At 35.3% G+C, this 72,089-nt stretch overlaps 1 protein-coding gene across 1 annotated transcript; it reads right to left on the bottom strand.

The window, feature by feature from the left end:
* Nucleotides 1-33,726: 33,726 nt before the first annotated feature.
* GPR132 (G protein-coupled receptor 132) lies at nucleotides 33,727-47,112 on the bottom strand. Its single transcript, XM_051978116.1, has 2 exons — nucleotides 46,715-47,112; nucleotides 33,727-35,820 (listed from the first exon to the last, which is right to left on the bottom strand). The coding sequence occupies exon 2, from the start codon at nucleotides 35,768-35,770 to the stop codon at nucleotides 34,811-34,813; it is 960 nt and encodes a 319-aa protein (XP_051834076.1). The 5' UTR covers nucleotides 35,771-35,820; nucleotides 46,715-47,112; the 3' UTR covers nucleotides 33,727-34,810.
* Between the last annotated feature and the right edge of the window lie 24,977 nt (nucleotides 47,113-72,089).

The following is a 72,089-nucleotide window of genomic DNA, read 5'->3' as shown; positions in this document are numbered from 1 at the left end:
AAATAAAACTAAGAGTTGGTTTTATGAAAAAACCAATAAAATTGATAAACCTTTGGTAAAACTGATTAGAAAAAGAAGAGAGGAAAATCAAATTAGTAGTCTTAAAAATGAAAAGGGAGAACTTTCCACCAATGAAGAGGAAATTAAAGAAATAATAAGGGGTTACTTTGCCCAACTTTATGCCAATAAATTTGATAACCTAAGTGAAATGGATGACTACCTCCAAAAATATAGGCTTCCCAGATTATCAGAGGAGGAAGTAAATTGCTTAAATAGTCCCATTTCATAAAAAGAAATAGAACAAGCTATTAATCAATTCCCTAAAAAAAAAATCCCCAGGACCAGATGGATTTACATGTGAATTCTACCAAACATTCAAAGAACAATTAGCCCTAATGCTTTATAAACTATTTGGAAAAATAGGGAATGAAGGAGTCCTACCAAATTCCTTTTATGACACAGACATGGTACTGATACCTAAACCAGGTAGTTGAAAATAGAGAAAGAAAATTATAGACCAATCTCCCTAATGAATATTGATGCTAAAATCTTAAATAAGATATTAGCAAAAAGACTATAGAAAATCATCCCCAGGATAATACACCACGATCAAGTAGGACTTATATCAGGAATGCAGGGATGGTTCAATATTAGGAAAATTATCAGCGTAATTGGCCATATTAATAATCAAATTAACAAAAATCATATGATCATCTCAATAGATGCAGAAAAAGCATTTGATAAAATCCAACATCCATTCCTATTAAAAACTCTTGAGAGTATAGGAATAAATGGACTTTTCCTTAAAATAATCAGTAGCATCTATTTAAAACCAGCAGTAAGCATCATATGTAACGGGGACAAACTGCAACTATTCCCAATAAGATCAGGAGTGAAACAAGGTTGCACACTATCATCGTTACTATTTAATATTGTATTCGAAATTCTAGTTTTGGCAATAAGAGTTGAGAAAGAGATTAAAGGAGTAAGAATAGGTAATGAGGAAACCAAATTATCACTCTTTGCTGATGATATGATGGTATACTTAGAGAACCCCAGAGATTCTACTAAAAAGTTATTAGAAACAATCCACACCTTTAGCAATGTTACAGGATACAAAATAAACCCACATAAGTCATCAGCATTCTTATATATCACTAACAAAACCTAACAGTTAAGAGTTACAAAGAGAAATTCCATTTAAAGTAACTACTGATTGTATAAAATATTTAGGAATCTATCTGCCAAGGGAAAATCAGAAACTTTATGAGCAAAACTACAAAACACTTTCCACACAAATTAAGTCTGATTTAACCAACTGGAAAAATATTAAATGCTCTTGCATTGGGTGAGCAAATATAATAAAGATGACAATATACCTAAACTAATCTATTTATTTAGCGCTATACTAATCAGACTCCCAAAAAACGATTTTGATGACCTAGAAAAAATAACAACAACGTTCATATGGAAAAACAAAAGGTCAAGAATTTCAAGGGAATTAATGAAAAAAAATCAAATGAAGGTGGCCTAGCTGTACCAGATCTAAAATTGTATTATAAAGCAACAGTTACTAAAACCATCTGGTATTGACTAAGAAATAGACTAGTTGATCAATGAATAGGTTAAGTTCAAAGGACAAAAACAGCCAATAACTTTAATAATCTAGTGTATGACAAACCCAAAGACCCCAGTTTTTGGGATAAGAATGCATTATTTTTCAAAAATTGCTGGGAAAATTGGAAATTAGTATGGCAAAAACTAGGCATTGACCCACACTTAACATCGTACTACCAAGATAAGGTCAAAATGGGTTCATAACTTAAGCATAAAGAATGCAATTATAAATAAATTGGAAGAGCATAGGATAGTTTACCTCTCAGACTTGTGGAAGAGGAAGGAATTTATGACCAAAGAAGAACTAGAGATCACTATTGACCACAAAATAGAAAATTTTGATTATATCAAATTAAAAAGTTTTTGTACAAACAAAACTAATGCAGACAAGATTAGAAGGAAAACAATAAATTGGGAAAACATTTTTAAAGTCAAATGTTCTGATAAAGGCCTCATTTCCAAAATATATAGAAAATTGACTGGAATTTATAAGAAATCAAGCCATTCTTCTATTGATAAATGGTCAAAGGATATGAACAGACAATTCTCAGATGAAGAAATTGAAACTATTTCATAAAATTTCATTGTTTTGTTTATTAATTCAATAGTTTTCTCACTTTCAATTTTATTAATCTCCCCTTTTATTTTCACAATTTCAGATTTGGTATTTAATTGGAGGTTTTTAATTTGTTATTTAATCTCTCTTATCTTTCTTATCTTATCCAAGTGAGCTTCTAGAGATATAAAACTTTTCCTGAGAACTGCTTTGGCTACATCCCATAAATTTTGGTATGTTGTCTCATTATTGTCATTCTCTTGGATGAAATTTTTGATTGTGTCTATGATTTGATGTTTTACCCACTTATTCTTTAAATGTTAGATTATTTCGCTTCCAATTAATTTTTGGTCTATTTTCCCAGGACTTTTATTGCATGTAATTTTTATTGCATCATGATCTGAAAAAAAATGATTTTACTAACTTCTGCCTTTCTGCATTTGATTTTGAGGTTTTTATGTCTTAATACATGGTCAATTTTCATGTAAGTTCCACGTACTGCTGTGGAAAAAAAAAGTATATTCATTTCTGTCTCCAATCAATTTTCTCCAAAGATCTATCATATCTAAGTTTTTAAGAATTCTATATTTTTTCCCCTTAACTTCTTTCTTATTTATTTTGTGATTTGATTTATCTAGTTCTGAGAAGACAAGGTTGAGATACCCCACTAGTATGGATGTCAAATTCTTCTTTCAGCTCTCTTAATTTCTCCTCATGGAATTTGGATGCTATATTATTTGTATGTTTAGTATTGATATCACTTCATTGTCTATGGCATCCTTTAGCAAGATCTAGTTTTCTTCCTTATTTCTTTAATTAGATATATTTTTAGTTTTGCTTCATCAGAAATCAGGATCGCTATCCTTGCTTTTTTTATTTCACCTGAAGCATAATAGATTCTGCTCCAGCCTTTTACCTTTCCTCTGAACATATCACTCTGCTTTAAATCACTCTACTGTTTCTTGTAAACAACGTATTGTAGGATCCTAGCTTTTAATCCAGTCTGCTATCTACTTCTGTTTTATGGTAGAGTTCATCCCATCCACATCCACAGTTAAAATGACTAACACTGTATTTCCCACTAACTTGTTTTCCCCAAGTTACACTTTTCTCTTTCCTTTTCCCTTTCCCTTCTTTCCATTGTTTTGCTTCTGAATACTATCTCCCTGAAACAACCCTCCCCTTTCTTATACCTTTCCCTTTTTATTTCTATTCTCTATTCTATTAGCTTCCCCTTTCCTTTCCCCTTTCTCTTCCTACTTCCCTATAAGGTGATACAAGTTTCTCTGTGAAGCTAAATATGTCTGATATTCTCTCTTTGAGACAAATCTCATGAAAGTAAGATTTACACAATGCTCATCCCCTTCCCTTCTTTCCCTTAAGTGTAGCATCTTTTTTTCCTATTCATGAGATGTAATTTACCCCCTTTTAATTCCAGTTTTCTTTTCTTTCCATAGAATCCCTTTTCCTCCTTTAGTTTCTTTTTTATACCATTACATTAAAATCAAATTATAACTGCACCCTCTAATTATACCCATAACAGTGATACAGATATCAAGAGTTAAAACATATTGTTTTCCCATATAGGGATATAAATTGTAGAGGGCTCCAAAAAGGTATGCTTGAATCAGACAATGGAGAACTTAAGGCTAATTACCTATTCCATGTGAGACAAAGACTCTATTAGCATATATTTGGATAAATGGCTCTTCTCACTGTTGGTGCTTGCTGAATGTTTGGTGTTAAGATAATCATAGGCAAGGATTAGGGGAGAGGAGAGAGAAGCAGAGCCACTTGGTGGCAGGACAAGGAGGAGAGAGGTTGGTGACTCTAGACTCCAGAATCCAGAAGAGATCTTTCACTTTTCCCCCTAAAGACCAAGGACTTCTAATTTATCCTGACTCTGGCTGAACCTGAGGCCCTCCAGGGGCTGGCCTATACTCTACATTTTGGCACCCAATGGACACCAAGAACCCTAATTTCACTGAAGTCCCTGTCCAGGAAATAGAGTGAGTATTTTAATAGATCAACGAGGAACTTACTTTGGTAAGAGCTAAAATTTCTGGCTGAAATGGGGCAGATATTAGGAAAAGATTCTCCCCCACCCCCATTCCACTCCCACTCCCACCCCCACCCCAAGAGAGCTCTACAGAAATTATACTCAAACTAATAAAGAGGCAAGGTTTGCTTGTAACTTGGGAGCAGATTGATGGATTCTTGGATACATTAGAATGAACCTCCCCTTGGTTCTTCAAGGAAGAAGAAATAAAGGCAGATTATTGGGAACTAGTAGGAGATCAAATATTACAATGATAAAGGTCCTGATTCAATTTCTAAGAAAACATTCTATATATACAACATGATACAATTGGCCTTAAAGAATCCCGCAAGTTCTAGAAATAAGAAAAGTTTTAAGAACATCCACATAAGAAAGTGTGGGGAGAAAGAGAAATAGAAGGGAGAGGATAATAGAAATATTGACAGAGGGTATGGGGAGTTGAGTGAACTTAAAGGGTGTGGTGATCCTCATTCTCACAGTCCAGCTTCAACTCCACCTACACCCAATCAGGCTCTTTGACCCTCCCCCATCAACTTCACCTTCCTGGGTGGAGGGAGTGGGAAGAGCAGTGATATCACTAGTACCTCCCCCCAGCAATCACACCCTTCTATGACTCAATTGTGTGATGTTCTTCTTCTTTTTAAAAATATAATGGTTCTCTGTGGGAGCAGGTTTCTTGGGGAGGTTTTCTGGAGGCAGCCTTAGTTTCGGTTCAGATCAGTAATCACTTCAAATGCAGCAAGCTGATAAAATCCAAACATTTATTTTCTCCTTCCAAGTCTTATCTCTTTCCGTGGTCACGGTTAGCTTTCTTAGAGGCCTCTCTCCCTCCTTGGTTCCAAGAGCTCTTGCAGCTTGTCTTTTAGCTCTTCTAGTTTCTGCCTCTAGCTCAACTCCAACTCATGGCTTCTCAATCTCCAACTGATGCTCCCCTGTCAATCTTTTCAACTGAACTCTCCTGACTGAGCTCAGCTGTTTTTATGCTCTCTCAAAGGTTGACTCCTCCTCTGAGAGTGGGATTATGGGAGATGTGAATTCACAAATTTACCAAGTTAACTTGGTGTATCTCCCATACTTGTGAACTCCAATGTATGAGCTGTAATGTGTAAATTCTCTTAAAGGTGTGAGCTCTAATGTGTGACCTCTAATGTGTAAATTCTTAAAGGTGCAAACCCAAGCACACAAGCATTGCTTCCATCAATTCCATTGAGTTATCACCTTGTTTCAAGTTCTGGCTCATAACACAATTGCAAAAGGCACTATTTAAAGCCAAAGAGGAAGGGCAGAATACAGATGATTTGAGAATAGAAATGTAGCCTGTGCTTGAACAGCTTAACTCTTCAGGTCAAGAAAGGAGAAGACACACTCCTTTTAATTTAGAAATTATCAAAGATCTGAAAAAGGCTTGTACTCATTATGGGTCTACATCATCTTATGTTAAGATGTTATTACAGAATTTGGCTCATGAAATTTTAACCCCTAGGGACTGAAAATCTATAGCAAGGACATGCTTACAACCTGGACAAAACTTGTGGTGGCTTTCTGAATATAGTGAACTTTGTAGGATACAAGCCCAAAGAAATAGGCAAACTGGAGTTAATACACCAATCACCTGTGACCAATTAACAGGTATAGGTTCTTATGCAGACATTTGCAGCATATGAGCAAATTGCTTCTGCTCCCATCAAAGGATGGGGCTTTATCCCAGGTAAACAGGACAGAGGAGAAGCCTTCATGAAAATAGCACAAGGTCCAAATGAACCCTTTGCTGATTTTGTGGGACGTCTTCAGACAGCAGTCATATGAACTATTGGTGAAAATCCCGCAACAGAAATTATGATAAAGCAACTTGCTAAAGAAAATGCTAATGAGGTTTGTAAAAGAATTATACTAGGACTATACAAGGATGCCTTCCTTTCCACTCTCCTATGCTCCCTCCAGGGAAGAACCTTTGGGGTTTGAGATCCAATAAAATTTGGCAAATGGATGTGACCCATTATAAATCTTTTGGTCATCTGTCTTTTATCCATGTTGTAGTAGACACCTTTTCAGGATTTACTTTTGCAATACCAGTAGCAAAAGAGACAGCTCGAGTGGTCACCGAATTCCTTATACAAGCATTTGCAATTATGGATGTGCCACAAGCAATAAAAACAGATAACAGGCCTGCATATACTTCTAAACATTATGCACACTTTTGTGTACAGTATAAGATTTTACACACCACTGGCATATCCTTTAATCTTCAAGGCAGGCAATAGTAGAGAGGAAAAACAGACATCAAGACACTCCTCCAAAAACAAAAGAAAGGGGGAGCCACAGGTAACCCTAGAGAACTTCTAAATTTAGCTCTTTATACAATTAACTTCTTGATTTTTGACCAAGATGCACTGGCTCCAGCAGACAGGTTTTATATCCCACTGGAAGAGCAGTGTCCAGTGCGAGCAGCTCCACTATCTTTAGATAATCATCAGATGATGTGGCAAGATCCAAAAAGTGGTGAATGGAAGGCACCAGAGAGGTTAACTGTTTGGGAGAGAGGGATTGCTTGTATCTCTACAGATGGAGAAGGGATCAGATGGGTGCCAACAAGTTGTATTTGCCTTGTCCATTGGAAAGAGATGGAGTAGGCCCTTGAAACAAAGGAGAAGACCCAAGAAACATTGGATGATTCAATCTCTCATTGTGCCCACCAAAGAAAGAGCATGGCGGTTATGGCAATTGAGTCATGGACATCAACAATTGTTAATGAAACTAATGCAGGACTTCAAAACCCCCATTGGAATCCCTGAGACATGACAAGATTGTTGAAGGACTTGAAAACCCTCAGGAATCATTAGGTTCCCTGAGACATGATAAAATTGTTGCAGGATTTGAAAACTCTCAGGAATCATTGTATAACTTAACACATAAAAAGACTGTAGCAGGACTTCAAAAACTGCAGTGATCATTGGATTCCCTGACACGTGAATTACGTGAAATCACGTGAAGTAATGGACAATAGATTGATTTTGGACTATCTCTTGGTTGCTGAAGGAGTTGTATGTGTGATTGTTATTTACATACACTCCTTCTAGGACTTCTAGAAATCTTTTACAATACCATGTTGATTCATACTGTTTGTTATATTACTACTTGCATGTACAATTCATGTTTGTTAAACCACATTGGGCCTGCACCAACTGTGGGGAGACTCATCATTGCTAGTCTGTGCTTTATTGCTATATGCTTGTGTAATATCTTCCATGCTAATGGATTTGTATGTACTTGTTTCTAGTAAGACCCTTCAGCCCAGAAACCTGCTAACAATATCTAGCTTGATTTCCCACTTCCTTTTGGTGATTTTCATCTCTCTTCCTGAGAAGTCAGGGAGGGCGTGATCATCTCCTTTTTAGTGCTTTCACTTCTCTTCCTGAGAAATCAGGGTGGCACAATCACCTCCTTTTTGGTGTTTTCACCTCCCTGAGAAGTCATGGATGTCGTTATCACCTGTGTTCTAAAACAAAAGAAAGTGGGAGATGTAGAGGGCTGAAACTCCAAAAAAATTTGCTTAAATCAGACAACCGAGCACTTAAGGCTAATGTACCTATTCGATGTGAGACAATGACTCTATTAGCATATATTTGGATAAATGGCTCTTCTCACTGTTGGTGCTTGCTGAATGTTTGGTGTTAAGATAATCGTAGGCAAGGATTAGGGGAGTGAGGAGAGAAGTAGAGTCACTTGGTGGCAGGATGAGAAGAGAGATTGGTGACTTTGGACTCCAGAATCCAGGAGAGATCTTTTACTTCTCCCCCTAAAGACCAAGGACTTTTAGTTTATCCTGACTTTGGTTGACCCTGAGGCCCTCCAGGGAGCTGGTTTGTTCTCTACTTTTAAGTAAGAAAGCTTTTTTCCCCCTTTCCTTTTTCCCTTTTTATGCTTCTTTTGAGGTCTATTTTTGAAGATCAAATTTTCTATTCAGCTCTGGTCTTTCACCTGTTTCATTGAATGGTCATCCTTTTCCCTGAAAGATAATGCTTAAATTTGCTAGATCATTGATTCTTGGCTGCAATCCATGTTCTTTTGCTTATTGGAATATCAGATTCCAGGCTCTTTGATCCTTTAAAGTGGAAGTTGCTAGGTCCTGGGTAATCCTAATTGTGGCTCCTCAATATTTGAATTGTTTCTGGCTGCTTGCAGTATTTTCTCCTGGGATCTAATAATTCTGAAATTTAGCTACTATGTTTCTTGGAGTTTTAATTTTGGGGTCTTTCAGAAGATGATTGGCTAATTCTATTTTATCTTCTGGTTCTAGGACATCAGGGTCATTTTCCTTGATGATTTTCTGAAAGATGATGGCTCTCTTTTTCATTGTGGTTTTCAGGAAACCCAATAATTCTTAGATTGTTTCTCCTGGATCCATTTTACAGGTCAGTTGTTTTTCCAACGAGAGTGCATTTTGTTTTATGTTTTTTTCATTTTTTGGGGGGGTTCATTTGATTCTTGAATTCTCATTAAGTCATTCACTTTCATTGTTTTGTTAGATGATAATTTTTAGTGAATTTTCTTCAGTAAGCTTTTTTATCTCCTTTAGATCAATTTAATTTTTAAGTGAGGTGCTTTAGTCATTGGATTTTTTTTTTCCGTTTCATAAACTCTGTTTTTTAACAAATTGGTTTCTTTTCCAAATCTATTTTGTAAGGGCTTATATGCTTTTTTCATTTCATCATTTTTTTGGTAAGGATTTATTTAATTTTTCCATTTCACTAAATTTATTTTTTAAGGAGTTTTCTTCAGATAATTTCTTTGTTTCCTTTTTCAAATTCTCTTGCAAAGTTCTCATTTCATTTCCCCATTTTTCTTCTAACTCTCTTTTAAGATCGTTTTGAAATTCTTTCAAGAGAGCCTTGTGAGGGAGCATCTAGGTGGCACAGTGGATAGAGCACCAGTCTTGAAATCATGGGGACCTGAATTCAAATCTGGCCTCAGAGATGATTTGCCTTTAATATCCTCAGTCTATTCTCTGAGTTGTCTATGGTCAGAGTTCTTTTTGCTTTTTTTGCTCATTTTTTAAAGGTTAAGGTCTGCTCTTAAGGCAAAGAGGAGAGTGCTCTAAGCTTCCTCTATAGGCAACAGTGGCTTTATACTGCCGTGGGCAGTGCTGCTGACTTCCTTCCAGTACTGGGTTGGCATAGTCAACTTCTGTGTTATTCTTGTATTTGTGTTGTATTTGTTGTATTTGTTGTTCTATGTGTTGTATTTGTGTTGGATGGCTCACAGCTTATCTGTTGATCCTTTGACTTCTAACCAGGATAGACTAGCCAAAGGTGCCAAGAGCCTCCCAGTAGATTCCCTGGTGTTTGAATGCCACATCATCCAGGGTCCCTGTGCTCAGCTCCCTACCTTCCCCCCAATCCAAGCCCGATTGAAACAAACCTTTTCTGAAGTTCTTCCAAAATATCTTCTGGAAATTTGCTATATTCCAAATATTTGTGGGTTGTCACTCCAAAAACAATTTAGAGGCTTGATCTAATGTTGATCTGAAAGATGCAAGGAAGAGCTCAGATAAAGATCTGTCTACTTTCCACCATCTTGGCTATGCTCCTTCTTTACTATTCTTTGGTACAGTATCAAACACATATTTAACAAGCTTGCTCCCAAGAGTGACATGGATTCTATTAAAATTTAATTAGGAAATATTTAACAAAATAAATAAAAATACAGCAAGATACTGGTAATATTAATATGGAGTTTTAAAAGTCAATTTATACTCATAAGGATCCTTATGTATAGTTTAATGGCCTCTGTTTCTACTTGAGTTTGACACCACTGCTATGATACATGTATTAAGCATTTTCTTGACAACTCTTTCCAACAAATTCATCTAATAATCCAACTTGAACACTTAATATGCCAACCTTTTAATTAGAAATGTTGACCTTTGAATTATTAGAAAGATTATGACTTTTTTTCTACATGTAGTTTCGTCCATGTTTGCTAAAATGTTTTCTTCCTAGGATTCAATATAAATCAGTAATGCATATCAAGGAATTCCCTCTCCCCCAAAACAAGGGTTAAATGGTGATAGCAAAATAAAAGAGGCAGCAGGAAAGTTAGCAGCTCAGCTCTGCATCTATCTGTTCCTCCAGCTTCCATAGTCCCATCTAGAGTTACATGTTATGTCTAAGTAAATAGCTATTCCCTGACTTTATTGAGACCCCTTCTAGAGCAATATGAGATGGGGTGGGACTTTTGGAAAACTAGGAGGTAGTGGAGAGAGGAAGAGAGAAGCCAATAGTTGAGGTTGAATATAGAACAGAAATGGGTGTTGAATTGTAGTAAAGGTTTTTTCTTTTTCTATTAATGTACTCATATATAATAAGGCCTTTCCCCCACATATAGCATGAGGGTATCATTGTGTGACTCAGGGCAAGAAAGGATAGACATCATCTTCTCCTTTTCCAAGAGAAACCAGGAGTTTGGCTGTCAGAAACTTGGCCACTCCTTAGAGAGTAGAGAGTACTGGACTAGAATTATATCAGTCTACTTCCTTAAATATTATCAGTTCATGGGATGTGTTTTTCAGGTTTTAGATAAACTTCTGATTTCTTTTCTTTTAATGGTGAAAGGAAGATCCAAGCCTTATATCCAAGGCTATCACTTTAAGGACAGCTAGGTGGCACAATGGATAGAGCTCTGGCCCTGGAGTCATGAAGATTCACCTTTGTAAGTTCAAATGTGGTCCCAGACACTAGCTGTGTGACCCTAAACAAGTCACTTAACCTTGTTTGCTTCAATTACTTCATCTATAAAATGAGCCAGAAAAGGAAAGGACCTACCACTCCAAAATCTTTGCCAAAAAATTCCACAAATGCCAGAGTCAGACATGACTGAAAAGAACTGAATGACTTGACTTCTTTCTTATTAAACACCAGTTTTATAATTACCATACATAGCAGCAAGCAAAAAAACTTACTTGTTCAAGTTAAGCAAAAGAAAATTCAGAGAAAGTATACATAGTAAAGTATACAAAAGATACAATATAGAGTGGATGAAGTCTCATTGGGAGCAAAGTAACTAAAGTGACAGAGGCAGAGGGGGAGAGAAGGAAGAATGAAAAAAAGGAGGAAGAAAGAGGGAGAGAAGGAGAGGGGGGAAAAGAAAAGGGAGAGAAGGGGAAAGAGAGAAACAGAGGGGGTGGAAAGGGGAGGGAGAGAAAAGAAGGGAAGAGAGAGGGGGAAAGAAGAGAGAGGGAAGAGAGGAAAGTAGAGAGAAGGAGTTAGAGGGGGAAGGGAAGATGGCAAATGAGTGGGGGAGGGAAGAAGAGAGAGGCAGAGAAAGGGAGGGAGAGGGGAGAGAGAAGAGGGGAAGAGAGAAGGAGAGGAAGAGGGGGAAAGGGAGAGGGAGTAGGAAAAAAGGAAGAGAAGAAAGGGAGCAGAGAGAGAGAGGGAGAAAGAGAGGGGAGAGAGAGAGAGAGAGAGAGAGAGAGAGAGAGAGAGAGAGAGAGAAAGAGAGAGAGGGAGAGGGGGAGGGAGAGAGAGAGAGAGAGAGAGAGAGAGAGAGAGAGAGAAAGAAAGGGAGAGAAAGAAAGTGTGAGACAGTGTGTGTGTGTGTGTGTGTGTGTGTGTGTGTGTGTGTGTGTTCCAGATCTCACTGAAGGCTGAGATTGGGATACTATGGATATTATCAGCTTCTCTCATATAGTTTCTTTCTAGAATCTTATTCTCTCTCAAACAACCTGAAGAGGGATTGGCATTGTCCTTTCCCTCTCAGAGTTGGAAGCCAGAAGTAAAGAAGTTCCTGCAAAACCTGTTGAGAAAAGACTGTAGCCAGAAGAGACCAAAGGGACTGGATGGAGCTCTTTCCCCACCTTCACTCACTAAATCCACTCTCTCTTCACATATGCCTGGGACATGGCTCTCCACTAATGAGGAAAAGTCCCATACAAATGAATTTGGGGAGTCAGGTTACACATATGATTTTTATAGTTCTTGTTATTACTATATACTGATTTTGCTCAAGATGTAAAGAGGTTGGGTGTTAACTAAAAATAAACAAATTTGAAATAGAACATAAAGCTAAAACTATTCCTGAATGATAGAAATCTCCACATCTTTTGTCTCTGAACTATTGTGATTATAATATTAATTTTTCACTGAGTATAAATTCTGTAAAACAGAAGAAAAGGGAACTATATTGGTTTGGGAACTATTGTGTGTCTAAAATCCTTCCCTTTACTTTGCAATTTGTCTAACTTTATCCCCTCTAGAACTTCAGCTTTTTCTGATCTCTCAGGGTACTGTTTTCTATATTTGTTAATGTAGAAAATAGGATAGAATCCTTTTTTTTGTCAAATGGGTAAAACTAAATTTGTCTTTGGATACCAAGTGATGCAATCATTTTGAAAATGGGAAAAAAAAAACAAATAAGAAAACCCACAACTTTCAAGTTTTCCAACAAAAATGGGAAGTTTCTTACAAAGCAAAATTATGAATTTTCTGGGAATATCTTAGTATCAGAATTCGTGTTCTTTTAAAAAAGCCATCAGTTGAATTAGAATAACAGAATTAGAATGTGAGAGTTGAAAGGAACCTCACTATCTACCCAGTCCTATTCATACATGAAAGGAATCACCACTGACAAGGTAATGAGCTAAACTTAATTTCTGCCACTAATTCTGTCCAATTTTCTTGGCAGTTTTTTTCTTCTTTAAATCATATAGTGGTAGCTCAGGTTTGACTTTATCAAACATTAGGCTGCTAATTTGTTTCTATGTTGTGTATCTAATCTGTTCCACTAATTTAATTCTCTGTTTTAAAAATTAGTACCACATTGTTTAATAAATTTTATTTTAAAAATCATTTAAATTAGATGGCATTGTCATTTTTATTATATTGACTTGTCCTATAAGCAATTTATATTGTCCAATTATTGAAATCTGTCTTTATTTTCAAAAAAAGTATTTTGTGGTTATAGTCATATAATTCCTATGTTTATCTTGGTAGGTAGAATCCCCAGTATTTTATATATCCTAGTTATTTCAAATAGAGTTTCTTTCTATCTCTTGATGCTGAGGTTTATTGATAACAGACAGAAATGCTGATGATTAATGATTATTTTCAATTCTTAAACTTTGCTGAATCTACTATTTCAATTAAATTTTAGTTGACTTGCTAAGGTTCTCTAAGTTCATCATAATTTCATCTACAAAAAATTATAATGTTGTTTTATTCCTACATTATTCAAATTTTTTATTCTTGCCAAATTCCTATCAGCATTTTAATACATCACGTAGTAGTGGTAAAAAATGAACATTCTTGCTATGCTCCTTTGTTTCATTAGAAAAATCTCTAGTTTAGCTCCATTACACACACACACACACACACACTCACACACACACACACACACACACACACATTATTTACTATATTAAGGAAACGTCCATTTATTCCTTTATTTTCTTGTGTGATTTTTTAAAAAGTAGGATTAGGTGTTATATTTTATAAAAAAACTTTTATAAGTTTTTCATCTATGGATACAATCTTATGATTTCTATTGTGGTTTTTATAGTTTTTCCAATATTAAACCAACTCAGTATTCTATTATGTTTGAAAATTAAAATAAACTGAGACATGAAGTTCCAAATCAATTTATTGGTAAACTTACCAATAAAAGGGGTATCTTGACTCCTCAGAGATGGTGTTTACTAACCTTCACATAGTTTTGGGAAGTATAAGAGAACAAAGAACAGGATGCAACACTGATGAAAAACAATATGATTGGTTACAAAATCTGAGCATCATAGATGATGGAAAAGAACATGATTGGTTGGAAATCTAGAATGCAAGGCTAACAACAACCTTTCCTTCTATCTTGCTGATATGGAAAGTTCATTGATGGTGTTCACCTGCAAGCTAATTAGTAAGATAACAGATTCCCCTTAATTGTTTTTGGTTATGCAAGGCTCTATTTATAAAGATAACATTTTGTGTGTGTGTTAAGGTGATTTTTAGAACATAGTGGAAGAGGGTGATATGGTCAGATATATGCCTTAGGAATATCACTTTGATAGCTGAGTGGGGGATGGATTGAATTGGGGAAATTAGGGGATTGAACTCCCTGAAGCACGGACACCAATTAACAGATTATTGAAATAGTTGTCAAACACTGGAAATAAATGACCAAAGACTTGCAGAAGTTGTACAAAAACCATTAATTCTGAAAAAGAAAGCCAAAAGAGCTTACTTACAGAGGTTATAGGCAAAAAGGCTTCTATTGAAAGAGGGAAAGAAGATAAGCATTCATGGATCTCCTCTAAGACCAAGGAGACTTAAAGCAGCAAGATAAAAGCCTCGATACATACAGTTGTGGCTAGATAAAGAACCACAGCAGTGTGATAGCAACAATGAGGTTGTCTCCTGACAAAAAGTTTATACACAGCAAGGGACAAGAATGTGCTTCTTATATAGATGTTTGTCCATAATCAGGGACTACCTGGGACTGGTTTGAGCCAATTTTTTGATTTAGGTAAAGTAGAGTTCATGCAGAGGGTGAACACAAAGGATTCTTGCTTGTTGGACCTTAGCTCTGGAAAACAGGATGTCTCCTGATAGTAAGAAAAGAGGAAAGTAAAAAGAGAAATGTGGTCTTGGCAAAGGAATCCAGACATTGTACATATATGAGGTGATCTGAGCCTGCACCAGCATGGTAGCAGTGCCAGAGGAGAGAAGGAAACATTCAAGAAATGTTACTAAGGTAAAATTGATGAGTTCTGGCAACAGATTAAATATGGGAGGTTGAAAGAGAGTGGGGAGTTAAGGATGACATTTAGGTTGTCATATAACTTTGGTGACGAAGAGGAAATTTAGGAGGCTTTGGGGAAAAATAATAAATCTTGTTTCAGATATGTTGAGATTAAGATATCTATGAGTTGTAGAGTGTTAGATATCCAAGAGGCAGTTGGAAATGAAAGATTGAGAGTCAGCAGAAAGATTGGGATGGGATATATACGTTGGACCATCATTGCATAGAGCTGATAATTGAATCCTTGGGAGCTGATGAGATCACCAGGTGAAATAGGGTGAAGAGAAGAGTGACCAGGATAAACCTCTGTGGGAGAGGAACCATCCTAGATAAAGATCCACTTTAAAAAAAAAAAAAAAAGACTGAGTGGGAGTGGTCAAATAGGTAGAAGGAGAACATACAAATCTTGAGAGAGTAGAACATAAGAAGAGGATGATCATTAGTGTCAAAGGTTGAAGAGAGGTCAAGAAAGATGAAGACTGAGTAAAGGACATTTGATTTCATAATCAAGAGATTGCTACTGACTTTAGAGAAAGCAATATATTGAATGATATTAGAAGCCATACTGTAGGGTTAAGAAAAGAGTGAGTGGAAAGGAAGTAGAGGTACCTAAAACAGATGACCTTCCTAAGGATTTAAGCCAGAAATAGGGATTAGAGATAATGAGGTAATAGCTAAAAAAGATGAAAGGATAATGTGAGAGTTTTTTGTTTGTTTATTTTTTTTATGATTGGGGGGAATGGCATCCTTATAGACAGATGTAGACAAGACATCTGTAAAATAGGAAGCCTGCTCATACTTCAATTACCTCATCAGCTATCATTCTAGGCAGCTTTGCTCTCATAGGCACACCATTCCTAGCAGGCTTCTACTCAAAAGATTCAATCATTGAAGCTATAAATACATCACGCGTCAATACCTGAGCCCTATGTATTACCCTAATCACTACAATACTCACAGCAGTTTACAGCATGTGCATGATCCACTTTGCCCTCCTAAAAGAACCACAATTTCTCCTCATATCACTACTAAATGAAAATAACCCAAACCTAATCAACCCTATTATATGACTAGCACTAGGCAGCATCTTTGTAGGGTTACTACTAATAATAAATATCCCTCCAACCTTTATGGTGCCAATAATAATACCAACCCTCACAAAACTTTCCGCCCTAATTGTAACCATATCAGGAATCTTAATCACCATAGAGCTCAACCTTATAACAAATAAACTGCCAACCAAATCCTTAATCCATATACACAACTTCTCAAACATGCTAGGATACACACATACGCACATCTTCCACTAACTAAACCTCCTAGCAAATCTACAAATAGGTCAACATGTTGCTACCATACTCATTGATCTAAGCTGATACAAAAAAATCAGACCCAAAGGCCAAGCCAACATTCATAGTTCTATATCATCTACCTCTACTTCTACTCAAAAAGGACTTATCAAAACATACTTCCTATCTTTTATGTTCTCAATAGTACTTGTTCTACTAATCATATAATTACAAACCTTGAACAACTTCCAAGACAAACCAAATAGTAATAAACAAAATGCAACCCTACAATACTAAAGCTCATCCCCCAAAACCATATAACAAGGATACCCCATTTCAATTCTGTCCCACACAATAACTACCCAATGAGTCAAATAACTCAACAGCTGTCACAACCTCAACCTCACCTGACATTATATACCAAACAACCTTCATCAATAAAGTAAACAACAACATACTAAAAGCCACTGTATTTCCTACTTATTTTTCAGGATATTCTTCAGTAGCCATAACCACAGTATAACCAAATACTACCAACATCCACTTAAATAAATAAAAAAAAAAACAATTAAAGCTAAACAAGTATCATTCAAAATAACAACAATGGCATACCCTAAACCCTCACTAACTGCAAGACTTAAACCCCCATATAAAGGAGAAGGTTTAGAGACAAAAGCAATAAACCCAAAAATCAATAACAAAGGCAATAAGAAAATTACTATTATTTTCATATTAATTTTAGTATGGACTCTAACCATAACCTATGGCATGAAAAACCATTGTTGTAATTCAACTATAAAAACTAATGACCAATCTACATAAAATGCATCCACTCATAAAAATTATTAACCATACATTCATTGACCTCCCAACACTCTCCAACATTTCTGCCTGATGAAATTTTGGATCCTTACTAGGAATCTGCCTACTCATCCAAATCCTGATGGGACTATTTCTAGCTATACACTACACTTCTGATACCTTATCTGTCTTCTCTTCAGTAGCTCACATCTGCTGCAATGTTAACCATGGCTAACTAATCTACAACCTTCATGTTAATGGAGCCTCAATATTTTTCATATGCCTATTCCTACACTTAAGCAGTGGTATCTACTAAGGATCTTACCACTACAAAGAAACATGAAACATTGGAGTTATCCTCATATTAACTGTCATAGCTATCGAATTCATTGGATACGTACTCCCTTGAGGCCAAATATCATTTTGAGGTGCTACTGTAATTACAAACCTTTTATCAGCCATCCCAGACATTGGCACCACCCTAGTAGAATAAATCTGAGATCTGAAGGGGCTTTTCAGTAGACAAAGGCACCCTTACCCGATATTTTGCATTCCACTTCATTCTCCCATTTATCATCATAGCACTTGTCATTGTGCACCTTTTGTTCCTTCATGAAACAGGCTCAAACAACCCATTAGGCATTTCCTACTCAGACAAAATCCTATTCCATCCATATTAAACTATTAAAGATACCTTCGTCCTGATCCTACTGCTCCTTGTACTTCTCATACTAGCATTATTTTTACCAGACTTGCTAGGAGACCCAGACAACTTTTCACCAGCTAATCCCCTGAACACCCCTCCTCACATCAAAACAGAATGATACTTTCTGTTTGCATATGCCATTCTCCATTCAATTCCTAACAAACTAGGAAGTATATTAACACTACTAGCCTCAATCCTAGTACTCTTATTTCCATACTCCATATAGCCAACCAATGAAGCATGATATTCCGACCAGTCTCCCAAACACTATTCTGAATCCTAACAGCCAACCTACTCATACTTAATTGAATCGGAGGTCAACTTGTAGAACAATCAACTAGCCTCTATTAATCATTGCCCTTATACCCCTGGCAGGCTTATTAAAAAACTATATACTAAAACCTAAATGAAGGGTCCAAGTAATTTTTTTTAATATTTTATTTTATTTTATTTAATAATAACTTTATAGTGACAAAATCCATGCCAGGGTAATTTTTTTACAACATTATCCCTTGCACTCGTTTCTGTTCCGATTTTTCCCCTCCTTACCTCCACCCCCTCCCCTAGATGGCAAGCAGTCCTATATATGTTAGATATGTTGCAGTATATCCTAGATACAGTATATGTTTGCAGAACAGAACAGTTCTCTTGTTGCACAGGGAAAATTGGATTCAGAAGGTAAAAATAACCTGGGAAAAAAAACAAAAATGCAAATAGTTCACATTTGTTTCCCAGTGTTCTTTCTCTGGGTGTAGCTGCTTCTGTCTATCATTTATCAATTGAAACTCAGGTTTCTTTGTCAAAGAAATCCACTTCTATCAGAATACATCCTCATACAATATCGTTGTCGAAGTGTATAATGATCTCCTGGTTCTGCTCATTTCACTTAGCATCAGTTCATGTAAGTCTCTCCAAGCCTCTCTGTATTCATCCTGCTGATCATTTCTTACAGAATAATAATATTCCATAACTTTCATATACCACAATTTACCCAGCCATTCTCCAATTGATGGGCATCCATTCATTTTCCAGTTTCTAGCCACTACAAACAGGGCTGCCACAAACATTTTGGCACATACAGGTCCCTTTCCCTTCTTTAGTATCTCTTTGGGGTATAAGCCCAGTAGTAGCACTGCTGGATCAAAGGGTATGCACAGTTTGATAACTTTTTGGTCATAATTCCAGATTGCTTTCCAGAATGGTTGGATTCGTTCACAACTCCACCAATAATGCATCAGTGTCCCAGTTTTCCCCCATCCCCTCCAACATTCATCATTATTTTTTCATGTCATCTTAGCCAATCTGACAGGTGTGTAGTGGTATCTCAGAGTTGTATTAATTTGCATTTCTCTGATCAATAATGATTTGGAACACTCTTTCATATGAGTGGTAATAGTTTCAATTTCATCATCTGAAAATTGTCTGTTCATATCCTTTGACCATTTATCAATTGGAGAATGGCTTGAGGGTCCAAGTAATTTAACCAAAATACTGGCCTTGTAAGCCAGCAATGAAAGTATACCCCTTCCTAGGACATATCAGGAAGAAGGCATCACACCTCATCATCAACACCCAAAGCTGATATTCTCATTAAACTACTTCCTGCAACACATCACAAAACTTTTACAATTAGTTAACAAATTTTAATTTGAATGGTATTCCAGTATTAAAGTTTTTATGCAAAAACTCATTACATAATGTCAATGTTATAAGACATACATACATATAGAACATTCATATATATTTCCCTATCATATAAACACGTAATTTACATATTGTGTATATTGAATATTTATGTATATAGAGCATACATCATATAATTATATACATATTAAGCAAATATTACTAAAAACATTAATATTAATATTATTAAACAATATCTAATACATGCCTATCTTTACCTAGTAATTCTCATATAGTACATAATACATAATATGTATATATTACATAAGACATAATATGTTGGCATACATAGACATTACATCCATGAAGGCTGATCAACAAAACTACTTCCTCTAGCAGATCATAACCTTTAGGAATACCGCCATCCTCACCTCATGAAAGATGAGCAACCCACCATCTGAAGATACACGATCCTTCAGAGCAAGCCCATAAACTGCAGATGAATCTCAATCCTTTGACTGGCTACTGGTTGCAACTTCAGGCCTATTCATTCCTATTTCAGCTCAACTATGCTTTTCGTCCAGGCATTTGTGATGGCATCTGTGCCATTTGGCCTTATAATCACGGCATTGCAAGTGATTACAACAACATTAGGTAGTTTTTATTTTGGGGGTGGTTTATCAACAGGGCTGGAGCCTGGAGGACTCCAGCAAAATAGCAGACTTACATAGCGAGATCCAATAACAAGCAAGAAATCAGAAAGAAACAATTTAAATATTGTGGAGCTATGGTTAGGATTACACAGTATTTAGCTTCTTTTACATTAAATTAAATTACATTAAAGAACTGAAGATATTTTGGAAGAAAAAGAGGTAACAACTAAGAATCACCTACCTAGTAAAACTGAGTAAAATCAGAAGGTAAAAATGGATATTTAATGAAATAGAGGACTTCCAAGTATTCCTAATTAAAAGGCCAGAGCTGAATAGAAAATTTGATCTTTAAATACAGAATTTAAGGGAAGCATAAAAAATATAAAGAAACAAGAAAACATAATAGAACCAATAAGTTTAAACTGTTTATATTCTTATATGGCAAGATAATATTTGTAACTCTTAGGAACTTTGTTACTATAAGGGCAATTAGAAGGAAGATATAGATACAAGTGTGGATATAAAGTAATGTTGATGAAATGATATCCCACCCCTACCCCAAAACAAAATAAAGGGCTGAGAAAAGATTCTACTCAGAGAGGAGGGAGCAGTGAGATAGAATGGGATAAAATATCTCACAAAAAGAGATATGAAATATTTTTTTATAATGAAGGGGAAGATGATAGAGTGTTGAGCGTCCCTACTCACCAAGAGGAACTATAACTGGGTTCCTTACCTTTCACCAGGTACTTGGACGTCTCCGAAGCAGCTCCCTCCAGCTGCTATCTTTCTCCACAGAGCGCCTGACACACCAGAAGTTACTAATTACTGCAAGCGTTTATTAAGTACCCTACATCTTCTCTAATGGCGTCTGCAACTTCTCACAGTTACATTCCTTCTTATATACCATCTCGTTACATCATCTCATACCCAGCTTTCTTTGTCTTTACCCCATCATGGTACAAGCTACTCAATAACAAAATCATTAATCTTGGGGTAAACAACCTTTCACTACTGCCTTCCTGTTTTTCTCCTCTGCACACCTTGTTCCCCCTCCTCAGGTTATTTTCTGCTATATAGCTCCTTTTGCCACGTATACCTAAAATCATCTAACAATAGAGGAAGGGAAAGTTGGGAGGCAAAGCTTAAATAAACTTTTCTCTCAATATAATTGGCTCAAAGAGGAAATAACACATACACTCAGTCAGATATCGAATTCTGTCTGTGGGAAAACAAAAAGAAATGGGAATGAGAGAAGCATAGGGACTGAGAAGGGATGGTAAATTGAGAGAGGCACTGATCAGAACTAAAACACTTGTAAGGAGGGAGTTCATGAAGCTAAGATAGAAAGAACAAGAGAAAATAAGGATGGAGGGAAATGCACAGTTATCATAACTATAAATGTGAATAGGATGAACTCATCCATAGAATGGAAGTGGATAGCAAAATGCTTTAAAAAACCAGGCTCCTACAATATGTTGTTTACAAGAAACACATTTGAAGCATGAGACACAAAGAGTAAAGCTAATGGGTTGGAGTAGAATCTATTATGCTTTGGCTAATGCAAAAAAAAAAAAAAGTAGGAATTGAAATTATGATCTCAAGCAAAGCAAAAACAAAAATAGATCTAATTAGCAAGTGATAAGGAAGGAAGCTATACCTTGCTGAAAGATACCACAATGAAATAACATCAATATTAAATATGTAGAGAATCACAGACAGTGGGGGAACTCTCAGTGAGATCTAAGACTCTTAAACCCAGAGGTAATCTGCTAACAATATCTGGTTTGGCTCTCATCTCCCCTTGGGGCATCTCACCCTTCCTAAGAAGTGGGGGGAAGAGTAGGTGTGACAACTTATGTTCTCCTTGAAACAGAGATACTTACAGTAAAAGAGGCATTTACATGTTAATAGCAAGGTGCTTATAGTTAGCACATGCTCAGTGTGCTGTAATGATGTAATTGTATTTAGGGACTGAAAGAACTTGAAATAAACAGACTCCATGTTTGAGTCTAAACATGGGGCTCTAGGTGAGGCCCTACACATAGCAACTCCCTGACCCAGTTGGCTGAGTTTGGCGGAAGAGTCCTGTGACCTTAGAAATAAGATGAGACCTGTCAGATTGGCTAGAATGACAGGGAAAGATAATGTAGAATGCTGGAGGGGATGTGGGAAAACTGGACACTGATACATTGTTGTTGGAATTGTGAATACATCCAGCCATTCTGGAGAGCAATTTGGAACTATCTCAAAAAGTTATCAAACTGTGCAAAGGGTATCTTTGACCCAGCAGTGTTACTCCTGGGCTTATATTCCAAAGAGATCTGTTTGTGGTAGCCCTGTTTGTAGTGGCCAGAAGCTGGAAAATGAATGGATGCCCATCAATTGGAGAATGGCTGAATAAATTGTGGTATATGAATATTATGGAATGTAATTGTTCTGTAAGAAATGACCAACAGGATGATTTCAGAAAGGCCTGGAGAGAGTTACACAAACTCATGCTGAGTGAAAAGAGCAGGGCCAGGAGATCATTATATACTTCAACAACAATACTATATGATCAATTCTGATGGACGTGGCGCTCTTCAATAATGAGATGAACCAAATCAGTTCCAATAGAGCAATAATGAACTGAACCAGCTACACTCAGCGAAAGAACTCTGGGAGATGACAATGAACCACTATATAGAATTCCCAATCCCTCTATTTTTGTCTGCCTGCATTTTTTATTTCCTTCACAGGCTAATTGTACACTAGTTCAAAGTCTGACTCTTTTTACACAGCAAAATAACTGTTTGGACATGTATACATATATTGTATTTAATTTATGCTTTAACATATTTAACATGTATTGATCAACCTGCCATCTTGGGGAAGGGGTTGGGGCAAGGAGAGAAAAAGTTGGAACAAAAGGATTTGTAACTGTCAATGCTGAAAAATTACCTATGCATATATCTTGTAAATAAAAAGCTATAATTTAAAAAAAAAAAAAGAAAGAGATAAGGTGAATATAAAATTAGGCAAGTGGGAAGATTCAGCAAAGGTTAAACTGTTCACTTTTGTTTTTTCAGCCAAAATGGGGCAGATAGTAAGAAATGAGCCTACTTCCTGAAGGAAGTATGAAGCATGATTAGTTAGGTTAACAGAGAAACAAGATTTCTTAGTAACTCAGAGGTAGATCACTGAGATCTCAGATACTATAGAGGAGAGTTTGGAGCCAGAGATGTGGAAATTAGTGGGAGAACAACTAACTGAATACAATGGGTTAAAATCGGCTTTAAGGAATCTCACAAGTTTTAAAACAAGGAAAGATTTTAACTTTGATTGCTAAACAAGGAACTATCAGGAGAAAAACAAGCAGAGGGTTGGTGGCTGTGGCCCTGGAGGATACATCACATGGGACAGAGTTAAGGAAGTCTTTTTTAGTATTTTATTGAATTTATATTGCTTGTTACTGCCCTGGGAGGTTTGGAGAACCAGGCCAGTTGGGTTGTAAAGGAGTTAAGTACCTTAAGTCCATACTGATGAGCTTGCTTTTTACATTCACAGCTCAATTTCACTTCCACTATAATTTAGCACGCATCTTTAGAGTATTCCCCAACTCCTAAATCTCCTCCCTCAACTGGGCCTTTATAGGCAAGAGGAGAAGTGGGATGGGGCAATGACACCACGGACACTGTCCGTGAAACTGCCCACCCCTTATGTCCTTATTACAAGAGGCAGGGGTCAGCTCCAGAGCCCCATGGAGCATGATAGCAGCCGATGTTACACTCAGAGAGTCTTTAGAAGTTCAGTACTACAACATCATCAATCAGCTGAGAAGCAACCTGATGGGAGAAAGAGATTACAATTGGGGAGAATAGAGTTGTATGCAGCTGGGATTACTGAGATATCCCCTGTAGTGTTGAAACCTGTCCCTGTCTGGCCTATAGATCTCTTGCCTCCACACACAGTAGGCTTGACCATTTCACCTCCTGAGAGTGCTTATAAAACAGTGTCCATCCACCCTGATTTGGGAAAAATGGAGAATGTGTAGCTAATATCCCAGTCACTAATATAGGTAGACAATGTGTTATCTATCCCCCAGGAGAAGTAGTAGTATCAGGCCTCCTGATACATACTCCTGATATGCAATTTTATGATATTTATTCAGATTTTGATTACCTACAACAGAATCGAGGAATATTCTGGACTGCAGCTGTTATAGCTGACTGACCTATGCTCACTATCTATGTAAATGGCATACCATTAGAAAAATTGGTAGACATGAGTGCAGATCGTACAGTCATTAGAGTACATGGCCCAGTCATTGGCCAAAGATTACTGAAGACACCCATATGTCTGGCATGGAAGGATCAATAGTAGCTGGACTTAGTGCTACCCTTTTGAAATGGATATTTGAAGGTGAAACAGAAGTTTTTACTCCTTTTGTAGTAAAAAAATAAATCCCTATCAATCTGTGGGGAAGAGACATCTTACAACAATTAGGATTACAATTACAATTACAATTACTTCAGCTTTTTAGGCAGGGCTGCTGTCAAAGGCCTGCCAGCACGCTCACCTGTTTTTATTCAGTGGAAAACTAGACACCAGTGTGGGTAGCCCTTAACCAGTGAAAAAATTCGGACTTTATTAGATATAGTACAGGAACAACTTGATCAAGGACTCTTATAGCCTTCTCTAAGTCCTTGGAATTCCCCTGTATTTGCTGTAAAACAGAAATCTGGAAAATGGAGGATATTGACTGATTTGAGAAAAGTGAATGACCAGATGGAAACTATAGGAATTCTTCAGACTAGACCTCCATGTCCTATTCAGTAGCCTAGGGAATGACCTCTTTGGGTTAAGGATTGTTTCTATTCTATCCCTTTGGATAAGGAGGATATGAAAAGATTTGCTTTTTCAGTGTCCAGTATTTAGCTGACCCTTATAAAAGATTTGAATGGACAGTTTTGCCCCAGGAAATGAAAAATAGCCCAACCGTGTATCAAATGTATGTGGCTACTGCTCTTATTCCTGTAAGAAATGCATATCCAAAAGTTATGTTATTACAGTAAGAACGCTTGTGGTTTGAGACCCATTGAAATTTGGCAAATGGATATGACCCATTATAAATTTTTAGGTCGTCTGGCTTTTATCCAGGTTGTAGTGGATCCCTTTTCAGAATTTACTTTTGCAATACTAGTAGCAAAAGAGACAGCCCAAGTGGTCATTGAATTCCTTATACAGGCTTTTACAATTATGGGCATGCCACAAGCAATAAAAACAGATAATGGACCTGCATATATTTCTAAACATTTTGTGTCCGGTATCAGATTTCACACACCACTAGCATACCCTTCAGTTCTCAAGAACAGCTAATAGAAAGGAGAAACAGAGACATCAAGACACTCTTCCAAAAACAAAAGAAAGGGGAAGCCACAGATAATCCTAGAAAACTTCTAAACTTAACTCTTTATACTATTAATTTTTTGATTTTTGATGAGGATGCACTGGCTCCAGAAGACAGGTTTCATAAACCTCAGGGAGGGCAGTGTCCAGTGTGAGCAGCTAACATCTTTAGCTAAGTGCTTGTGTGATGTGGAGAGATCTGGAAAATGGTGAATGGAAGGGACCAGACAGACTAACCACTTGGGGCAGAGGGTTTGCTTGTATCTCTACATAGGAGAAAGAATTAAATATGGCCAAAGAGCCATATCCACCTTGTCCATTGGAGAGAGAAGGACAAAGAGAAAATCCTTGAAATGAAGGAGAAGACCCAAGAAACATTGGATGGTTCCATCTCTGACTATGTCTGCCACTGAAAGAAGATGGCAATTAGCCCTATGTGTATGGCAACTGACTCATGAACATCAAAAATAATTGTTAATGAGATTGATGCAGGACTTCAAAACCTACAGGAATCAGTAGATTCCTTGAGACAAAATGAGACTGATGCAGAACTTCAAAACCTGCAGGAATCATTGGATTCCCTGCCACATGAAGTGATGGACAATAGATTGGTTCTGGACTATCTCTTGGCTGCTGTGGCCAACCTCAACCAGTGAGTCAGGAGTATGAGTAATGTAGTGTTCTCTTCCTTTCTAAATAATAATGGTTCTCTCTGGGAGCAGATTTCTTTGGGAGGTTTTCTGGAGGCAGTCTTAGTTTCAGTTCAAATCAATAATCACCTCAAATGCAGTCAGGAATTAAAATCCAATCTTTTATTGTCTCTTCCAGAATAGCTCGGTAAGCTTTCCTTGGTCCCGAGAACTCTTGTTGCTTGTCCTTTGTTTCTGCCAGCTTCAGCCTCCAGCTCTCTCTGAATCTTGGTTCTCCTCTTCTCCACCGATTGACTCCACTGACTCAGTTCTTTTTATGCTCTTTTAGAGATGTAAACTCAAAGGTTGATTCCTCCTCTGAGAATAGGATTATGAGAGGTGTAACTTGTGAGCTCTAATGTGTAAACTCTCTTAAAAGTGTGAGCTTTAATGTGTGAAACAATTACATAAGCATTGTTTCTATCAACTCTAATGAGTTAACACTTTGTAAGGATTCCAACAAATAAAATTTAGCCTATGCTGGAAAGGGCAGGTCAGGAAGGAAGTCATCTTAAGGAGTGGGCCAATTCTTAGTGAGAATCAGAATATGGAAGGGGTGGAAAAGTAAAAGATTTAAGGTGAAAGCAAATTTGTTGCCTATGGAACAGGTATTCCAGAAAACAAAGTGAAGGGTTTGGAGTGGGATTTTAGGGTGGGGGTGGGATGGGTTGAGGGGAATGGGATTAAAAGATCAGGGAGTAGGAGAAGAAGAGAGGAGTTGATAGCCAGGCATTCAGAATCAATAAAATTGGGAGAATGTGTCCAGGAAGGAGTTTGTTAATCAATGAGCATAAATTTAGGTAGATTTCATTGAATATTTAGTTTTATCTCCAAAGGAGTGTTCTTTAAGAGGTCTTAAGCAGTCTAGGCAGGGTACAAGTGCAAAAAGCTAAAGAAATTTTGTTACTCCCATTTCCCCAAGATAGGAGAATAGATTGGAGACTTGATGGAATGGTTTTCTGTTTCCAAAAGAAGAGTAACCTGGTGCTAGATGGAATGCTGCTTCTCTTTCACTCTGTCATTTCTCTTTGTTACACTGTAACCTCCTTATTTCTTTTTGATATCCATAGTAATACACACACACACACACACACACACACACACACACATCTTTCTGTGTCCCTCCTTTCCTTTCTTCCTCCTTTCTTCCCTCCCTCCCTCCTCTTTCCTCCTCCTTTCCTTTCTTTTTTCCTTTCATTTTCTTCTTCTTCCCTTTACTTTCTTGCTAGTGCTCTGACCAAAGGAATATAAATTTTGATTGCTGAAGCCTCACAAAATATCTTGAAGTCCACGGGCTAAATTTCTTTTTTAAGGATCATTCCTATATCCCAAATCACTCTGACTCTCATTGATTGGCCTACAAATGGTCCAAGGCCAAGTCCACTAGGTCTTTGGGCCCTGATTCCTAAATAGCAATTTTTTCTATTTTGGCCAAAAACCCACTACATCAAGGCCCATCTTAAGTCATCCTGATCTATAACTGTCTATTGAACCCAGATGGCTTCTGAGGAGAAAATGAAGTTAGTGACCTTATATATCCTTTTCTCCCTCTAATCCAATTCATTAGCATATCATGGCATCACTTCCCTGTTATCATGTTTCTTTTCCAGAATGAAGAACTCATGTTCTACTAGAACTACTTCCTCTTGCCAAGGGCTGATCTTAATTCTTCCTGAACTGGGGAGAACCACAAATCACAGAGGATTTTATGGCCAACCCATCCCTTACCTTTAAGTGCTGTGGAGCACTTAGAGCTTAGTTGTTATGATTTTTACAAGGTACTAATTCACTGGAATTGATATGCACTTTGGGAGATTCATAAGTCCAGGAGATTCACAAGTTCAGTGAAGGAGATTCACAAGTCACAGCTCCCACAATCCCGCTCTTGGAGGAGGAGTCAACCTTTGAGTTCACACCTCTAAAGAGCATATAAAAGGACAAGCTCACTGGAAGCTCTTGGAGCCTCAGCCAGGAGTCAGTTGGAGAGATTGAGAAGTCAAGATTCAGTTGGGCAGAATGAAGGATTCGGAGAGAGCTGGAGGCTGATGCTAGCAGAGGTAAAAGAACTAGCAACAGGAGCTCTTGGAACCAAGGAGAGAGATAGGCCTGTAAGAAAGCTAACCAGGCTATTTTGGAAGAGATAATAAAGGATCTGAACTTTTAACTCCTGGCTGCATTTGAAGAGATTATTACTCTGAACTGAAAGGAAGGCTGCCTCCAGAAGCTTCCCAAGAAACCTGCTCCCAGAGAACATTATATCTGATAGAAGAGAACACTACATTTTGGCGTCCAATGTGGGGCCAAGAACCTTCATCTGTAGATGAAATTAGGGTGAGTAGAACAAGGAAACTTTGTTAATGAGCTAAAGTAGAATTGCAGCTGAAATGGAACAGATGTTTAGAAAACAGCCTTCTTTTCAAGGAAAATGTTTAGAGAGTATTGTCAGGGTTATGAAAAGCTAAGGTTGGGTTATAATTTGGGGCAGATCAGTGAACTTTTAGAAACTGTACAGTACATATCTCCTTGGTTTTCTGTGGAAAAAGAATTGGATCTAGAGGAGTAGAAATTAGTAGGAGAGCAACTTTGTCAATCCTATAATGATAATGGATCCCTCTTAATTTCCAAAGACACACTTAATACATATAATTTAATACAACTGGCTTTAAGAAATTATATGTGTTAGAATAAGGAAAAAGAAGAAAGAGCAGAAGGAGGAGGTGCCAACTAAACTAGATGAAAAGGATGAAGAATCAGATAAGAATTCACAGCAGGAGAAATTAGATCATTCCACATCTCATGACCCTCTCCCCTCAATTAACCCTTCATGGGTGGAGGGAGAAGGAGGAGGGGGAGAGGTGGTGACACAAACAGAACCACCTATTAAGCAGCCTGTGACAAGATTAGAAAAGGCATTAGTTAAGGCAAAAAATGAAGGACAGGATGTATCTGATTTTACAAATGCATACCCTGTGATTGAAGAGATTGACTCCAGGTCAAAAAAGGAGAAGATACACTCCTTTTGATCTGGAAAAAATTAAAGATTTGAAAAAGGGTTGCACTTTTTATGGGGCTACATCATCTTGTGTGAAATGGAGATAAAGTGAAGAACTTCCAGGAATGTTTAAATTCCTTTTCTACATTTTATTTTTCATTATTTCTATGTCTCTGTGACCTGAATAAGTATGTTGTGTATTAGCCAATATTTACTTAAACTTTAGATATATTTACTTACCCTGAAATGATGACATTTATCACTATTCAATGTCATCAATATTTAGACTATTAGTTGAATGTTAGCTTAGTAATCTAAATTTTGAAGGTCTGTTGGCATCCATGTCTAACATTCAATTAAGGGGAGAGGGCACCTATTTTCTTAATGCTCCCCAACCCATGATATAATTCTTTCTAACCAAACCTATAAAAACTGTATATCTTTCCTAAATCTTTAGCTCTTCTACCGTGACCTTTCTCTCTTTCCCTCCTCATGGTGGAATTGCTCATTCTCATGAGAACCTATTAATAAACAACAACTTTTCTGCTTTTTACTTCGAGAAGTCTCTGAGCAGTCATTTTTGGATAGGAGTTCTATCTCTCACAATCTTATGTTAAAATGTTACTAAATAGTTTGACTTATGAAATCTTAACCCTGAGTAATTGGAAATCCATAGCAAGGACATGTTTAGAACCTGGACAAAACTTGTTGTGGCTTTCAGAATATCATGAATTATATAGGATTCAAGCCAAATACAATAGCAAACAGGAGTTAATGTGCAAATCACTTTTGACCAACTAGCAGGTGAAGATCAATATGGAGAAAATTCAGAACAGATTATGAGTAGATCGCAACTGTGGCTATAAAAGTTTGGGGTTCCCTTCCAGGAAAAGATCGAGGGGAAGTCTTTACAAAAATAGAGCAAGATCCCAATGAACCTTTTGCTGATTTTATGGGATGTTTGGAAACAGCTGTCACAAGAACCACTGGAGAAAATGCAGCTACAGAAATAATGACCAGACATCTGGCTAAGGAAAATGCAAAGCAATTATATGGGGACTATACAAAGATGCTCCTTTAGAAGAGATCATAAGACACTGTGCCTTAGTAGGCACAAATGCTTATTATACCCAAACTATGATGAACATGGGACAGGGTCCCTCTTGGCAAAGGACTTCTAGAGAAACTCATTGATGTTTTCAGTGTGGAAAGATTGGACATCTGAGAGCCCAATGCAGATATGGAGATAGATTGAGAAGACAGGGTAAGAGAAAACCCAAAACCCCATGTCCAAAATGCCACAAGGGTTTCCACTGGGTCTCAGACTGTAGATTGATCCAGGGAAATGAGAGGCGGAGCCCAGCTCCAAGATATCATACAAAAGACAGATGGGGGCATGATGGCAGCTGAGAGTCTGTAGAAGGTCAGGACTCTGATGTGATGAATCAACCTAAAAGTAATCACATGGCAGAGAGGGATTACATAATCAACCAACAGAAAAGCAATCATATAGCAGAAAGGGAGTACACTTGGGGAGAATACAGGCCTTTTAAACCAACAGGGAAGTCCAGTGAAAACAGCTTCAATATAATTGCCAGGTAATGAGGAGAAATCTACAAAGTGGTAAATAGAAGGGAATTAGATAGGTTAACTGCTTAGGAGAGAGGGTTTGCTTGAATTCCTACAGATGGATGGCAACAAGCACCTGGAGAGAGACAGAAAAGGAGAAAAACTTCAAAACAAAGGAGAAGATTTAAGAAATATCTGACACTGAAAGAACATGGCTATTAAAAGAACTTTAAAATCTTCAGGAATCATTGGATTCCCTAACACAAGATGAGACTGTTTCAGTTCTTGAAAACCAGCAGGAATCATTGGCTTCCTTGAGATGAAAAATTGTTGATGAGACTATTGCAGGACTTCAAAACTTGCAGGAATTATTGGATTCCTGGCACATGAACTAATGGACAATAGATTTCTTATGGACTTGTATAAATTCTCATGTTGATTCATGTTATTTTTTACATTGCTACTAGCCTGTGTTATATTGCTATGTGCTTATGTAATTTATGTAATTATGTGTAATATCTCCCATATTGATGGATTTATGTATACTTGTTTCAAGTGAGCCCCTTCAGAAACCCACTAATTTGATTTGATTTCTCATTTCCTTTGGTGTTTTCATCTCCCTGAGAAGTCAGGGAGGGTGTGACCACCTCCTTTTTATGATGTTTTCACTTCTTTTTTGAGCAGTCAGGGAAGGTGTGATCACCTTCTTTTTGGGGGTTCTCACCTCCTTGAGAAGTCAGGGAAGTCATGACCACCTATGTTCTAAAATCAAAAGAAAGTGGGAGATATTATGATTCTTACAAGGTGTTAACTCACTGGAATTTTGGGAGATTCACAAGTCCAGGAGATTCATAAGTTCAGTGGAGGAGATTCACAAGTCACAGCTCCCACAATCCCACTCTTGGAGGAGGAGTCAACCTTTGAGTTCACACCTCTAAAAGAGCATATAAAAGGATGAGCTCACTAGAAGCTCTTGGGGCCTCAGCAAGGAGTCAGTTGGGCAGAACAAAGGATTCAGAGAGAGCTGGAGGCTGAAGCTGGCAGAGGCAAAAGGACTAGCAACAGGAGCTCTTGGAACCAAGGAGAAAAATAGCCCTCTAAGAAAGCTAACTGGGCTATTTTGGAAGAGACAATAAAGGATCTGAACTTTTAACTCCTGGCTGCATTTGAGGTGATTATTACTCTGAACTGAAAGGAAGGTTGTCTCCAAAAGCTCGCCAAGAAACCTGCTCCCAGAGAACATCATATTTGAGAGAAGATAACATTACATTTATTAAACATCAAAGATGTCATGGTCATTTACTGTATTTTGACTTTTGTCCTCCTTTAATGACTGTGGAAGAAAGAAAAAGATAAGCAGCTCTGTAGTCTCTACCTCACTTAAATCCAATTCACAAACTAGTCAAGATGCCATTGTTCTTTTCAAAAACAAAGGATGAACAACTTAACTACATTAGTAATTCCCCAAATTTTCAAAGATTGTAATTTTAATGATAAAAAGAATATGTTCCTAGAAAGTCAATAATTTAAACAGAACACAGAAAGCACAGGTAGCTAAAGAAAGATTATAAATTAATGAATGAAAATGAATTTGATAAGCACTTGCAAAGAATTGTATAAACAAATATAAAAACAAGACTGTCCTGCTTTTAAAGAGTTTACATTCTAATGATAAGTAGTAATAATGATGATAATTTTAAGAAATTAGTTCCTCTAACCTTTGAAGAACTGAGGTAAGGAATAAATGGCTTAGAAATAATAGTTTCTTTGACCTTGAAGATGGACTAATCTACATTTCAAACTTGTAGAAGAATTTTATCATTGTCTAGGCTAAAACATGGACCATCTATTATGTTAGACTAGTAGCAAAGACAGAGAAGTAAATGTTTATAAATATAAGGACTAATTAAGAAGGATTTCTCTCCTTATTTTGGATTGTTAACTTTTGTCAAGAGAAAAGATAAAAGGTTCTCCTCTCTTCTCTTTCACATAGTCTTCTCTTTGTATTTCAATCTAGTTGATCAGATTGAGGAAAGAGAGAAAGAAAAGACTCTGACTCTGTCTTTCTCTATCTCTCTCCCTTCCTCCATTTCTCCCTTCCTTTTTCTCATTCATTCCCCTTCCCCCCTTTTGCAATGCCTTTATTGTAAAGTAAATAGAAACTAAATTCATGATTCAAGCACTTGGAAGAATTTCAGGGTTTCACTGACCAGATGCCTTCCTCCATCAGGATAATAGGGGCAATCATGGACAAAACCAAATGGTTTTTGAAAAATTTATCCTCAAGTTCTTAATCTCTGAGAGAAAATATCATCTACTCCATTTGTGTAAAACAAAAGATTGAAAGGCATGAAATAGGGAAGAAATATGTGAGCTAAAACTGAAGAGGAAGGTTCAGTTCCCTTACAGACATACACACACATACATACAAGTCAATTATTGAGGGCACTGAATGCTGTGCTAAGGAATCTGGATTTTATTTAATAAGCCGTGGCTAGCCAGTGAAGATTTCTGATCTAGGAAATAATGTGACAAGAGTTGTGCATTTAGAAGACGACTCTGGAAATATGGAGTAGATGAGAAAGAGAAAGAGAGGAAAGAGGGACCTTTTTCTGTTGGCAGTTCAGTTACTGTGATAACCCAAGTAAAATGTGAACTAGAATGTTAGAAAACAGTAGATGCTAGCAGTATTTTCAAACATTGCCAACAAGCCTTGCATTTTCTTGTTTTGTGCCTTTCTTTATACTATTTCTTCTTTCCTTCTTTTCTTTGACTGAATCTCTACTTAGACTTTAAACTTCAAATGCCACCTCTTCTAGGAAGCTTAAAATTCTTTCCCCATTTTGTTCTGTACTTGTCAAATGCATTGATGATGCTATGTTGAGTATTATCATTAATTGTGTTTTAACTTTAGCCAGAATGTGAAAAACAAGAGAAGAGGGATTATGTATCTTTTCTAGCATTATGCTGTAAAGGCATTAAAAAGGCTAATTGAATTAATTAATTATTAATTTATTTATTGAATTGAAAGCACTTATAACAAATAAAGTCATTATCAATGAATGCTAATTGATCACCCACTTTGTAAATATTTGTAGAGGTCAGTGAAGGTTTGACAATTTACAGTATCTTAAAGATGTCATATGCTCCTTCTTCCCTAAGCATCTCAAAGGAGTCTCTCTTCTTTTTTCCCATTTATACTTGTTCCTGAAACCTTGCTATTGTTGCTGCCTGATTTCTACCATTGCCCCTTCATGATAAAATCCTTGGGAAAGGACTCTTTGGCTGAGATGGAACCAAAGCTTGACTTTTTTTTGCCTCTGCCCACACATGGGTTTCCAGTTTAGCACTTTTGTTCATGTTGTCCTTTTTATGTGGAGTATTCTCCTGTCATAGCTTTTAAGACCTTCTCCTATGAAAAGCTTACTCTTTGCTCATGTTAACTTTCCCTTTTAATGGGACTGATTGGATGAAGTATTTCTCAGTACTGAGTCACATGATCCCTGTTCCCAGAACTGGGACTTTAGGGAGGTCATTTGATTTCTGGACAAATGAACTTTGAACCTGGAGATATAGGACCATTGGTCAACAATCATTATGTCCTTTTAGTCTATCCAATGAGAAGGCTTCAGTCTTCTGCTTTTAAACCCTGGACAAGCCAGAAGCTGGCCGAGTTCCAGGAGCAGATGGTGGACTTGGGATGGCTCCCAGGTGTGTCTGGGTCTTTCCCTGCAGGGATTAAATAAATGCTTTCTCTTTGTACCTAATGATGTCTCTGATTAGTTAAATGGGAAGGGGGTCTTGCATTCGACCTGTCCCATATACCTTGGTACCTCACAGAAGTCTATTACAATAACTCTGACTTTTGCAGACATTGTAGACTGCAAAAGCCACAATATTCCAAAAAACACAGTTCTTTAGATGCTTTGGGGAAAATGTTGTAATGTGGCAGTTCTTCAGCTGTTAAAATCTCTCTTTTTAAAAATATAAACTGTCACTGAACTCTGGTTGCACCACTATAGAATGTGGGATAGAAAAAAGCAGATGACACATTACAGGTTATGGTGTTAACTATTCCATCTACTTTGAACACTTTAGGTTGATACTATCAGTCTTTGTGGACCATTGTTTCCATCCTTTGTGAACACGAGACAATTCATTTTTGCAATTGTCACTGGCTAGCACATAGATGATAGGGTTTGCTATGCTGTTGAAAGTGCACAGGCCTAGGAATACCATTGAAATCATATTCATCTTAGTTTCCAAAGTACACACTTTCTTTGCTTCACCTTTATAGTAGGAAAAAACTGAAGCTTTAACAAGAAGTACCAAATGATAAGGAGCAAAACAGACTAGGAAAGTGAGAACTATAGAAATAGCCAAGTTCTTTACTTTGGCCTTCTGGCATCCAGTCAAAGTTGTGCTGGTTTTGATGTTCTTGAAGATCTTGTAGTTTGTGAAAATGATGATGGAAAATGGGATAGCAAATCCTACTAAAAAGCGAAAGAAATGAAAACTAGCTATCTTACTATCTATTGTAGAGGCTTCAAAACAAGTTATATTTTCTTTCATTTGAAAAACTGGATAGTGGACTATTCCCACAATTAAAAAGATTGCTATCGAAATGAACGCAGCTATTTTTAGTTTTCTGTACCCTCTAGATTCCAAAGCATATGTCACAGCAATGAAACGATCACAAGAAATGCAACACAAAAGTAAAATGCTGACATAGATATTACAGAAAAATACAAATGCAATTATGTTACAGGTCTGAAAATCCATTGTCCATACATGATCATTCCTAATATAAACAATCCAGAAGGGTAAAGTTGCCACATAGAGCAATTCACAAATGGCCAAGCAGAAGAGGTATATGGCCAACACATTCCCCTGTAGCACCTGCAAGAGGGAAAACCAGGCAGTGAAACAATTTGTGGGAAGGCCTAGCACACAGACGCTACTATACATCACAATCAGGAATATCTTGCTTTCTTCAGAAGACACAAAGGGACAGTTCTGTGAGGAGTTGGATGAAGCCATGTAGGGTAGTAGGAATTTCAGATCAGTGGCTTTCCCTGTGTTTATCTTTTCTGTTGGATAAAAACAAAAATGATCATTTGTAAAAATTTCTCTTTGTACCTAATGATGTCTCTGATTAGTTAAATGGGAAGGGGGTCTTGCATTCGACCTGTCCCATATACCTTGGTACCTCACAGAAGTCTATTACAATAACTCTGACTTTTGCAGACATTGTAGACTGCAAAAGCCACAATATTCCAAAAAACACAGTTCTTTAGATGCTTTGGGGAAAATGTTGTAATGTGGCAGTTCTTCAGCTGTTACAAAGAATTTATATTGCTATGATAAAATCATCTTTGCAAACTCTTGAAGGTGCAAGTGACTGATAAACCATAACTAAGATTTAGAGAGAGAAATGATTTGCCTCACAGATAGTAAGTGGAAAATTGATATTTGAACCTCCCTTTTCTGACTCCAAATCCAGGATTCTTTTTTTTTTTTTTTGTATTTAAAAAAATTTTTTGAGAGTATTTTATTTTCCCAAATATTTACAAAGATATTTTTCAACATTCACCTTTGTAAAATCTTGTGTTTCAAATTTTTCTCCTTCCCTCCCTTCCTCTTCTGGAGGAGAGCCTCCACAAGATAGCAAGCAATCTGATATAGGTTAAATATGTTTCTAAACATATTTCCATATTTGTCATGCTGTGCAAGGAAAATCAGAACAAAAGGGGAAAAACCATGAAAAAAACCCCAAGCAAACAAACAACAGTGACAAAAAGGTTAAAATACTATGCATTGATCCACATTCAGTCTTCATAGTTTTCTCTCTGGATGTAGATGGCATTTTCCATACCAAGCCTATTGGAATTGCCTGTTAAAAAGAGCCAAGTCCATCACAGTTGATCATGACATAATCTTGTTGTTACTTTGTACAATGTTCTTTGGCTCTTAACTTAACTCAGCATCAGTTCATGTAAGTTTTTCTAGGCTTTGTAGACATCAGCCTGCTCATCATTTATTATAGAACAACAATATTCCATCATATTCATATGCCATAACTTATTTAGCCATTCCCCAGCAGATGTGCATCCATTAAATCCACTACAAAAGTGCTGCTACAAACATTTTTGTACATATAGGTCTTTTCCATCTTTTATGATCTCTTTGGAATGCAAATCCAATAATGACATTGCTGAATCAAAGGGTATGACTACATTTTGATAGGCCTTTGGACATAGTCCAAAATTCCTCTTTGGAATGGTTAGTTAGATCATTTCACAATTTCACCAACAATGCATTAGTGTTCCAGTTTTTCCACATCCAACATTTATCATTACCTTTTCCTATCATTTTAGCCAATCTGAGAGGTGTGAGGTGGTACTTCCGAGTTGTCTTAATTTGCATTTCTCTCATCAATTGTGATTTAGAGTATTTTTTCATATGACTAGAAAATGGCTTTAATTTTTTCATCTGAAATTGTTCAAATATTTCATATCAACTGGGGAATGACTATATTTTATAAATGAGACTTTTATCAGAAACACTAGCTGTAAATATTGTTTCCAAGATTTCTGCTTCCCTTCTAATCTTGGCTACATTGGTTTTGTTTGTGCAAACCCTTTTTAATGTAATGTAATGTAATCAGAATTGTCCATTTTGCATTTCACAATGTTCTCTAATTCTTCTTTGGTCATAAATTGCTCCCTTCTCCACAGACCTGAGAGGTAGATTATGTGTTTTACCTCTAGTTTTTTTTTTTTTTTTTTTTTTTTTACAGTATCTCCCTTTATGTCTAAATGATGACCCCATTTTGACATTATCTTGATATAGTGTGTGAGATGTTGAACAATGTATAGTTTCTACTATACTATTTTCTAGTTTTCCTAGCAATTTTTGTCAAATAGTGAGTTCTTATCCCAGAAACTAGAGTTTATCAAACAATAGATTACCATAGTTATTGACTATTTATTATGCCTTGTAAGTCTAACCTATTTCACTAATCTACTGCTCTGTTTTTTATCCAGTACCAAATGGTTTTGATGACTGCCATTTTATAATATAGTTTTAGGTCTGGTACAGTGAGGCCACTTACCTTTGAAATTTTTAAAAATTAATTCTCTTGAAATTCTTGATCAAAAGATCTTCCATATATTTTGTTATTATTTTTTCCAGCTCTATAAAGTAATTTCTTAGTAATTTGATTGGTATGACACTGAATAGATTAATTTAGATAGAATTGTCATTTTTATTCTATTAGAGTCTATCCATGAGCACCTGATAGTTTTTTAATTGTTTAGATCTAACTTTATTTGTGTGAAAAGTATTTTGTAATTGTGTTCATATAGTTCTTAAGTTTGTCTTGGCAAGTAGACTCCCAAATATTTTATATTATCTACAGTAATTTTAAATGGGATTTTTTTTTTCTGTCTCTTGCTGCTGGGCTTTTTCTGGTAACATATAGAAATATTGATGATCTATATAGGATTATCTTACATCCTGCAACTTTATTAAAATTATTAATTGTTTCTAGTAGTTTTTTAGTTGATTCTCTGGTATTCTTTAAATATATTATCATATCATCTGCAGAGTAAAAATTTTGTTTCTTAATTACCAACTTTAATTTTTCTAATTTTTAAAATTTAGTTTCCGTTGAATTTTTGATCTATTTTCCCATGGCCTTTTATTATATATCATTTTTATTGCATCATAATCTGAAAAAATGCATTTGATTGTGATGTTTTTATGCTCTAATACATGGTCAATTTTTGTGTAGGTGCCATGTACTACTGAGAAAAAAGTATGTGCCTTTTTATCCCCATTCAATTTTCTCTAAAGGTCTATCATGCCTAACTTTTCTAAAATTCTTCTCACCTTCTTACCTTTGTTCCTGTTTATTTTAAATTTATCAAGTTCTGATATAGGGAGAGTGAGATCCCCATTGGTAAAGTTTTGCTGTCTATTTCTTTTCACAACCCACTTAACTTCTTTAAGAATTTGGACACTATTCTACTTGGTGCATATATGTTTAATATTGATATTACTTCATTATGTATAGTAGACTTTACTGAGATGTAATTTCCTTCCTTATCTTTTAATTAGATCTATTTTTTCTTTTGCTTGATTTGAGATCAGGATTGTTGCCCCTGTTTTTTGTTTTTTTTTTTAAATTTCAGCTGAAGCATAATAAATTCTCCTCCAGCCTTTTACCTTTAGTGTGTATATATCTCTCTGTATCAAATATATTTCATGTAAACAACATATTGTAAAATTCTGGCTTTTAATCCATTCTGCTCTCTGCTTTGTTTTTGATGGGAGAGTTCATTTCAATCACATTCAGAGTTAAGATTCCTAACTCTGTATTGCTTGCCATTTTTTTTCTTCAGTTTTTTTTCTCCTTTTTCCTTTTCCTTCTCATCAGTGTTTTGCTTCTCACCTCCCTTAATCTAGCCTTTCTATTTTTACCCATCTGCCTTTGTTATTCCTTTCCCGTTTTACTGCTGCCCTGCCTTCTATTAGTCTCCCTCTTTCCTTTCTCCTTTTTCCTCCTAGTTTTCTACAGGGTAAAACAAACTAAGTATGTATGTTATTCCCTCTTGGAGCCAAATCTGATGAGATTAAGAATCAAACAATGTTTATCCCCTCCCTTCTTTTTCTTAATTGTTATAAGTCTTTTGTGTTTCTTCATGTAACATCATTTACCCCATTTTACCTCATCTTTCCTCTTCTCCAAGTACAGTTCCTTTTCCACACCTAATTTCTTTTTTACATCATCACATTAAAATCAATTTATATCTACACCCTCTAAGTATACCCCTTCTAATTGCCTGACAAAAAAGATACAGTTCTCAAGGGTTATACATATCATCTTCCTATATAGGGATGTAAACATTTTAATCTTTAAAAAATGTATTTTTCCTTTTGTTTACATTTTTAGGCTTTTCTTGAGTTTTGTATTTGAAGATCAAATTTTCTGTTTAGCTGTGGTCTTTTCATCAGAAATGATTGAAAAATCCTAATTTAATTGCATGTCTACCTTCTCTCCTGAAAAATGATGCTTAGTTTTGCTGGGTAGCTGATTCTTGGTTGTAGTTTAAACTCTTTTGTTTTCTGGAATGTCATATTCCAGGCCCTTCGATTATTTGAAATGGAAGTTTCTAGGCCCTGGATTATCCTGATTTGGCTCCTCAGTATCTGAATTGTTTCTTTTTGGCTGCCTGCAGTATTTTCTCCTTGATATAAGAAGTCTAGAATTTAGCTACAATATTCCTTGGAGTTTTCATTTTGGGGTCTCTTTTAGGAAGTAATCAGTAGATTCTTTCAATGACTATTTTACCCTCCAGTCCTAGGATATCAGGTCAATTTTCCTTGATGACCTCTTGAAAAATGTTTTCCAAGCTCTTTTTTTTTCATCATGACTTTCAGGTAGTTCAATAATTCTTAGATTGACTTCTGGATCTATTTTCCAGATCAGTAGTTTTTCCAGTGAAGTATTTTACATTTTATTCTATTTAATTTTGTTTTGTTTTGTTTTGTTTTATTTGACTAATCTTTGATGTCTCATTGAGTCATTCACTTTGACTTGTCTAATTATAATTTTTATTGAATTATTTTCTTCAGTTATCTTTTTTAAACTTCCTTTTTCATTTGGCCAATTGTACTTTTAAAGAAGTTGTTTTGTTCAATGGATTTTCTTCCCTATTTAGCCAATTCTCTTTTTTAAGAAGTTGTTTTCTTTTTCCATTTTGCCTAATTGATTTTTAAGAAGTTGTTTTCTTCAGTATATTTTTTTTCATTTTGCCAAATTTATTTTTTAAGAAGTTATTTACTTTAGTCAATTTCTGTACTTCCTTTTACAAGCTGTTGGCTTCCCCCCACAAACTTTCAAAATTCTCCTGCATAGCTCTCATTTCTTTTCCCCATTTTCTTTCTATCTCTCTTTTAAGATCCCTTTTGAACTTTCCCAAGACAGCCTCTTGAGCTGGAGATCAGTTGATATTCCCTTTGAGTCTTCACCTGAAGGCATTTTTTCTTTGTTGTCCTTTTTGTAGTTTGTGTTCTGATCTTCTCTGTTTCCATAATAGCTTTCTTTCCATAGTAAGGGTTCTTTTAGCTTTTTTGCTCATTTTATAAAGTTGAGCTCTGCTTTTAGGGCACAAGGGAGATTATCCCAAGTTTCTTTTGCAGGGGGACAGAGGCTTCTCACTGATTGCACTAGGGCTAGTGGTGCTGCAGGCTTTCTCCCTGCACTGGATGATCCTAAGTCCCTGCCTGTTATGCTGGGGTTCAGGGGCTCCCCAATTTGCCTTCTGTAGTTTTTTGGATGTTTCACAACTGGTCTGCTAATCTACTAACCTTCTGAACTAGGACAGAATAACCACTGATGTATTTTGGCTAAGAGCTTCCTACTAGATTCCCTGGTCTGGGTCTCCCCATGCCAAGCCTCCCCACACTGCATTCCCATTTGCCCTATTGAGACAAACCTTTTCTGAAATCTTTTCAAGATAGCTTAACCTGGAAAATTATTGCATTCCAAAAGTTTGTAGCTTTTGTGAATCAAAAATCTGTTCAAAAGCTTGCTGTAGTATTAATTCTGAGAGAAGACAGGAAGAGCTTAGGCAAAATCCTATCTACTCTCCACCATCTTGACTCTGCCTCCAGAATTCTTTTCACTACATAAAATATATATACAAAATAAGCCTTTATATAGTATTGCTATATGCCAAGCATTGTGTTACAAGTTTTACAAATATTATCTTACTTGATTCTCATGATAAATCTACAAAATAGGTGTTATTATTATCCTCATTTTGTGGTTAAAGAAATTGAGGCAAAAGGAATTTAAATAACTTGTCCAAGGTCATACAGCTAGTTAGAAATGAGATTGGATTTAAACTTAAGTCTCCTGACAAGGCTCAATGGTCTATGCATTGTTTTTGAATGTCATCAGGCTACTTTCATGTGATAAAGCATTGGGTGTTGAATCTATTCCAGTTAAGATTTACAAGATAAGGGGTCAATTGCTCATATAAAACTGACTGACATTTCCCAAATTATATGGTAAGAGAAGTTATACCCCAGGATTGCAAAGATGCCTCAGTTGTCCATCTTTATAAAGGTAAAGTGAATAGATTGTTCTATGACAATCACAAAAGGGTCTTTGTCTTAGTTGTGGCTGGAAGGATGCCTGTCAGAGTCCTCCTTAATAGACTGACCCTACACCTGATAAAAGTTATTTACCTGTGAGACAGTGTGACTTCAGAAGGGGCCAAGAAACATAAAGTTTATAATAGAGAGAAGAAGGAAGGGATAGAGAGATTGAGAAAAGGAGAGGAGAGGAAAAAAAAAAGGAAGAAGAAGAAGAAGAAAAAGGAGAAGAAAAGAAGAAGAAGAAGAAGAGAAGAAGAAGAAGAAGAAGAAGAAGAAGAAGAAGAAGAAGAAGAAGGAAGAGGAAGAGAAGAAGGAAGAGGAGGAAGAGGAGAAGAAGAAGAAGGAGGAGGAAGAGAAGGAGGAGGAGGAGAAGGAGGAGGAGGAGGAGGAGGAAGAGGGGGAGGAGGAAGAGGAGGAGGAGGAAGAGGAGGAGAAGAAGGAGGAAGGAAGGAAGGAAGGAAAGAAGGAGGAGGAGCAGCAGTAGCAGTACCAGCAGCATGATTGGTGTGTGAAGTTTAGTTATTTCCTCTTTCTCCTTCCCCATTCCACAACTTCCTTTGTCCTGTTCTTTGTGTGTAGTTTTCTCTAGTCATTCCCTCATCTCTGCTGCACTCCCAGTTTGCTCATAGCCTTCTCCTTATCCACACTGTTGAATCACTTGCAATCTAGCCCCATTTTTCCTCAATGCTTTGGGAAGACAATAAAATATGAATTAATAATTCTCTTATTGAATTTAACTTCCATACCAGAGAATATTTACTTCACTAAATGAAAGAAGAACCTCTTTGTCTCTAATAAATTGATATTATAATTAAAAAACAACAACACCCCCCTCCCCAAAGTAAACACTTCTCTCTCTCTGAAGTGTTCCCCTCTCTTATATCTGCATTTACAGTCTTTAGTGTAGATCTATGTGGCTCCTCTACTAAGTAAGCGCTAGTCATTTTCTATTTCAACTAGGATAACATGAAAATTCTTCTGCTTAAAATATTATACAATATGGCTCCAACCTGACTTTTCTACTCCCCCTCCTGTACTCTGTTATCTAGTCAAATTGGCCAGTCTCAGCTTTTGCTCTGACAGACTCCCATTTTTATAATATTCTTCCTTCTTATCACCACTGCATAGAGTCTCTCTTTTTCTTTAATATGCAGCTCAAAAACCATCTTTTGAATGAAGTCTTTCTCGATTCATGAAATTGTTAGTTTTTTTTGGTTTTGTATTTATCTAAGTATTTTTGATTTTGTATTTCCAATTTATATTTATGTTCTTTCTCTATCTAATGTATACATATATACATGTATCTCCCACATTAGAATGCAAATAGGAATTGTTTTATTCTTTATATTTGTATTGCTTAGCACAGTGTATGACCTGTAGTGACTAATAAATTGATTTTAGATATATTGCATATTTCTATAAATATTGAAATCCCCAAACATATTCATTAACAAATGAAATATAATAAATATAAAGGTGCATATAAATATTAATATACATTTACAACACTTTGCCAAATGAAAGTTCAGAACCAGTTATCTTAAATCTTTAAAATAATAATATGTGACTCCTCTTCATTTGTCTGAAACTATTTAACTCATTCTTGATACTGATTAAAATAATTTTGAATTCTCATACTTATCCTCAAGAGTTAGATATATCTCAGAAAATAAGGCATGTACTAACATGCCTTTTTCTTTGTTCTTGCTTTACTTATCATGGGAGAAAAATAATTCCAAAATAGACTGTATTTGCTAGCTTCTTACAATCTCTATAGAATTCTCTCTATAATGTTTTTCTCTTAAATAAATAATACTAAACAGATCTGATGTAAAAGATTTATCACTTTCTTTTTTTCTCCACAGATTCCTTATTGATAACAGATAAACACATAAAATCTCCCTGACATCATAGGAATACACATATTATAACATGACTTTTTTTAAAACTGTTATCCAATTGCTAGCATAAACTTTTTTTCAATACATTCCACTTGACTCTTAAAGATATAGAAATATTATTTATAGTCTTTGAAAAAGAGTCAAGTAAAATAAGTAAAACATAAGAGATTAAAATTAGCTCCATATATTTCAGAGTTTAGCATATCATTAAAAATATATTACCAATGTAAATCATGTGATAAATAAATTCTATCTTGGAAGTTAAGTTCTTGCTCTACCTCTCAGTAGCTGTGTGACCCTGGGAAGATATAACTTTTCTGTGTTTTATTTATTATTTTATGTAAGTTCCTTGAGAATCAGGATTGCCTTACTTTTCTATTTGTTTTCCTAGTGCCTAATACAGTATGTTGCACAAATAAAAACTTAATAGTTTTTTTGTTGTTTTTTTATTGTTGTTGATTTGTTAATTCATTTATTTGACCTCTTTTTTGACCTCTTCCGGGACATGCTTTTTTTCCCCTTTGTTTTCATCTTGGTTCTCATTCAACCATTATATGTGTTCATTTTCTGTCCCTTTTAATAGAGTCTTTTCTTCCTTACTACTACTTACTTACTACTTCTAAGAGCATATCCATAGAATCTGTCCTGGACTTTCTGTACATTTTCTTCTTTGGAGATGTTATCAGTTCTCATGAGTTCAATTATCATCCCTATGCAGACAATTCCAAAATCAATATATCTATCCCAATCTTTTCCCTGAGCTATAGATCTGAATAATAACAAGTACAACAACAGCTGGCTAACACTTGTATAGCACCTGTTTAATATTATGAACTATCTGGTGGATGTCTTCCATATCAGGGATCCTCATATCAGGATCAGAAAGCTTCTGTGTAAACAAAAGCAATGCAATTACAATTAGAACAGAAAGATTTAATTAGTGTAGAAAGCCAGAACTCTGGAGAAGTATACTTGAAACAAGGTGTTAACTCAGTGGGATGAATAAGACAATGATTATCTAGTTTAGCATGGTGATTAATAGTTCTGTAGTTCAGTATGATTGATTTAATCCTAAAACAAGATGTTAACTCAGTGGAATTAAAATAATGAATGATACTCTAGTTTACATGTACTTACTTAGTACAGTTCTACAAGTTGACACCTATTCTAGAAGACTGACACCTATGATGATGTACACAAGTACTAGAGTATTTAAATAGAAGACACTGTCAGCCACAGACATTCCATTTTTGATCAGCCTCATGGTGGCTCTCCTGCCTCCTGCATTTCTCCAATGAAACTAAGACCCATTCTGGAGGACCTCCAGAAAGCTAGCCCCTCAAAGGAGACAGGCTGTGAAAGATAATAAAGACTTTGGACTTTATCCCTGACTATTCTCATGGTGATTATTCTGCTGAGACTAAGACTGTTCTAAAGGCCCTCCAAAAAGCTAACCAGAACAGAAGGCCCTCCAGAAAGCTAACCAGAACATTACAAATTAGGAATAATCTGTACAACAAATTTCTTTGATAAATGTCTGAAAACTAGAAAACAAATGCAAAAACATAACAATGAAGGTCAGAATCCAATCTATTGATAGCTATTTTGGAAAAAATACTCCTAATTACACACATATAATGCATACCAAGAGAAGGAAAGGAGGGAAGGAATTATTTGGAACACAAAATTTGAAAAAAAAATAAAATTGCTTTTACATGTAATTAGGTAAAATAAAATATTAAATTAAATTTTAAAAGGAAAGAAAAAAAAAAAAAGAAAAAGTGCTCCCGATCACTAATAATGACGGAAGTATTAATCAGCAACTCTGACATTTCACTGCATACTTTTTAGATTGGTGAAAATGTCAATTGTTGGGAGGGGGAGATGTGGTGGATTAGGCACACTATACCACTGTTGGTAGAACTATGAATTGGTATAGTCATTTTGGAAAGCAATTTGGAATTATACTCTAGAGATTAAAATTTGCATATTCTTTGACCTCAAAATACTATTACTAGGCATTTAGTCCAGAGAAATTAAAGATAGGCAAAAAGATATATGGGTCATCTATACAAAAACATTTATTGTTATGGCAAATGTATTGTAATACATTTTAATTAAATGGAATGTCCCATAATTGGAAGAATGATTAAGCATTCTTGTGATATAGTAATGTATTATAATGTTATTGTGTTGTAAGAAAAAACAAAAGAGAGAGTTTCAAACTTGGGAAGACTTGTAATGTTGCATGAAATAAGCAGGAGCTGGATAACTATTCATGCAATAATAAAACTGTAAAAGAAAAATAATTGAAATATTTGACTGTGCTCAGAATAATGACCAATCATGATATTAGAGGACTGAAATTGAAGCATGCTGCCTATTTTCTGACAGAGAAGTGAGAGACTCATAGATTCCATGATGTAAAGGGAGCGAGGGGTAGAGAACCAAGATAATCAAAAAAGGAAAGAGTATCATTGAAACATTTTAAAATTCACAGAAAAGTATAAAGTTTAGGAGGAAATAGACAAGATACTTTTGAAAACAATGTGTTGAATATAAAAGAAGCAAGCTGGAGATAATGGAGATTAGTGATTTCATATCTTTCTGTTCTTTATATATGGAAATGATAATTTATTTCTGTTTCTTAAATATAGAATTAAAACAAAATTATTTTCTAGATAAGATGACCAACAAGCGCTTCTGGTGAATCTAAAATTCCTTCCTTCTAAGAAAAAGCATCTGCAAATGAAGACTTTTCTTTTCTTTTCTTAAAAATGTCAATCAAACAAGATTTTTTCTTACTACCTCCTCATTATAGCTTAGAAATGTATTTTCCTCTTCTTTCCTACATCAAATTTTATTTCCTCATTCTTATGTTTTATTTCTGAGATTATAGAATTTGTCTTCTTACCTCTAATTCTAGTGCTTTCCAGGCCCTCCTCAGTCTCTGCATTTGTGCTTCCCAAAACCAGATTCTGTTTCTGTTACTTTTGCTCTTTTCCCCATCAAAGCATCCATTGTTCAGTGCTTCTATGAGAAGTCAGTCTTTTGAGGAAGTTGGAAAGATGAGCCAAAGGGCTTGGCTTATTTCTCAGCACTGGATGGTCTGAGGGTGATCAGGAACAGATACATCAATACCACCCACAAAATGCATATTTCTTCAAAGATGCTTCAGAATATGGAATCAGCTTAAGCTAACAGGATACAAAACCAGGAATGTCAGGATAGGATTATTCTTCAGAAATGCCAAGAAGAGTGACTTGTCCAGGATTAAGTCCCTCAAGTGAACACATGCACAGTCTGAATATAACCAGCTCATTCTCCAGCCCAAGAGAGGTTTTTAGGAAGTAATGTGGTTCTCAAATGGGTGTGTTTAAACTCTTCACATATTACAAATGATTTCCTGTAAAAACTTGATTCTTTACCAAACTAAGCACATATGAAAATTCTACTGTCAAATTGAATAATTATTCCAGTTTATATTTCTGAACTTTAATATCAATAATGTTATGAAATACATACCATTTGGCAATTAATGTTCCCATGTTACAAATAAGGAAACTAAGTCTCCTAGACAAGATGTGACTTGCCCAAAGTTACTTGCCTTTACTTTTTAATGGCAGGAACCTAAACTGAATTATCTCATAAACATTCCAACATAGTGGAAAACTTTAGACTTAAAAGACTTGAATTTGAATTCTTAGCCCTTTTCCACTTGTGTGATTCTGGACAAATCACTCCACATTTCTAGCCCTCAGAAATTAAAATTACAAGGTTAGATTAGATTATCTCTAACGTCCCTTCCACCTTTACAAATTATGTCCTATATTCTAAGGCCCTTTCTAGATCCTGTGGTTGTATTTTATGTTATTTTGTTTTTTCTTTATTATAGCTTTTTATTTACAAGATATATGCATGGGTAATTTTTCAGCACTGACAATTGCAAAACTTTTTGTTTTGACAAGTATGTAGTGGTATCTCAGAGTTGTCTTAATTTGCATTTCTCTGATTAATAATGATTTGGAGCATCTTTTCATATGACTAGAAATAGTTTCAATTTCTTCAGCTAAAAATTGTCTGTTCATATCCTTTGACTATTTATCAATTGGAGAATGGCTTGATTTCTTATAAACTAGAGTCAATTCTCTATATATTCTGGAAATGAGGCCTTTATCAGAACCTTTGACTGTAAAAAAATGTTTTCCCAGTTTATGGTTTCCCTTCTAATCTTATCTGCATTAGTTTTATTTGTACAAAAGCTTTTCAATTTGATATAATCAAAATTTTCTATTTTGTGATCAATAATGATCTCTAGTTCTTTGGTCATGAATTCCTTCCTCCTCTGTGGTTGTATTTTAAAGTTTCTGTTCACCTCTGTTCTTTTCATCATTCTTGATAAATGGCTGAAAATGATGTTTGAAAGTCTTCTCTTCTATGAACAATGTTTTGTAAGGAAAGTTATTCTTGATTGTAAGTCATTATTTTTTATCTTTTGGAATATTGTATTGAAAGATCTCTTGCTGCTCCTATACATAGCCTGATGTGATTCTTTGGTACTTAAACTCATTCTTTTTGGATACTTGAAAAAACTTTTGCTTTGATTTGGAAACTCTGGGTTTGAATGTGAATTCCTTATTGTTTTCAATTTGGATTTCCTTTCAGGAACTGATTACTGGATTTTTTCTATTTTCACTTGCTTTATAGTTTTAATAGATTTGGGCAGTTTTCATTTAGGATTTATTGAAGCATAACATATAGGATCATTTTGGTTACGATTCTCAGACTCTAATAATTTTAAATTGTCTTTCTTAAAACTATTTTCCAAGTCAATTACTTTTGATAATACATAGTAGACACTTTCTTCTACTTTGTCAGTCTTTTGACTTTTTTTCATAATATTTCTTGTTATCTCCTAGAGTCTTGGAGTTCTGTTTGCTTCATTCTATTTTTAAGAAAGTTCACTATTTGGGCAAAATTTTCCATATTCCACTCTAAACTAGTTGTATTCCTTTCAATTTTTTTCTTCCAAAACTCTAATTTCATTTTTTAATCTATTTATTTTTATGGATATTTTTGTATTCCTTGTGGGCAAGCCATTTTTTCTTTTTGAGGCTCTGATTGTAATTGTTGGGTTGTTACTCTCATCTTTTGTTTTTACCTCTAGTGCTTCTCTTAAGCAATACTATTTCTTATATTCAGTGTTTCTTTTGTTTACTCATTTATTAAGTTTACTTTCTTGATTGGGAAGTTTGGGTAGTCTTGAATGAGTTGGGTAGCCTTTGTTTGCTCCTATTCCCTCTGCAATCTGGGTGGAGTGGCTGTTTTAAATATTTACCTTCTTCCCCAATTCCTGGCTTCTCAGTTCTTTTCCCTCCTCCCTCCCCCAAATCCTGGTGGTCCATTGGCTTTGGGCAGTTCCTCCCTTCTTCTCCTACTATCCTTATTCAGGAGTTGGTTCCATTCTTTGTGCTGGTTCTGATGGTACCTAGTTGGATATTTGAAATCATGCTTATCTTGAGTTTTTTCATAGGAAAAAGTATATAACATTTTATATTCATTTCCCATAATGTCTAAAGAGGAAAATGCTCATTATATTTAAATTTATATTTTAAAAAAATTAATACTTGATGGTCAATTTGAGTATTTTTTCATTACAATAAATATTGAACATTTGTTTAATATTTATTGGTAATGAAAAAATACTTGATTTTATTACTTTTTATTAATAAACCTGAGTTGAATTCATCATTTTATAGTTAATCACCTACTAAATTTTCTCCATATAATAAAGAAGGAATGGGTAGAGCTTTAAGGACAATGCATGATAGCTCTGAATATGTTTGAGAAGCTGCTTTGCCAAAAGTTTGAATTCTTTTTCCCAATAAAGTTTATGATAGTCTCTTAAGTTTCTGTTGAAATTATTTTCCAATTCTAGTTTTTCATCTAAAAATGATGACAAAACTAAAACTGCAGTTGTGCTCTCACCAAAACACAAAGAAGGATTTGTGATATTTTCATGATCATTCTACGATGTTTTACAAATTGAGGACAGCTGGCATTCACTCTGTAAGACCAAAGTCTCCCAAACAATTTACTAACTTTTGAATTCTGCCCCTTTATTTTAGCCAGTCAATGTTCTGAACAGGAAGGTAGTAAGCAAGTCAGTAAGAACTTTGGTAATCAAGGACTTGAAGCCAGTTCCCAGTCCTAGCTGTAAGAATAGGAGTAGGGGAATTTAACATCTCCCCTACCCTGACCCTTATCCCACATATGTTACATTTGTCTCCATCAATAATGAGATTTAGAAGAAGCTTATGAACTGAAAAAGTTCAAATACTTAAAAAAAATTGCATCCTGTTTTCAGTCCTGTATTTACTCACAAAATGGTTCATATAATAAAGAACTGGGGAAGAGAACAAATAGACCACAAATCCAATATGAGTCAAAAACAGGATTGGAACTCAAAGTTCTAATTAAACTACATTCATAGAAGTAGAGACTTCAGAATGAGGGAGGGGACAGTTTTGTTCTGTTCTGTTTCTATTACATCATATCTAGATTATTGTGTTTAGTTTCATGTAATATATTTTAGGAATAATGCTGACAAACTTTTTGTCCTGAAAAGGAGAATGTATTGTACAAAGATTCATGAAAAGAAATAAGGATGTTTAATAGGAATATAAGTCTTAGGGGATAAATGGATGCTATCTTCAATTATTTTAAGGGCTTTCCTGAAGGAAAAGATACTGACTTTTTTATGTGCTTTCATGGGGCAGAACTAGGGGAGAATATTACAAAGGTGTCCAACAACAGAATAGGCTACCTTAGAGCTCTCCATCATTGGTTCAAACAGAAGCTAGATAGCACCTCTGTTATATACAATGGTCTACAATAGGTAAGATAGAGGATTAAAGATGGCTTTCCAATCCTAAACACTTGGACTCTATGATCACTATGCAAAAAGAATACACTTGAAGAACTTTTGATCACAAAGCTAAATATTTAATATATATAGAAGACAGTAGAGGAATAGCCAATAGGCCCAGCTGTTATTATATAATGTGTAGTTCCTATTCACTCTTTTTTTTTTTTTAAATCTTGGAGTTGAAAGAGAACTTGGAAAGTATCTGATCTGACTCATCACTGAAGCATAAAAATTTACCTCTAGACCCAACAGAAACCATAGACTCCAAAAGAGAGCTTTCCAGAAGTCATAGGTTGGGTCCTTGCCTTAGGCTCCTCCTCTTTCTCACCCTGATTCAGACAGACTTGTCTGTGAGGCCCAGCAGTAACCCCCAAGAGCCTTAGAATGACTTTCAGTTTCGAACTAAAAGAATTAGTATTATCTGAGGCAGGATTGAATCAATCAGATGCAGCCCTGTTAACAGAAGAGCCTGATTTGCAATTATTCCACATTAAAAACCATAAAGATTATTTGAAATTCCACTATCCCACAATTAAGAAACCACATGTAAAGTTATGCAAACATTCCCATAATAGTCAAGTTGCAAAAAAAAAAAAATAGATCTCTCACTCTAATGAAAATAAAAACTCTCAAAAAAAATTAAGTTAAAAATAAAGAGAGAGAGATAGTACTAGAGAATGCTTTGATCTATCAGACACAATCAGTTCCTTCTCTGGATATGGATAGGATTTTTCATCATATGTCCTTCAGAGGTGGATTATCATACTACTGAGAATAACAAAGTCATTTACAATTGGTTATCCCAGAACATTGCTGTGACTGTATATGCAGTATATTTCACTTTGTTCATAGAGGACTCTCCAAATTGTTTTTTTTTTTTTCCCTAAGCCTCCTGCTCATCATCCTAATATTCCATCAGAGAAACTTGCTTAGAAATTTTGTTTTACATAACTGTCGATAATATAAAATATTTGGGAGTCTACCTGCCAAGGAAAAATCAGGAACTATATGAACACAACTACAAAACACTTTCTACACAAATAAAATCAGATCTAATCAATTGGAAAAATATCAACTGTTCATGAGTAGACCAACTGAATATAATAAAAATAACAATACTACTTAAGTTAATCTATTTATTCAGTACCATACCAATCAAACTTCCAAGAAATTATTTTACAGATATAGAAAAAATAATAACAAAGTTCATCTGAAAGAACAAAATGTCAATAATTTCAAGGGAATTAATGAAAAAAATGCAAACGAGGTGGTCCAACTGTGCCAGATGTTGGTATACAGGAGCCATCTGATAGTGGCTGCTGGAGATCCAACTCAGACCTGAAGAATGGATCTCCTCGTGTGAGAGGATGAAACAAGGAGACTGAGAGGCAGTTGATGTTCTCTGAGCGCTCTGACTGAGAGGTCTTTGCATTGTCTGACCTCTCTCCTCTTCCCTTTGCCTCCAATTTATCTCATTCCTAATCTGTAACATGTGTGTCAGCAAAGGCTGCCTTGCAACTCCTTCAGATGTTATGATCCACAGCTGTGGAGGCTCTCAGAGAATTGACCTGTCCCTTAACACCAGACCTAAGACTATATTACAAAGCAGTAGTTATCAAAACCATTTGGTATGGGCTAAGAAATAGAATCGTCCATCAGTGGAATAGGTTAAGTTCACAGGACAATAGTCAATGACTATAGTAATCTAGTGTTTGACAAATCCAAAGACCCCAGTTTTGGAGACAAAAACTGCTGGGAAACTTGGAAACTAATATGACAAACTAGGCATTGACCCATACTTAACACCATATACCAAGATAAAATTGAAATGGATTTATGATTTAGACATAAAGAGTGATATTATAAGCAAATTAAAAGAACAAAGGATAGTTAACCTCTCAGATCTCTGGAGAAGGAAGGAATTTGTGGCCAAAAAAGAACTTGAGTTCATTATTGAACACAAAATAGATAATTTTGATTATATCAAGTTAAAAAATTTTAATAAATAAAACTAATGCAGCCAAGATTAGAAGAAAAGCAATAAACTGGGAAAACATTTTTACATTCAAAGGTTCTGATAAAGGTTTCATTTCTAAAATATGTAGAGAACTGACTCAAATTTATAAGAATTCAAGCCATTCTGCAATTGATAAATGATCAAAAGATATAAATAGGCAATTTTCAGATGAAGAAATTAAAACCATTTCTAGTCATATAAAAAGGTGCTCTAAATCACTATTGATCAGAGAAATGCAAATTAAGACAATTCTGAGGTACCACTACACACTTCTCAAGATGACAGGAAAAGATAATAACAAATGTTGGAGGGGATGTGGGAAAACTGGAACACTAATATACTGTTGGTGGAGTTGTGAACTGATCCAACCATTCTGGAGAGCAATTTGGAACTATGCCCAAAGGGCTATCAAAATGTGCATAAGAGTTGATCTAGCAGTGTTTCTACTAGGTTTATATCCTAAAGAGATCTTAAAAGATGGAAAGGGACCCACTTGTGCAAAAATGTTTGTGGCAGCCCTTTTTGTAGTGACAAGAAACTGGAAACTGAGGGGATGCCCATCAGTTGAAGAATGGCTGCATAAGTTATAATATATGAATGTTATGAAATATTATTGTTCTATAAGAAAGGATCAGCAATATGATTTCAGGGAGACCTGGAGAAACTTACGTGAACTGATGCTAAGTGAAATCACCAGAACCAGGAGATCATTGTACATGGAAACAACAAAATTATAGGAAGATCATTTCTGATGAATGTGGCTCTTTTCAACAGCGAGGTGATTCAGGCCATTTCCAATGGTCTTGTGCCAAAGAAAGCCATCAACATCCAGAAAGAGAACTGTGGAAACTCAATGTGTATTACAACAGTATTTTCTCTCTTTTTGTTGTTGTTTGCTTGCATTTTATTTTTTATTTTATTTCTCATTTTTTCCTTTTGATTAGATTTTTCTTTTTGTGCAGCAAGATAATTATATAAATATGTATGCATATATTGGATTTAACATATATTGGATTACTTGCCATCTACGGGTGGAAGTGGAGAAAAGGGCAGGAAAAATTAGAAGGTTTTGCAAGGGTTAATGTTGAAAAATTACCCATGCATATGTTTTGAAAACAAAAAGCTTTAATAAAATAAATAACAAAAATTTTGTTTTACAATTACTAATTGTATTACCCCCCCAATTTATTTTCTCTCTCCTTTCATTCTGTCTCTACTCAAAAGTGTTCTACTATTGACCACTCCCTCCCCAATATGCCCTCTCTTTTATCACCCTCCCCCCTTCCCATATTCTATTCCCCTACTATTTTTCCTGGAGAATGAGTTAGATTTCTATACCCCTATTGAGTATGTATGTATGTATGAGTATGTATGTCCTATTTGAACCAATTCTGATAGAAGTAAAGTTCACTCATTCTCCCTTTTCTTCCCATCTTATTTTCCACTGTAAAAACTTTTTCTTGCCTCTTTTTTATGGCAGATAATCTGCATCATTCTATGTCTCTCTTTCCCTTTCTCCCACTTCATTCCTCTCTCCTTAATTTCATCATTAAAAAAAAAAGATATTATCCCTTCACATTCAACTCACCCCCATGACCTCTGTCTATATATACACCTTCTATTTGCCATAATATTGAGAACATTCTAATGAGTTACAAGTATCATCTTCCCATGTAGGAATATAAACAGATAAACCTTATTAAATCCCTTATGATACTACTTTCCTAATTACTTCCTTATGCTTCTCTAGAGTCCTGTATTTGAAAATGAAAATTTTCAATCAGCTCTGTCTTTTCATCACTAATGCTTGAAAATCTTCTGTTTCATTGAATGACTACCTTTTCCTCTGAAGGATTTTACGCAGTTTTGCTGAGTAAGTGATTCTTGGTTGCAATCCTAGCTCCATTGTTCTCTGGAATAACATATTCTAAGCCCTCCGGTCCTTTTTAATGTAGAAACTGCTAAATCTTATGTTATCCTGACTGTGGTGGCTCCACTCTATTTGGATTGTTTCTTTCTGGATACTTGCAATATTTTCTCTTTGACCTGGGAGTTTCAAAATTTGGCTATAATATTCCTGATAATTTTTATTTTGGGATCTCAAGAGGTGATCAGTGGATTCTTTCCATTTTTATTTTGCCCTCTGGTTCTACAATATCAGGACAATTTCCCTTGATAATTCTTGAAAGATGGCTCTCTTTTTTTGATCATGACTTTCAGGTAATCAGACAATTTTAAAATTATCTCTCCTGGATCTATTTTCCAGGTCAATTGTTTTTCCAATGAGAATATTTCACATATTTTCATTGTTTTGGTTTTGCTTTTTTGTATCTAGATTTTTTTTATAAAATTATTAGCTTTCATTTGCTCAATTCTATTTTTAAAGGAATTATTTTCCCCAGTGAGCTTTTGTACTTCCTTTCCCAATTGGCCAATTTTGTTTTTTAAGGCATTCTCCTAATTTCTCTCAATTCTTTCTCTAATTTTTCCTCTATCTCTCTTACTTGATTTTCAAAGTCCCTTTTGAGGTCTTCCATGGCTTGGACCCAATTTTTATTTTTCTTGGAGGCTTTGGATGTAGGAGCTTTGATTTTGTAATCATCTTCTGAGCGTGTATTTTGATCCTCCTTGCCGCCAGTAGTCAGAAACTTTTTTTTGTTTTCTACTTATTTTCCTAGTCTATTACTTGGTTTTAAACTCTGTTAAAGTAGAGTTCTGTCCAAAGCTTCAGGGGTTTTATGTAGCTGTTTTCAGAAATCCTTCTAGGAAGCTTACCACAAGTATTTTTTTCCCCCTGCCCTGAAGCTGGTATGTGTGTCCCTACCCCACAGAAGCTGTAATATCTAATGTGCTGGCCCAGGTTGGGATTCTGATGACCAAGGCTGTAATGGGACTTCACACCAAATTCCCACCTGATTACCACAGACCCTCTCCACTGGCCTTTCAAGTCCTCTCTACTTCCCAGGGCTGAGAGGTCCATAAGTCTCCAGCATTGCTGGCTGATTCAGAGGTCCCACCTTGCTGATGCTGGGGTCTAGGCTGGTTCCACAGATTTTTTTCTGTTGACCTTCCAAGTCCTCTTTGGTGCCTCTGGGCTGAGAGGTCTGGAAGCCACCATTACTGCCACTGATTCAGAAGTCAGGCTGGGTAGGCTGGATCTGGGACCAGGGCTGAACTAGCATGTTCTGGGACTCCCACCTTGATGTCACAATGACAAAGACTCCCTGAGAGTTCCTCTGATGTCCAGGGCTCTCCCAAATTACTCATCTTCTTGATCTCTGTTTCCCTCTTCATTTCTAAAAGATAATGATTGCTTTTCTAATTCACTCTTATGTAAGAGACTACTGCTTGACACCAAATTCCCCAATGTAGCAGAATCATGTTCTCTCTTCTCTCCCCTCCATTCTTCTGTTTTGCCTTTATGTCTTGCCCATAAAATAAGTGTTACAGGTATTTGTAGTATCTTTTCCAAAAGGAGGCAGACTATATGGTCTCTTGTTGTCTGTTATAGCACAGGAAGAATTCACCTACAAGCAATAGAGTCAGAACCCAGAGTGCTGAGTTCCTACTGACCTCCCAAAAACATGCCTCCAGGCCAAGAACTGACACTATATAAACTATCATGGCTTATTTTTGTAATTAAAAAAAAAAAGTATATATGTTAGATTTGTATGGAATTAACCCTGGGTGAGGGAAATACATGAAGAAAAAAGTCTTTATTTTTCTTTTATTCTTTAAAAAAATTATTCGTTTTAAATACATGTACATCCTGCTTCTTCCACAAAGATACACACACACACACACACACACACACACACACACACAAATCCATTCTCATTACAAATACACATAGTCCAATAAAACAAATTCCCATATTGATCGTGCTCAGTAATGTATGATCTTTCTTTGCATTTTTAGTTCAGGGAGACTTATTTCCTCTTCTGTCTTTTGAAATTGTGACTTGTCATTGCATTGACCTGAATTAGAAAGTCTGTCCAAGTTGTTATTCTCTATAATGTTGCAATGCTAATTATCTATTTCATAGTTTAATTTTGAGATCTAAAGTCACATTGAATACTAAAGACATAAAGTTCAGTTTGAAAGGTCATATAATTCCAAAGGTGAAAGGAAAATTGAAGATCTTCTGTTATATACAGCAAGTAGATGCATGACTAGAGAACTTTTCCCCTATTTATATCATATTAGAATGTGGTTGTTTTTGCTATGCAAAATCAAACTTAAATCCCTTTTCTGCATCAGAAAAAAAAAATCTACCTCTACAACATTCCTGACAACTTATTGCATAGTTTTGGCTTAAATATCTCCAGAGAGATTTTACTTTAATATTTCTTTTTATCTCATAGTTTCTCTTTGGTTCAGCATAATTTTTAGGGAGGTGGTTGTTTAGGACAAGTTTTGTACCTCTTATGCCAAAGTTAATTTCCTTTCCATTTCTTTTTTCCATACATCTCATTTCTCTTTGGACATATTATATTCATTTTTGACTTTTTATGTTCATGTGATTATTATTCCATTTGCATTTTTGTGGTCATATATATTGTTTTCTTGACTCTGTATCAGTTCATGAAAATCCTTCCATGCTTCTCTATATTCATCACATTCATGTGCTACAATTTGATGAATCATTTTCTAATGAGTGGACATCTACTTTATTTCCAATTTTTTGCTATCAGAGAAGGTTCTGATATAAATATTTTGGTATATTTTGGGACTTGCTTCTTATCAATGTCTTTTTTTTTTTTTTTTTTTTTTTGAGATATATACCCAGTAATAGAGTGCCTGGTTCAAAGTCTATGGATATTTTAGTCACTTTATTTGCCTAATTTCAAATGACTTTGCAAAATTATTGTACTTTTTCACAACTCCATCAACAATGTTTGCCTATCATCTCGTGCTTCTCTGACAATTATTTTTCTTATTTTTTAGTGATCTTTGCTAATTTGCAGGTTGTAAGGCGAAATCTTAAGCCATTTTTGATTTGTGTTTTTCTTAATTTTAGTGATTTGGAGTATTCACCTATGATGGTGAATATTTTGCAATTCTTTTTTTTGAGGACTATTCATGTTCTTTGATTATTTACAGATTGGGAATGACCACCACATATACACACATATACGTATATGAATGCATATATATGCATATATCTGCATATCTGTATGCATGTGTTTATGTGTGTGTATATGTATACATATACATATATACTCCTTCTATCTTTCTATATCAAATTCTAATTATCTATATCTAATTCTAATATGATGCAAAAATTTTTTTCTCATTTGCCCACTTTATATTTTAGGAACATTTCAGTTTTATATAATCAAACTTATCTTTTTTGTCTTTTATAATTGTCTCTTAATAAAATGATCTTTAATAGTGAGTGAAATATATCCATTTAGAATGTATTATGGAATTTGGAGAAGACAGAAGTGTCAAACAAACATAGAACCCTGGATCACATGTGGTCCATTATTAATGAGAGTTGTCCATGTAAGCAAGATAGAAAGTTTTTTATTACTCTAGTTAAGGGCATTTCAAGGGATTTCCTGCTCAGCAGTGAGCTGGTCTAGCTGACTTCTGAGGTCCTTTATGATTTTGATGTCCTGTGATTCTGTGTTAGCCAACAATGAAAATAATGGTTACCTAATTAATATAGACTCAAAGAAAACTGCATTTGCTCTCTGAATAGCAAAATGAAGACTTTTTAGAATGAAGACAATCTTTAGTTGGGTAACTGGGGTGGTGGTATATTGGAAAGCTATTGAATTTGACATGAGAGGAAGTGATTTCAAATATAATCAGTAAGTTATAGATTAGATTTTTTTTGTTTTTAAATTTCAATCAGTTTTAAAGTTTCAAACAGAGTGTGTGTGGGGGGTTTCTCATTTTTTACCAATAATTGTAAGATATCTTAATTCTCTGTTTTCAAACATTGTAGTTTGCATATTGTAGTGGAAGGTAGGAATGGTCATCAGGGCTAAGACTAGAAAGTGAGAATGGGGCAGGGAGGGAGACAGAAAATGGGATAAAGAAAGTAGGGGGCACAGAGCCAAGATGGCAGAGAGGGCATGAATGTATTGCTGAGGTCTCCTCTACCCTCAAACTATTTTATGAAAGTCAGCCTCTGAATTAGTGCTTGATTATCGGAACTCATGAATATTGGGAGTACAACACATTACCAATAGAAGAAAATCTCAAAATTCACCAGAAAAAGTCTGGTTTTGCTCATGGACGGGTAAGGAATGTTTCTAGACCAGGTACAGACTCAGGCAGATAGGCAGTGAGAGCATGGAGAACAGCTCACACTGAGCAGACTGGAGGTGGGTGGGGTGTGGTCTCTATCACTGGAAAATGTGTGGGGAGAAGTCTACCACAGTGTTGACTACTCTGCCCTGGAAACAAGCCAGTAGATTAGCAGAGAAGCTATAAAAACAGAGGGTGAACTACACCCCTGTCAGATTGGCTAGAATGACAGGGAAAGATAATGTAGAATGTTGGAGGGAATGTGGGAAAACAGGGACACTAATATACATTGTTGGTGGAATTGTGAATACATCCAGACATTCTGGAGAGCAATTTGGAACTATGCTCAAAAAGTTATCAAACTGTGCATACCCTTTGATCTGGCAGTGTTTCTACTGGGCTTATATCCCAAAGAAATCTTAAAGAAGGGAAAGGAACCTGTACATGCAAGAATGTTTGTGGCAGGGTCTCTTTATAGTGGCTAGAAACTGGAAACTGAGTGGATGCCCATCAATTGGAGAATGGGTGAATAAATAGTGGTATATGAATATTATGGACTATTATTGTTTGATAAAAAATGACCAGCAGGATGATTTCAGAAAAGCCTGGAGAGACTTACGTGAACTGATGCTGAGTGAAATGAGCAGGACCAGGAGATCATTATATACTTCAACAACAATACTATATAATGATCAATTCTGATGGATGTGGCCGTCTCCAGCAATGAGATAAACCAAATCTGTTTCAATAGAGCAATAATGAATTGAACCAGCTCTACCAAGTGAAAGAACTCTGGGAGATGACTATGAACCATTACATAGAATTCCCAATCCCTCTATTTTTGTCTGTCTGCATTTTTGATTTCCTTCACAGGCTAATTACACTGTTTCAAAGTCCAATTCTTTTTGTACAGCAAAATAACTGTTAGGACATGTATACTTATATTGTATGTAATTTATACTTTAAATTATTTAACATATATTGATCAACCTGCCACTGCTGGGAGGAGATTGGGGGAAGGAGGGGGAAATTTGGAACAAAAGGTTTGGCAATTGTCAATGCTGTAAAATTACCCATGCATATAAATTGTAAATAAAAAGCTATTTTTTAAAAAAGAGGATAAGACTATAACTCAAAAATGCTAGTCTCTGGAGACTTGGCTACACCTACCCAGCACCCAGAGGAACTCAGCATAATCTCAACACAACCACTAATCTCAGTACAGCCACTACTGTCCCATTGCTGCTTCACTGCCACTTTCTGTTGTCTGAAGCAGACTGCAGCATTTTTGTTTTGTTTTATTTTAAAATAATAAAAAGGCAAAGCAGGCTCTACCTACAAATAGTTTCTATACTGAAAGAGAGCAGATTTCAAACCCTGAGGAGACTAAAAACAGTTTGTTTTTAGATGAAAACCCAAAGGTGGATATGATCTGTTCTCCACCAAATAAGGCTCTCATAGAAGAAAATTTAAAAGGCTCTTTATTATTATTATTATTATAGCTTTTTATTTATAAGATATATACAGCATTGACACTTGCAAAACCTTTTCCAATTTTTCCCCTCCTTCACCCCACCCCTTGCCCCAGATGGTAGGTAGAACAATACATGTTAAAGTATGTGTTAAATACAACATATGTATACATATCCATACAGTTATTTTTCTGCACAAGAAGAATAGTACTTTGAAATAATGTACAATTAACCTGTGAAGAAAATAAAAAATGCAGGCAGGCAAAAATAGAGGGATTGGGAATGCTATGTCACACTCATTTCCCAGAGTTCTTTTGCTGGGTGTAGCTGGTTCTATTAATTATTGAACAAATAGAATTGATTTAGTTCATCTCATTGTTGAAGAGAACCATGTCCATCAGAATTGATCATCATATAGTATTGTTGTTGAAGTATATAATGATCTCCTAGTCCTATTCATTTCACTCAGCATCAGTTCATGTAAGTCTCTCCAGGCCTTTCTGAAATCATCCTGCTGGTCATTTCTTACCAAACAATAATATTCCATAACATTCATATACCATAATTTATTCAGCCATTCTCTAACTGATGGGCATCCATTCAGTTTCCAGTTTCTGGCCACTACAAAGAGGGCTGCCACAAACATTCTTGCACATACAGGTCCCTTTGACTTTTTAAAGATCTCTTTGGGATATAAGCCCAGTAATAAAACTGCTGGATCAAAGGGTATGTACAGTTTGATAACTTTTTGAGCATAGTTCCAAATCGCTCTCCAGAATGGCTGGATGTATTCACAATTCCACCAACAATGTATCAGTGTCCCAGTTTTCCCACATCTTCTCCAACATTCTACATTATCTCTCCCTGTCATTCTAGCCAGTCTGACAGGTGTGTAGTAGTATCTCAGAGCTGTCTTAATTTGCATTTCTCTGATTAATAATGACTTGGAACATCTTTTCAATGACTAGAAATAGTTTCAATTTCTTCATCTGAAAATCATATGTTCATATTCTTTGACCATTTATCAATTGGAGAATGTCTTGATTTCTTATATATTAGAGTCAATTCCAAAACATATTTTGGAAATGAGGCCTTTATCAGAATCTCTGACCGTAAAAATGTTTTGCCAGTTTATTATTTCCATTCTAATCTTGTCTGCATTAGTTTTGTTTGTACAAAAGTTTTTCAATTTCATATAATAGAAATGTTCTATTTTGTGACCAATAATGATCTCTAGTTCTTCTTTGGTCAAAAATTTCTTCCTCCTCCACAGGTCTGAGTGGTAAACTATTTTATGTTCTTCTAATGTATTTATAATCTCATTCTTTATGCCTAGATCATGAACCCATTTTGACGTTATCTTGGCATATGGTGTTAAGTGTGGATCAATGCCTACTTTCTGCCATACTAATTTCCAATTTTCTCAGCAGTTTTTGTGAAACAGTGAATTCTTATCCCCAAAGCTGGCATCTTTGAGTTTGTTAAACACTACATTAAAGTTATTGACTATTTTGTCCTTTGAACCTAACCTATTTTAGTGGGTCAGCTAGTCTATTTTTCAGCCAATACCAAATGGTTTTGTCAATTGCTGCTCTATAATATAATTTTAGATCTGGTACAGCTAGGTCACTTTCATTTGATTTTTTTTCCATTAGTTCCCTTGAAACTCTTGACCTTTTGTTCTTCCAGATTAATTTTGCTGTTATTTTTTTCTAGGTCATTAAATTAGTTTTTTGGGAGTCTGATTGGTATAGCACTAAATAAATAAATTAGTTTAGGTAGTATCGTCATCTTTATTATATTTGCTCATCCTATCCAAGAGCACTGAATATTTTTCCAATTCTTTTGATCTGACTTTATTTATGTTGAAAGTGTTGTAGTTTTGCTCATATAGTTCCTGACTTTCCCTTAGCCGATAGATTCCCAAATAATTTATACTATTGGTAGTTACTTTAAATGGAATTTCTCTTTGTAAATCTAAGTGTTGGATTTTGTAAGTAATATATAAGAATGCTGATGACTTATGTGGGTTTATTTTGTATCCTGCAACTTTGCTAAAGGTATGGATTGTTTCTAATAGCTTTTTTAGTAGGATCTCTGGGGTTCTTTAAGTATACCATCATATCATTAGCAAAGAGTGATAGTTTGGCTTCCTCATTACCTATTCTTATTTCTTTCATCTCTTTTTCAACTCTTATTGCTGAAGTTAGCATTTCTAATACAATATTGAATAGTAATGGTGATCATGGGGAAAATGAGATAGATGTTTCACTCCTGATCTCATTGGGAATGGTTCCATTTTATCCCCATTACATATGATGCTTACTGATGGTTTTAAATAGATGCTACTGATTACTTTAAGGAAAAGTCCATTTATTCCTATACTCTCAAGTGCTTTTAATATGAATAGATGTTGGATTTTATCAAATGCTTTTTCTGCATCTATGAGATAATGATATGGTTATTGATTAATTTGGTTATTGATATAGCCAATTATGCTAATAGTTTTCCTAATATTGAACCAACCCTGCATTCCTGGTATAAATCCTACTTGATCATGGTGTATTATTCTGGGGATGATTTTCCGTAGTCTTTTTGCAAATATTTTATTTAAGATTTTAGTATCAATATTCATTAGGGAGATTGGTTTATAATTTTCTTTCTCTGTTTTCAACCTACCTGGTTTAGGTATCAGTATCATGTCTGTGTCATGAAAGGAATTTGGTAGGAGTCCTTTATTCCCTACTTTTTCAAATAGTTTATATAGTATTGGAGTTAATTGTTCTTTAAATGTTTGGTAGAATTCACATGTAAATCCATCTGGTCCTGAGGATTTTTTCTTAGGGAGTTGATTAATAGCTTGTTCTATTTCTTTTTCCAAAATGGGACAATTTAACCAAATTTACTTGCTCCTCTGATAATCTGGGAAGCCTATATTTTTGGAGGTAGTCATCCATTTCACTTAGGTTATCAAATTTATTTGCATAAAGTTGGGCAATTTAACTCCTTATTATTGTTCTAATTTCCTCTTAATTAGTGGAAAGTTCTTCCTTTTCATTTTTAAGACTAACAATTTGATTTTCCTCTTTCTTTTTTCTAATCAGATTTACCAAAGGTTTATCTATTTTATTGTTTTTTTCCATAAAACCAACTCTTAGTTTTATTTATTAGTTCAATAGTATGTTTACTTTCAATTTTATTAATTTCTCCTTTTAATTTTAGATTTTCAAGTTTAGTATTTGATTGGGGGGTTTTAATTTGGTCTTTTTCTAGCTTTTTAAGTTGCAAGCCCAATTCATTCATCTTCTCTTTCTCTATTTTATTCAAGAAAGCCTCTAAAGATATAAAATTTCCCCTTATTACTGTATTGCCTGCATCCCACAAATTTTGGTATGATGTCTCATTGTTGTCATTTTCTTGGCTGAAATTATTGTGTCTATGATTTGCTGTTTCACCCAATCATTCTTTAAAATGAGATTATTTAGTTTCCAATTACTTTGTTGTCTATTTATCCATAACTTTTTGTCGAATGTGAATGAAAGTTTTTATTGCATTGTGATCTGAAAAGTATGCATTTACTATTTCTGCTTTCTGCATTTAATTTTGAGGTCTTTATGTCCTAATATATAGCCAGATTTTGTATAGGTTCCATGAATTGCTGAGAAGAAAATGTACTCTTTTGTGTCTCCACAAAATTCAGTTTTCTCCAAAGATCTATATCATACCTAACATTTCTAATATTCTATTTACCTCTTTAACTTCTTTCTTATTTTGTGGTTTGATTTATCCAGTTCTGAGAGTGCAAGGTTGAGATCTCCCACTATGTAGTTTTGCTGTCTATTTCTTCTTGCAATTCTCTTAACTTCTCCTTTAGGAAGTTAGATGCTATGCCACTTGGTGCATATATGTTTAATATTCATATTGTTTCATTGTCTATGCTACCCTTTAGCAAGATATAGTTTCTTTCCTTACCTCTTTTAAGATATAGTTTCTTCATAAGCGAGTGCAAGGGATAATGTTGTAAAAAATTACCCTGGCATGGATTCTGTCAATACAAAGTTATTATTAAATAAAATAAAATTTAAATTAAAAAAAAAGATATAGTTTCTTTCCTTTACCTCTTTTAATTAGACCAATTTTTTCATTTGCTTGATCTAAGATCAGGATGCCTAGCCCTGCTTTTTTGACTTCACCTGAAGCATAGCTTCTGCTCTAGCCTTTTACTTTTACTCTGTATGTATCTCATCTGTTTTATATGTATTTTTTATAAACAACATATTGTAGGGGTCTGGCTTTTGATCTAGTGTGCTATCTGCCTCTGCTTTATGGAAGAGTTCATCCCATTCCCATTTACAGTTAAAATTACTAATTCTGTATTTCCTGTCATCTTATTATCCCCAGATTATGTTTTTCTTTTTCTTACCCTTTCTTACCCCCATTCCCAGTATTAAACTTATGGACACCACTTGCCTCATGAAGCTCTCCCTCTCCACCCCCTTTGAATCCTTTCCCCTTTCTTGTACCTTTTCCTTATTACTCTTTTCCTTTCCCCTTTTCTTCTCCCACTTTTTAATGAGGTGAGAGGAGTTTCTCTGTAAACCAAATATGCCAATTATTTTCTGTTTGAGCCAAATCTGATGAGAGTAAGATTCACACAATGTTCCTCCCCTTCTCTAAATTTCCTCAGATATGATAACTTTCCTTTGCCTCTTCATGGGATGTAGTTTCCCTCTTTTTTATCTCCCCTTTTCCCTTTTTCTGATACTATCCCCATTCCATTTCTACTTCCCTTTTAAAATATTATATCAGTAAAATCAAATTATACATGCACTCTTTATGTATGTCCATAACAGAAATACAGTTCTCAAGAGTGCTTTTTACCTTTTTCTGCTTCTCTTGAGTCCTATAGTTGGAGGTCAATTTTTTTGTTTAGCTCTGGTTTTTTCATTAGAAACAAATGGAATTCATCTGTTTCATTAAATGTCCATCTTTTTCCCTGGGAGAAAATGCTCAGCTTAGCTGGATAAGTTTTTTTGGCTGCATTCCAAGTTGTTTTGCCTTTTGGAATATTAGATTCCAGGCCCTTCGATCCTTTACTGTGGAAGCAGCTAGATCCTGAGTAATTCCTATTGTGACTCCTCACTATTTGAATTGTTTTTTTTTTCTGGCTGCTTTGTAATATTTTTTCCTTAGTCTGATAGTTCTGAAATTTAGCCACAATATTCCTTGGAGGTTTTATTTTATGGTCTTTTTTCAGAAGGTGTTTGATGAATTCTTTCAATGTCTATTTTACCTTCTATTTCATTACATCTGGACAGTTCTCTTTGATGATTTCCTGTAAAATAGTATCTAGGCTCTTTTTTTCATCATAATTTTCAGGAAGTCCAATAATCCACAGATTATCTCTCCTAGATCTATTTTCCAGATGTGTTGTTTTTCTAAGTAGATATTTAAATTTTTTTTCTATTTTTTTCATTTTTTTGGTTTTGCTTGACTGATTCTTGATGTCTCAACGAATCATTCATTTCTATTTGTTCAGTTCTGATTTTTAATGAGTTATTTTCTTCATTAGCTTTTTTATTTCTTTTTGTATATCTCCAATTGAATTTTTAAATTAGTTGTTTTGCTCTATGGATTTTTTTCCATTTTACTAAATTTTTTTTTACTGCGTTATTTTCTTTTTCTAATTCACAAGTCTTACTTTCCTGGGAGTTCTTTATCTTTTTCAATTCACAAATTCTTATCTATTTTGTTGTTTTTTTCATAGAACCAGATTTAGAAATAAAATAGTTTTATTTATTATTTCAATAGTTTTTTTTTTACTTCAATGTTATTAATCTCTCCTTTTATTTTTATAATTTCAAGTTTAGTGTTTGATTGGGGGTTTTTTATTTTCTTTTTTTCCTAGCTCTTTTAGTTGCAAGCCCAATTCATTGATTTTTTCTTTCTCTATTTTATTCAAGTAAGCATATAGAGCTATAAAATTTCCCCTTATTATCGCCTTGACTACATCCCACACATTTTGGTATGTTGTCTCATTATTGTTATTCTCTTGGGTGAAATTATTAATTGTGTCTCTGATTTGCTGTTTCACCTATTCATTCTTTAAGACGAGATTATTTAATTTCCAATTACTTTTTGGTCTATTTTTTCCTGGCTTTATGTTGCATGCGATTTTTATTGCATCATGATCTGAAAAAAATGCATTTATTATTTCTGCCTTTCTGCATTTGATTTTGAGATTTTTATGCCCTAACACATGGTCAATTTTTTTATAAGTTCCATGAACCACTGAGAAATAAGTAAATTCCTTTCTGTCTCCATTCAATTTTCTCCAAAGATATATCATACCTAACTTTTCTAACATTTCATATTTATTTTGTGATTCAATTTATTTACTTCTGAGAGGACAAGGTTGAGATCCCCCACTAGTTTAGTCTATTTCTTCTTGCATCTCTCTTAACTTCTCCAGGAATTTCCATACTATATCTCTTGTGCATATATGTTTAATATTGGTATTGCTTCATTATCTGTGGTACCTTTTAGTAAGATATAGTTTCCTTCGTTATCTTTTTAAATTAGGTTTATCTTTGCCTTTATGTGATCTGAGATTATGATTCTACCACTGCTTTTTTTCTTTTACCTGAACCATAATATATTCTGCTCTAGACCTTTACCTTCACTCTGTATATATCACTATGCTTTAAATGTGTTTCTTGTAAACAACATATTGTAGGATTCCAGCTTTTAATCCTGTCTGCTAACTGCTTCCATTTTATGGGAGATTTTATCCTATTCAAATTCACAGTTAAGAAAAAAAAAAGACTATTGTGAAATTCACAGTTAAAATAACGAATTCTGTATTTCCTGCCATCTTATTTATCCTGTTATGCTTTTTCTCTTTCCTTTTCCCCTTCCCTTCTTCCCAATATTTTGCTTTTGATGACCACCTCCCTCAAACAGTTCTCCTCCCTTAAAGCCCCTCCCCTTTTTTACACTTTCCCCCTAATTCTTCTATTTTCCCTTCTATTAGTCTTTCCCTTTCTTTTCCCCCTTTTCCTCCCACTTCCCTATAAGGTGAGGCAAGTTTCCTTGTGAAACCAAATGTCTGACAGTTTCTCTTAGAGCCAAATCTGATGAGAGTAAGATTCACATAATGCTCATCCTCCTCCCTTCCTTCCCTCAGTTCTAATAGGTTTTCTTTGTCTCTTTGTGAGATGTAATTTCCCTTATTTTTGCCTCCTTTTCCCAGTATGATCCCCTTTTCACCTCTAGTTTATTTTTCATATTATCATAATAAAATCAAATTATACCCGCATTCTCTAAGTATACCCATAACAGAAATATAGTTCTCAAGAGTTCTTTCTTTTTTACCTTTTTATGCTTCTCTTGAGTTCACTGTTTGGGGATCAAATTTTTTATTCAGTTCTGGTCTTTTCATTAGAAAGAGGTCAAATTCACCTATGTCACTGAATGTCCATCTTCTTCCCTGAAAGACAGTGCTCATTTTACTAGATAGCTTATTCTTGGCAGTAATCCAAATTCCATTGCCTTTTGGAAGAGCCTGATTCCAGGCTCTTCAGTCCTTTAAAGTAAAAGCTGCTAGGTCCTGGATAATCCTAATTGTGGATCCTTGGTATTTAAATTGTTTCTTTCTGGCTGCTTGCAATATCTTTTCCTTGGTATCATAGTTCTGAAATTTAGCCACAATATTCCTTGGGGATTTAATTTTGGGGTCTTTTTTGGGAGGTGATTGGTGTATTCTTTTGATGGCTATTTTACCTTCTGATTCTAAAATATTAGAGTAGTTTTTTTTTGTTTTTTTGTTTTTTTTTATGATTTCCTGTATGATAATATCTAGCTTCTTTTTTTCAGGAAGCCCAATAATCTTTAGGTTGTCTATCCTAGATCTATTTTCCAGGTCAGTTGTTTTTCTTAGGAGATATTTCATATTTTCATCTATTTTTTCATTCTTTTATTTTTTTTGACTTGATTCTTGAAGTCTTACTGACTCATTCACATCCATTTGTTCAATTCTAATTTTTAGTGCATTATTTTTTCAGCTACCTTATTTAGCTCCTTTTATAATTGGCCAATTGAATTTTTTTGTTCATTGCATTCATTTTCCATTTCACAAAATTTGTTTTTCAGTGAATTGGTGTTCATATCTCTTATGTAGGGCTAGGGCATTATATGCTTTTTCCATTCCTTCTTGTAATGATCTCATTTAATTTCCCCATTTTTCCCCAAACTCTCTTTTAAGATTCTTTTTGCAATCGTCCAAGAAAGCCTTGTGAAATGGGGACCAGCTCCTGTTTCTCTTTGGGGCTTTATCTGGAGTTGCTTTGCCTTTAGGAGCCTCAGGATTTGAGGTCTGTTCTTCTTTCTCTCCATAAAAGCTATCTAGGGTGATAATTCTTTTTGGTTTTTTATTCATTTTTTAAAGGCTTGAGATCTGTTCAATGCAAAGGAGTGACAGCTGCTTTAATTTACCCTGGGGCAGTTCTACTGACTAATTTCCAGTGCTGGGTAATGGCAACTAGGTCTAGCATTCCTCCCGGCTCAATGGTTTCTAATTTGCCTTTTGTAGTAAATCTGCCAAACCATCTGCTTGTACCCAGGACAGAGTAGACTAAGAGGCTCACAGAAGATTTCCAGGTGCATGGAAGCTGCAATGCTCTGACTCCCTGCCCCATCTCCTTGCCTCAGTGTTCCTGAGCTGCATTTTGGACTCAGTAGAGTGTTCCCCCTGCCCATGTGAAACAGACCTGTTCTTCCAAAGTATCTTATTCTGGGAATGTGTTTTACTCCAAAGATTTGTGGATTCTTTGATCAAAATCAGTTCAGAGGCTTAATCTGCTGTTGGTTTGAGAGAAGGTCAGAAGAGGTAACAGAAAATTGTGTCTGCTCTCTTCCATCTTGGTTCTGCCCACCTCTCCATAGTCTTTTTCTCTTTCCTTTCCTTCCCTTCTCTTCCCATAGATGTAATAATCATATCTATGCTGATGATCTATCCATTCATCCCTAGCCTCTCTGCCAACTTCTAATATCTCATCTCTAATTGTCTTTCAAATATTTCAAATTAGATAGCCAGTAGACGACTGAAACTCTACATATCCTAACTGGAACTATTATCTTCCTTTCTAAACTTTCCCCCGCTCGTTTCTTCCATACTACTAGAGAAGACACTATTACCCCAAGCTTGCTTGTCATTCTCAACTTTTTACATCTCATCCCCCATCCTCCCCATATGCAATCTGTTGCCAAAACCTGTCAATTTTATCTTACAATAAATCTCAAATATATTCTGTTCTCTCCTCTGATATTGCCACCATTTTGTTGCACATCTTCATCTCACACCCAGACTACTGCAATAACTGGTAGATCTACCTGCAGTAAGTTTCTTCCTACTCCAATCCATCCTCCAGTTATTGAAGTGATTTTTTAAAAGCACTAGTCAAATATTGTCAACTCCTTACTAACAATAAATACCACTGTCTCCCTATCAAACCTATTAAACCAAGGGTATTAAAAGCCCTTCATAATCTATTTTCCTTTACACTGTTCCCTACCACTTTCTGGTCTTTTTATGCTTTCTTCTCCTTATTCTATAAAAAGACACTCAATCTCTTGACTCTGTGTCTCTCATGCCTAGAATCTTCTCCCTCCTCATTTCTTCTTCCTGGATTTCTTGGCTTCTTTTAAGACCTAGTTAAATCCTATCTTCTTTAGGAAGCCTTTCTCAATTCATCTTAATTTTAGTATTTTTCCTCTTTTATTTATTTCTTATTCATCTTGTTCATAGCTTTTAAATTCATATTTGTTTGTTGTCTTCCCCATTAGATTGTGAACTTCTTGAGGGCAGAGATTTTTTCTTCTTTTTGTATACCCAGTATTTAGCACAGTGCCTGGCACATAATAGGCAATTAATAAATGCCTATTGATTGATTGACTGATATCAGAATTTCTTACTATTTATTAATAGGGAGAAATAAGGAAGCAGTAGATTATTTTCACATCTTAGTATGGGGAGTTTGTGAATTGTTACAAGATTTTGATGTTAGTTTTTGTTTTTTGTTTGTTTGTTTTTGGAGGTCCCAGGGCTAGTAAGTGTTAAATGTCTGGTGCTAGATTTTAACTCAGGCCTCCTGACTCTAGGCATGGTGCTCTATCCACTGTACCATCTAGCTGCCCCTGATGTTAGGTTTAAAGGATTTTATTCCTACTTATAGACCATCTCAGGAGTAGGAAGATGATGAAGTGGATAGAATTTTGAGCAGGGAATCAGGAAAAGTTGAGTTCAAATCCAGGCTCAGATGTTTATTTGTATTGTGATCCTGGGCAAGTCCTTTAACCCACCTGCCTTCATTTTCTCATCTGTAAAATGAGCTGGAGGAGGAAGTAGCAAACCACTTCAGGAAAACCCCAAATGGGGTCACAAAGAGTTAGACACCAATGAAATGACTGAATAATAAGAACAACAAAAGAGCATCTCAATTTCAGACTATTAAGGACAGAGGTATCATTGAAGTTTTCTGAGGAAATCACTTCACCAAAGACCCCAGACAGTGAAAACTGTGACTCAATCTTGGATCCATAGATGCCAGTTTAAAATGTTAATAATCTATATAGTTTAGCTATAATCACCATCTTTCTGTTTTTGAGCTATCAGGCATACTTTCTGTATAAAATCTTAGAATGCTATTGTTTTAATAATTTCTATTGGATTTTTTATCATCAGAATGTCTTAAAAAAAGAAGAAAAGAAAAAATTTGTTAAACATAGTTTCTCATTTGGTAGGTCATGGATCTTGAATTAAAGTAGCCCTCTTGAATTTCAAGAAGTATTTATGACATTTACCTGAAATTTAACTTCAGAACTGAGCTAGTTTTATCCTGTTGCAACCATGTGCCATATCCTTAATACTGGAAACATTTTATTTTAATTATTTCTGTTAGTATTAGACATCCTTAAATCCACTATAATGGGGACTTAGAACATCCTGCTATATGTGAATTTGTAAGTGCCTTTATGTCATTTTGAGGAACTCCTTACCTCAAAAAGTGAAAATTATTCGTATCTTCTGATCAAGTAAGTATGCCAAAAAGAACACCAAGCAGTACAGCATGGCTGGATTATGAAAGAGAGAGAAAAGTATAATAAAAATTTTAAAATAGGAAGGGTTTGTTTGTGAAAGGCTTTGAAATATTTTAAATAATTGTCTACGAATTCTGAGCATTAATTGAAACCTTCTGTGTAGAACAGTTACTGCTATAGTACTTGCAAAGAAGCTTTTAAGTCATGTTTTTTTTTTTTTTTTTCCAGTTAGGGATTCCCTTAGAAAATAGCAAGTGAAAGAGGGACCTATTTTATAGGTTAGATGCTTCTGGCTGTTGCATTCCTGAAGTTCATAACTTCTTTCTTGTAGCAGATGACCCTTCACTTACTGTGATGACAATGCTTGTCCAAATTGGGGATTTAAGAGGAGAAACAAAACTTAATTAACAATTAATTAAATAACAAAAAGTTAATTAACTGCCATGAAGTGGTAAGAAACTTTGGCATGATCACTCTTAAAAAACCACATGGTTATGAAGCAAACTGTTTCAGG

The sequence above is a fragment of the Antechinus flavipes genome, chromosome 2 (assembly GCF_016432865.1).
Source record: "Antechinus flavipes isolate AdamAnt ecotype Samford, QLD, Australia chromosome 2, AdamAnt_v2, whole genome shotgun sequence".
Lineage (NCBI taxonomy): Eukaryota > Metazoa > Chordata > Mammalia > Dasyuromorphia > Dasyuridae > Antechinus > Antechinus flavipes.
Note: the sequence above shows the minus strand (reverse complement) of the source record. Positions and strands in the feature narration are given on the sequence as shown.

Coding starts and splice junctions, on each gene's coding strand:
- GPR132 (XM_051978116.1), bottom strand. CDS start 35,770: ATGGCTTCATCCAACTCCTCACAGAACTGTCCCTTTGTGTCTTCTGAA.